Genomic DNA, 72,089 nt, shown 5'->3' on the forward strand with positions numbered 1-72,089 from the left:
TAGAAGCATAAGATTGACGAGACGACAACGATGCTACGATGGAGATCAAGGTGTCGCGCCGGTGACGATGGTGATCATGACGGTGCTTCGGAGATGGAGATCACAAGCACAAGATGATGATGGCCATATCATATCACTTATATTGATTGCATGTGATGTTAATCCTTTATGCATCTTATCTTGCTTTGTTTTGACGGTAGCATTATAAGATGATCCTTCACTAAATTATCAAAGTATAAGTGTTCTCCCTGAGTATGCACCGTTGCGAAAGTTCTTCGTGCTGAGACACCACGTGATGATCGGGTGTGATAGGCTCTACGTTCAAATACAACGGGTGCAAAACAGTTGCACATGCAGAATACTCAGGTTAAACTTGACGAGCCTAGCATATAACAGATATGGCCTCGGAACACGGAGACCGAAAGGTCGAGCGTGAATCATATAGTAGATATGATCAACATAGTGATGTTCACCGTTGAAACTACTCCATCTCACGTGATGATCGGACATGGTTTAGTTGATATGGATCACGTGATCACTTAGAGGATTAGAGGGATGTCTGTCTAAGTGGGAGTTCTTAAGTAATATGATTAATTGAACTTAAATTTATCATGAACTTAGTCCTGATAGTATTTTGCAAATTATGTTATAGATCAATAGCTCGCGTTGTTGCTTCCCTGTGTTTATTTTTGATATGTTCCTAGATAAAAATTATGTTGAAAGATGTTAGTAGCAAAGATGCGGATTGGATCCGTGATCTGAGGATTATCCTCATTGCTGCACAGAAAAATTATGTCCTTGATGCACCGCTAAGTGACAGACCTATTGCAGGAGCAGATGCAGACGTTATGAACGTTTGGCTAGCTCAATATGATGACTACTTGATAGTTTAGTGCACCATGCTTAACGGCTTAGAATCGGGACTTCAAAGACGTTTTGAACGTCATGGACCATATGAGATGTTCCAGGAGTTGAAGTTAATATTTCAAGCAAATACCCGAGTTGAGAGATATGAAGTCTCCAACAAGTTCTATAGCTAAAAGATGGGAATCGCTCAACTAGTGAGCATGTGCTCAGATTGTCTGGGTACTACAATCGCTTGAATCAAGTGGGAGTTAATCTTCCAGATAAAATAGTGATTGACAGAATTCTCTAGTCACCATCACCAAGTTAGTAGAACTTCGTGATGAACTATAGTATGCAAGGGATGACGAAAGTAATTCCCGAGCTCTTCGTGATGCTGAAATCGACGAAGGTAGAAATCAAGAAAAACATCAAGTGTTGATGGTTGACGAGACCACTAGTTTCAAGAAAAGGGCAAAGGGAAGAAGGGGAACTTCAAGAAGAACGGCAAGCAAGTTGCTGCTCAAGTGAAGAAGCCTAAGTCTGGTCCTAAGCCTGAGACTAAGTGCCTCTACTACAAAGGGACTGGTCACTGGAAGCGGAACTACCCCAACTATTTGGTGGATAAGAAGGATGGCAAAGTGAACAAAGGTATATTTGATATACAGATTATTGATGTGTACTTTACTAGTGTTTATAGCAACCCCTCGGCAATTGATACTGGTTCAGTTGCTAAGAGTAGTAACTCGAAACGGGAGTTGCAGAATAAACAGAGACTAGTAAAAGTGAACAAAGGTATATTTGATATACAGATTATTGATGTGTACTTTACTAGTGTTTATAGCAACCCCTCGGTAATTGATACTGGTTCAGTTGCTAAAGACTAGTAACTCGAAAACGGGAGTTGCAGAATAAACAGAGACTAGTAAAAGGCGAGGTGACGATGTGTGTTGGAAGTAGTTCCAAGATTGATATGATCATCATCACACACTCCCTGTACTTTCGGGATTAGTGTTGAAACTAAATAAGTGTTATTTGGTGTTTGCGTTGAGCATGAATATGATTTGATCATGTTTATTGCAATACGGTTATTCATTTAAATTAGAGAACAATTGTTGTTCTGTTTACATGAATAAAACCTTCTATGGTCATACACACCAACGAAAATGGTTTGTTGGATCTCGATCGTAGTGATACACATATTCATAATATTGAAGCCAAAAGATACAAAGTTAATAATGATAGTGCAACTTATTTGTGGCACTGCCGTTTAGGTCATATTGGTGTAAAGCGCATGAAGAAACTCCATACTGATGGGATTTTGGAATCACTTGATTATGAATCACTTGGTACTTGCGAACCGTGCCTCATGGGCAAGATGACTAAAACACCGTTCTCCGGAACTATGGAGAGAGCAACAGATTTGTTGGAAATCATACATACAGATGTATGTGGTCCGATGAATGTTGAGGCTCGTGACGGATATCGTTATTTTCTCACCTTCACAGATGATTTAAGCAGATATGGGTATATCTACTTAATGAAACATAAGTCTGAAACATTTGAAAAGTTCAAAGAATTTCAGAGTGAAGTTGAAAATCATCGTAACAAGAAAATAAAGTTTCTACGATCAGATCGTGGAGGAGAATATTTGAGTTACGAGTTTGGTCTACATTTGAAACAATGTGGAATAGTTTCGCAACTCACGCCACCCGGAACACCACAGCGTAATGGTGTGTCCGAATGTCGTAATCGCACTTTACTAGATATGGTGCGATCTATGATGTCTCTTACCAATTTACCACTAATCGTTTTGGGGGTTATGCATTAGAGACAGCTGCATTCACGTTAAATAGGGCACCATCAAAATCCGTTGAGACGACGCCTTATGAACTGTGGTTTGGCAAGAAACCAAAGTTGTTGTTTCTTAAAGTTTGGGGCTGCGATGCTTATGTGAAGAAACTTCAACCTGATAAGCTCGAACCCAAATCGGAGAAATGTGTCTTCATAGGATACCCAAAGGAGACTGTTGGGTATACCTTCTATCACAGATCCGAAGGCAAAACTTTTGTTGCTAAATTCGGAAATTTTCTAGAGAAGGAGTTTCTCTCGAAAGAAGTGAGTGGGAGGAAAGTAGAACTTGATGAGGTAACTATACCTGCTCCCTTATTGGAAAGTAGTTAATCACAGAAACCAGTTTCTGAGACACCTACACCAATTAGTGAGGAAGTTAATGATGATGATCATGAAACTTCAGATCAAGTTATTATTGAACCTCGTAGATCAACCAGAGTAAGATCAGCACCAGAGTGGTATGGTAATCCTGTTCTGTAAGTTATGTTACTAGACCATGACGAACCTACGAACTATGAAGAAGCGATGGTGAGCCCAGATTCCGCAAAATGGCTTGAGGCCATGAAATCTGAGATGGGATCCATGTATGAGAACAAAGTATGGACTTTGATTGACTTGCCCAATGATCGGCGAGCCATTGAGATTAAATGGATCTTCAAGAGGAAGACGGATGCTGATAGTAGTGTCACTATCTACAAAGCTAGAATTGTCGCAAAAAGGTTTTCGACAAGTTCAAGATGTTGACTACGATGAGATTTTCTCACTCGTATCTATGCTTAAACTCTGTCTGAATCATGTTAGTAATTGCCGCATTTTATGAAATCTGGCAAATGGATAAACAAAACTACATTCCTTCATGGATTTATTAAAGAGGAGTTGTATATGATGCAACCAGAAAGTTTTGTCAATCCTAAAGGTGCTAATAAAATATGCAAGCTCCAGCGATCCGTCTATGGACTGGTGCAAGCATCTCGGAGTAGGAATATACGCTTTGATAAGTTGATCAAAGGATATAGTTTTATACAGTCTTGCGATGAAGCCTGTATTTACAAGAAAGTGAGTGGGAGCACTACAACATTTCTGATAAGTATATGTAAGTGACATATTGTTGATCGGAAATAATGTAGAATTATTCTGCAAAGCATAAAGGAGTTTTTCAAAGAAAGACCTCGGTGAAGCTGCTTACATATTGAGCATCAAGATCTATAGAGATAGATCAAGACGCTTGATAAGTTTTTTTTCAATGAGTACATACCTTAACAAGATTTTGAAGTGGTTCAAAATAGAACAGTCAAAGAAAGAGTTTCTTGCCTTTGTTACAAGGTGTGAAATTGAGTAAGACTCAAAACCCGACCACGGCAGAAGATAGAAAAAGAATGAAAGTCATTCCCTATGCCTCGGCCATAGGTTCTATAAAGTATGCCATGCTGTGTACCAGATCTTTTGTATACCCTACACTGATTTTGTCAAGGGAGTATAATAGTGATCTAGGAGTAGATCACTGGACAGCAGTCAAAATTATCCTTACTGGAATAAGGATATGTTTCTCGATTATGGAAGCGACAAAAGGCTCGTCGTAAAAGGTTACGTCGATGCAAGTTTTGACACTAATCTAGATGACTCTAAGTCTCGGTCTAGATACATATTGAAAGTGGGAGCAATTAGCTAGAGTAGCTCCATGCAGAGCATTGTATACATAGAAATTTGCAAAATACTTACGGATCTGAATGTGACAGACCCGTTGACTAAAATTATCTCACAAGCAAAACATGATCACACCTTAGTACTCTTTGGGTGTTAATCACATAGCGATGTGAACTAGATTACTGACTCTAGTAAACCCTTTGGGTGATGGTCACATAAAGATGTGAACTATGGGTGTTAATCACATGGTGATGTGAACTATTCATGTTAAATCACATGGCGATGTGAACTAGATTATTGACTCTAGTGCAAGTGGGAAACTGAAGGAAATATGCCCTAGAGGCAATAATAAAGTTATTATTTATTTCCTTATATCATGATAAATGTTTATTATTCATGCTAGAATTGTATTAACCGGAAACGTAATACATGTGTGAATACATAGACAAACAGAGTGTCACTAGTATGCCTCTACTTGACTAGCTCGTTAATCAAAGATGGTTATGTTTCCTAGCCATAGACATGAGTTGTCATTTGATTAACGAGATCACCTCATTAGGAGAATGACGTGATTGACTTGACCCATTCTGTTAGCTTAGCACTTGATCGTTTAGTATGTTGCTATTGCTTTCTTCATGACTTATACATGTTCCTATGACTATGAGATTATGCAACTCCCGTTTACCGGAGGAACACTTTGTGTGCTACCAAACGTCACAACATAAATGGGTGATTATAAAGGTACTCTACAGGTGTCTCCAAAGGTACTTGTTGGGTTGGCGTATTTCGAGATTAGGATTTGTCACTCCAATTGTCGGAGAGGTATCTCTGGGCCCACTCGGTAATGCACATCACTATAAGCCTTGCAAGCATTGTGACTAATGAGTTAGTTGCGGGATGATGTATTACGGAACGAGTAAAGAGACTTGCCGGTAACGAGATTGAACTAGGTATCGAGATACCGACGATCAAATCTCGGGCAAGTAACATACCGGTGACAAAGGGAACAACGTATGTTGTTATGCGGTCTGACCGATAAAAATCTTCGTAGAATATGTGGGAGCCAATATGGGCATCCAGGTCCCGCTATTGGTTATTGACCGGAGACATGTCTCGGTCATGTCTACATAGTTCTCGAACCCGTAGGGTCCGCACGCTTAACGTTACGATAACAGTTTTATTGAGTTTTGATGTACCGAAGGAGTTCGGAGTCCCGGATGAGATCGGGGATATGACGAGGAGTCTCGAAATGGTCGAGACATAAAGATCGATATATTGGACGACTATATTCGGACTTCGTAAAGGTTCCGAGTGATTCGGGTATTTTTCGGAGTACCGGAGAGTTACGGGAATACGTATTGGGCCTTATTGGGCCATACGGGAAAGAAGAAAAAGGGCTATAAGGGTAGCCGCACCCCTCCCCTTGGTCTGGTCCGAATTGGACTAGGCGCCCCCCTTCCCTCCTTCTCTTTTTCCCTTCCTCTTTTCCTATTCCATATGGGAGGTGGAATGGTACTAGGACTAGGGAGTCCTAGTAGGACTCCACACTTGGTGCGCCCCCTCCTAGGGCCGGCCTCCTCCTCCCTTGCTCCTTTATATACGGGGGCAGGGGGGCACCCCAGAGACACAACAATTGATCCTTGAGATCTCTTAGCCGTGTGCGGTGCCTCCTCCACCATATTATACCTCGATAATACCGTTGCGGAGCTTCGGCGAAGCCCTGCGTCGGTGGAACATCATCATCGTCACCACACCGTCGTGCTGACGAAACTCTCCCTCAACACTCGGCTGGATCGGAGTTCGAGGGATGTCATCGAGCTGAACGTGTGTAGAACTCGGAGGTGCCGTACGTTCGGTACTTGATCGATCGGATCGTGAAGACGTACGACTACATCAACCGCGTTGTGATAACGCTTCCGCTATCGGTCTACGAGGGTACGTGGACAACACTCTCCCTTCTCGTTGCTATGCATCACCATGATCTTGCGTGTGCGTAGGAATTTTTTGAAATTACTACGTTCCCCAACAATTCCTATCCACCGCAAGCAACTAGTTTGCATTTTCAAAGTTTTTTGTACACACAGAATCGCACACAAACTAACTGTATTAACCGTCTGTGTTGTAATTTCTCATCGCAAACAGTTCATCCGAGTCGGCTGTTTGCCACGTATCACACACATCTTTTTAGACTATAAACAGTAGGGTAAAAACCCCACAACAATTTTTATATAAATAAAAGGAGCAAGGTCTCAAGTATTCCTGATACAAAAATAAAGAAGGGCTTGAGCAAAGCCCTCAAAAAAATCTAACTAAACTACTAAACTAGGGGAAAAAACTAGTAGATTACAACAAAAGGCATGAGAGCTGCCTTAATGACTATCCTTGGTGCTGAAGCCAAGCCAGGAAATGATCAGCATACTTTGGTTTGATCCTGTGTGTGAGTAACTTCATCTCCAGCATATAGATTTGCTTCCATCCTTGGAAGGTAGGCTGAATATGTTGAAAGATCTTGTTATTTCTAGAAATCCAAATTGCCCATGAGCTTAGAATTATTTTTTTCCATGAAGAAAGGTAGACTTAACTTGTCCTTGATGTCTTGAAAAGCTTCCATGACAAACAAATTTTGTGATCTGGTAGGACAAATGTAGTCCCAACATATCTTGGCAAAAGGGCATCCCCAGAATAGGTGATGTAGAGTTTCCTCCTGCTGACATTCTCTGGTTGCACAGTTATATTCCTCTAGTATAAAGTTCTTCCTTCTCAGAAGATTTCTTGTGTTGAGTCTATCATGCAACAGCATCCAAAAGAACATTTTGTGTTTTGGCTGACATGAAGAATTCCAAATCCAGTTGAAATGTGGAGGGACTTGCTTGATTCCAATCATAACATTGTATGCCTTTGCAGAAGAGAATTGTTCTTTAACCCATATGTAACTCCATGTATCTATCATGTCCTGAAAGTGAGATTGCCTCAGTGAGTGACATATGTCTTCCAGATGCAAAAATTGCACATGTGCTTGAATTGACAGTGGCAGATGAAAAAGATCTTCCAAATATTCTGTATTTGTGACTTGTTGCACTGTGAGTCTATGGTTTATTACAAAGGAAAAAAGGTGTGGAAACTTATGCTGCATAAGTTGCTCCCCCCATAAATCACACCAGAAATAAGCAGATCTGCCATCCCCCAGATTGCACCTAGCTAAAGCTTTATAATTTTGAATTAATTGTTGGTTTGCTTTCCACCAAAATGATCCCAGCAGTTCTTCTCCTGGAAGTTTGTTGTCAGAATAATGTGTTTCCCAAATCAAATTTACCCATGGAATATCATGCCTGTTGTAGAATTTGTGCAGATTCTTCATCAGTAGTGCCTTATTCTGTGTGAAGATGTCCATAACTCCTAGACCTCCTTGATTTTTTGGCCTGCAAACAGTGGTTCATTTTACTAAAGTAGGTCTATGATCTTCCATATCTGGCCCTCTCCATAAACAATGTCTGAAATATTTTAGAACCTGGTGCTTTATAGTTACTGGGACATCCAGATAGCTCATAAAAAATATAGTGAGTGAAGTCAAAACAGTTTTAACCATTAGCAACCTTCCTGCATATGTCATAAATGTTGCAATTCCAGCCAGTCTTCTAGCCACTTTATTAACCATTGGTAGGCATTGCTCAACAGTTGGTTTATAAAGCCCTAAAGGTAACCCAAGATATGTGAATGGAAATTGTCCCGGCTGACAGTTAAGTGTGCCTGCAAACAATTGGGCCCTCTCCTGTTGAATATTGATTGGAACCATAACAGACTTTTGGTAATTTACTTTTAGACCAGTGGCAAAAGCAAATGTATTGAGTAATGCTTTAAGGCAGACCAGTCATCTTGTGTCAGCTTGCATTATCAGCAATGTGTCATCTGCATACTGAACAATTGGGAAATCAGGGCATGAGTTAACCTCAGTGGTGCATGTAAGAGGCCCATACTCATTGCTTTGTTAATCACTGATTGCAGAAGATCTGCTGCCAAAACAAACAAGAGGGGGGAGAGAGGATCTCCTTGTCTTACACCCCTTCTGCAATAGATTTTTTACCTGGTACTCCATTGAGCATAACAGAAGTTGAAGCAGTACTGAATATCATTTGAATCCAAGAAATCCATTTTTCACCAAAACCTTTAGCTCTGAGGATGTCTATAATTGCTTGGTGCTCAATAGTGTCAAATGCTTTTTCAAAATCCAACTTTATAACAAGCGGTTCCTCTCTAGATTTGAGACATTGATGAATGTACTCATAAGACCAACCTAAGCAATCTTGAATCACCCTATTCTTCAGAAATCCATACTGATTGATGTGAATCATTTTCAGGATTACCTTCTGCAACCTATTAGCCAGTAGTTTAGTGATTATCTTAAGCACTCCATTAAGCAAAGAAATTGGCCTAAAATCATTAGGGGTAAGAGGTGCATCATTCCTGGGAATTAGAGTGATAAATGAGGTATTGATACTCTCAAGAGAGATATTCCCAGCATGAAAAGCATGAATTAGGTGCCCGACATCAGTTCCTATGATGTCTCAACAAGCTTTTAAAAATTCATTATTAAATCCATCAGGCCCAGGAGACTTGTCAGTAGGAAGTTCTTTGACAACATTATTAATTTCATCATATGTAAAAGGTCTTTCAATATCTCTGAAAATATCTGGGTTAATCTGCTGCCCAAGGAGGTTTTTCAGATCAAAATGCATGGAGTGCCCCTCAGAACATCCTAATCTCTTTTTAAAAGCTTCCCACAAGATGCCAGCTTTACCCTGATGGTCTGTTATTTCAATGTGATCATCATTAAGAAACATGGCTATTTTATTATGCCTATAGTTAGTAGAAGCTCTTGTGTGAAAAAACTTGGTATTCTCATCCCCAAATTTAACTCCTTTGATCTTCCCTCTCTGCTTCTAGTATTTTTTTTTGTTTTTTAAAAGAAGCAACAACTGCTCCTTAAGTAACTTTCTGCAGTTCCATTCCAAAGTGTCTAGTCTTCTGAATTCCTCAAAGAAATCCAATAGGAAAATGCATTCATTTATGTCAGCTATCTGCTTCTTCAGACAAGTTAAGCTTTTTGCCAATAATTTCAGACTCCTCCTTACATTCTTGAATTTTGCATTGATCATTTTTGCAGGATTTGTAAAACCAACAGGAATGTCCCAAGCTGCCTTGACCACCTCCTTAAAGGAGCTATGTTTCAACCAGTAATTCTCAAACCTAAAAACCTTTGATTTAGGTATTGAGGTGCCCACTTTAATCAAGCAAGGTAAATGATTAGAAATAGGCCTTGCAAGGGGAAGAGCAATAGTGTCAGGGTATGAAGTCATCCAGGAACAGAAGTAAAAAACCAGTCTAGTTTCTCCAATAGAGGATTTTCCTGCATATGGCTCCAACTAAAAAGTCTCCCTTTTAATGGCAATTCTAACAAGCCCAGGTTACCTATTGCTTCATTGAAAAGTAGCATTTGGTTCACATCTCCCCCTAGCTTATTTCTATCACTTGGAGATCTAATGAAGTTAAAATCCCCCATAACTATCCCACTACTGGAATCAGCTAATTTGCCATCTGCCAGCTCTTTGCCATCAGCTACCCAAAAGCAGACGGCAAAGAAGCTCTTTGCCATCTGCTAGCTCTTTGCCGTCTGCCAGCAGACGGCAAAGAGTGAGGTGGCCCCCACCCCCCGCCCGTTTGGGAAAAACTTAACGGCCCACCTCTTTGCCGTCTGCTAGCAGACGGCAAAGAGGCAAAAAGGCGGACGGCAAAGAGAGGCGGACGGCAAAGAGGGCACTACCTAATGGCCCGTACCCCCCTGCCCGTTACTCAGTTTCTCCTCGCCGTTCTCTCCTCCCACCCCGCCGGCGCCGCCCGCCGCCTGCCGCGCGCCGCCGCCCCCACCACTCGCCGCCGCCCCGGGGCCCCGCCGCCCCACCGCCCATCGCCCCCGCCGCCCGTCGCCCCACCACCCGTCGCCCCCGCCGCCCCGTCGCCCCCGCCGCCCCGTCGCCCCACCGCCCCGGCTCCCCGCCGCCCCACCGCCCCGTCGCCCCCCGACCCGCCCCCCCGCCCCGGCCCCCCACCACCGGCCCTGCCCCAGGTGAGCCCCCCTTTTTTCTGTTTTTTTTTCTTCTGTTTTTTCTGTTTTTTTCCTTTTTAGTTTTAGTTTTAGTTTAGATTTAGTTTTAGTTGTAGTTTTAGGTTTAGTTTTAGTTTAGTTTTAGTTTTAGGTTTAGTTTTAGGTTTAGTTTAGTTTGAGGAAAGAAGAAGAAGAAGAGAAAAAGAGGAGAGGAGGAGAAGAAGAAGAGGAAAAAGGAAAGGAAGAAGAAGAAGAGGAGGAGGTGAAGAAAAAAGAAGAAGAGGAAGAAGAAGAAGAAAAAAGAGGAGAGGAGGAGAAGAAGAAGAGGAAAAAGGAAATGAAGAAGAAGAAGAGGAGGAGGAGAAGAAAAAAGAAGAAGAGGAAGAAGAAGAAAAAAAAGAGGAGAGGAGGAGAAGAAGAAGAGGAAAAAGGAAAGGAAGAAGAGGAGGAGGAGGAGAAGAAGAAAAGAAGAAGAGGAAGAAGAAGAAGCAAAAAGAGGAGAGGAGGAGAAGAAGAAGAGGAAAAAGGAAAGGAAGAAGAAGAGGACGAGGAGAAGAAAAAAGAAGAAGAGGAAGAATAGGAAGAAGAAGAAAAGGAAAAAAGAGGAAAAAACCCCGACCCGACACGGCACCCCGACCCCGACCCGGCACCCCGACCCCGACCCGGCACCCCGGCACGACACCCCGACCCCTAGACCCCGACCCCGACACCCCGACCCCAACCCCGACCCTGACACCCCGACCCCGAGCCTGACCCTACACCCCGACCCCGACACTGACACGGCACCTCGACCCCGACCGGGCACCCCGACCCCGACCCCGACCCCGAGCCTGACCCGACAACCCGACCCCGACACCGACACGGCACCCCGACCCCGACCCGGCACCCCGACCCGACAACCCGACCCCGAGACCCCGACCCCGACACCGACACGACACCCCGACACCGACACCCTGACACCACACCCACCCTTACCCCGACCCCGACCCGGCACCCCGACCCCGAGACGGCACCCCGACCCGAGACCCCGACCCTGAGACCCCGACCCTGAGACCCCGACCCCGAGCCTGACCCGACACCCCGACCCCGACACGGCACCCTGACCCCGACCCGGCACCCCGACCCGACACCCCGACCCCGAGACCCCGACCCCGACCCCGACCCCGAGCCTGACCCGACACCCCGACCCCGACACCGACACGGCACCCCGACCCCGACCCGGCACCCCGACCCGACACCCCGACCCCGAGACCCCGACCCCGACCCCGACATGGCACCCCGAGACCGACATGACACCCCGACCCCCGACACCTCCCGAAAAGGTGTTCTTTGGCCTTCCAGAAGCCGACGGGGTCATATATTTGTGAATTATTAGTTAGGTCATATATCTTTCGATTTTGTTATGAAAAACATCATATATAATTGTGTTGATCGGGTAGTTTTAAATGTGCAGTTGTTTCATCGCTGCGAGGTTTGGTGTTCGACGACCTCGCCGTGCGTTTGACGAGCTCTGCCCCTTCGTTCGTGGGTGAGCACAAATGACATGTCCTCCTCCCCCATTAATTATTTGATCTATTCCGATGAAACTTGATAGCTAGCTATATATGTGTCTTGAATCATCAGTATGCGTAACCAATATGTGTCTCCCGTTCGAAAGCGTCATAGTTATAAATATGCATGCATTTGCATATTTATAACCTTGATTCTTTCGAATTGTCCAACGCTATCCATGGACAGCCCGAGTATGTTTAGATTGGGTTCGTTTTCCCATATGCTTTGCTCCGGATCCGACGCATAAATTTTGTCAGTGCCTCCCCTGTTGTTCTCCGGGTACACATCCTCTCTGTTTATTGCAGAGACGTGTATCAGGAGAACAGCGGGGAGGTGCTGCCGAAATTTTGCGTAGGATCTGGAGCATAGCATGGGAAAATGAAGCCAATCTAAACATACTCGGGTGGGATTAGGACCTATCATTACCTATTAGAGTGTAGGTTGCATGGACGTAATAAAATTGACAAAGTAGATCAACTGATGAATATATACATGGTGAATTATATATATATATATTTGTTGTGTGTCTAGTAGCTCTGAAAGTCAAGATGAGTGATCGTGCGTGGATGTACACCGGTCACACTGGTCAGAACAAATGGAGCACTAAATGGTTCACAAAAACCAAGGGGTTTGTGCGAGCCACATTTGCAAATGGCCAGAGGAAAACCTGGTGCCCCTGTTTACGGTGCGGCAATTGGGAAAAGAGGACAGAGGCTGAAATGGGAAAACACCTGCAGAAGAGTGGTTTTACGCCCGATTATACGGTGTGGACATTTCATGGTGAGTCTGCCCAACGTGACCGAGCTGAGGTGGATCGTCGTCGCACCGACGAGCGTGGTACCGGGATGGAAAACATGGTGCAAGACTTTGATGATGCTCGGGATTCGGACGAGGAGATGGAGGAATCTGCAAAGTCCTTCAATGAAATGTTGGAGTCTTCAAAATGTCCGCTCCATGAGCACACTGAGCTTTGTCAGTTGGATGCCATCTCACAAGTAATGGCTCTGAAGGCTCAGTTCAACTTGGGCAGAGAATGCTACGATGCAATGATGACAGTATTTGGACGCTTTCTACCCAAAGGCCAGGTAATGCCTGCAAACCTGTACCAGTCGGACAAAATCCTCCGTGCACTGAAGATGCCCTATGATAAGATACATGCCTGTGAGAAAGGATGTGTCTTGTTTAGGCTTGACTATGTGGACTTGAACTATTGTCCCATTTGCAAGTCTTCCAGGTATGTTGTGGTACACAACGGTATGGGTGAGAAGACACAGACCAAAATCCCCGTTAGTGTTCTTCGGTATATGCCAATCGTACCAAGACTTCAACGTCTTTTCATGGTCGAAGAGACGGCCAAACAGATGACATGGCACAAAACGGGCAAAAGAACCGAACTAGATGCAGATGGGAATCTGATGATTGTACACACATCGGATGGTGTTGCGTGGAAAAAGTTTGATGAATTACATGGTGACAAAGCGGTAGATCCGAGGCATCCTCAAGTCGGCATCAGCACGGATGGGTTCAGTGTGTTTGGTATGACGGCAGCCCAATACAGTTGTTGGCCCGTATTTGTCTTTCCACTCAATCTCCCCCCGGACAGATTATGCAAAGAAAGAACATTTTCCTGACGTTGATAATTCCAGGGCCCAACTATCCGGGGAAAAATATGAATGTGTACATGCAACCGCTTAAGGACGAATTGCAAGAAGCCTGGGATAATGGGTTCAAGACATACGATGCCTATAGCAAACGAAACTTCATAATGCGTGTCTGGTACATGTACTCGACGCATGACTTGCCGGCGTATGCGCTATTCGTTGGCTGGTGTGTGCATGGAAGGTTCCCGTGCCCCACATGCAAGGGAGCTCTTGAGTTTCGTTGGCTTCAGGCCGGTCGCAAGTTTTCTTGCTTCGACATGCATAGACAATTCCTGAATCCTCGCCATAAGTTCAGGAAAGACAAGAAGAACTTCATCAGAGGTAGAGTTGTCAAAAACTCTGCACCACCTGCATTGACAGGCCAACAGATCCTGGATCAGTTAAACGCTCTCGAGCCAGATCCAGAGCGTCCAGGGTACTTCAAGGGGTATAATTCTAAGCACGCCTGGACTCACAAAACATGCTTATGGGATCTGCCTTACTTCAAAGACCTCCTTTGCCCACACAACATCGACGTGATGCACACTGAGAAGAATATCGCCGAGGCACTTTTTGGTACATTGTTCGGCATAGATGGGAAGTCAAAGGATAATACTAAGGCTAGAGTCGATCTGGAGGCGCTATGTGATAGGCCGTTACAAAACATGAAAGAACCGAAAGGAAAGCAGAACTGGACGAAGCCAAAGGCATGGTTCAATCTTGGAAGGCCAGCTATGAGGGAAATTATCTTGTGGGTGAAAATGCAGTTGATGTTCCCCGATGGGTATGGAGCGAATCTACAGAGGGGAGCCAGCCTTGATAAATTGAAGATATTTGGTCTCAAGAGTCATGATTGGCACATATGGATTGAGCGGGTAATGCCGATGATGTTGCGTGGCTTCATCCCTGAGGATGAATGGCTAGTACTGGCAGAACTCAGCTATTTCTTCCGTGTTCTTTGTGCGAAAGAACTATCGCCTGGCGTGCTAGAAGAAATGGAAGAGTTGGCGCCGGAGTTGATCTGCAAGTTAGAGAAGATCTTTCCACCGGGCTTCTTTAATCCAATGCAACATTTGATTTTGCATCTCCTGACCGAGGCAAGATTGGGGGGGCCCATGCAAAATCGTTGGTGCTACCCAACTGAGATGCAGTTTATGAGATAACCTAGGTTAGCTTATAAATGATGCAGTTCATCCAAGTTAGCTCAAAAATGACCCATTTTACCTAGATTAGCTCCTAAATGATCCATTTTACCTACGTTAGCTTTAAAATGGCCCATTTCACCTAGGTTAACTCCAAAATGACCCATCTTACCTAGGTTATCTCATAAACAATCCATTTCAACTAATTTAGCTCATAAATGATCCATTTGACCTAAGTGAGCTAAAAAACGATCCATTTCACCTAAATTAGCTCTTAAATGATCCATTTCACCTAAGTTAGCTCAAAAAGATCCATTTCAACTAAATTAGCTCATAAATGATCCATTTCAACAAAGTTAGCTCAAAAAGATCCATTTCAACTAAATTAGCTCATAAATGATCCATTTCAACAAAGTTAGCTAAAAAACGATCCATTTCAACTAAGTTAGCTCATAAATGATCCATTTGACCTAAGTGAGCTAAAAAACGATCCATTTCACCTTAGTTGCCTCAAAAACGATCCATTTGACCTTAGTTAGCTCATAAACGACCCATTTCAACTTAGTTAGCTCATATATGATCCATTTCACGTAAGTTAGCCCATAAATGACATACTCTTCTTGTTCTAGTCTTCTTCTTGTTCTAGTCACCTATTTCTAACTTTCTTATTTTTCATTTTGCAGATTTCATTCACTTGACGAAAGCTTGCATAGATGGAGTGCTCCTTATCCCTTTCTCTGTTTCTTTTGTATCGTTGAACTATGCATGTATCTTGGTAGTTGGATGAACTATGCTATGTATGATGGAACTTGGTAGTTGGATGGAACATATGTGATGGAACTATGTATGATGGAACTCTGCATGTTGGATGGATATCTTATATGTTTGCTGTGAAAATTGTTGTCATATATATCATATATATCTTATATGTTTGCTGTGCAATATATCTATATATGTCATATATATTTGTGATGAAAATTGTTGGATTTAATAAAAAACAGAAAAAAGAGCCAATATGCAGGCTCTTTGCCGTCTGCCACCGACGGCAACGGGCTCTTTGCCGTCTGCAGCGGACGGCAAAGAGGCCACGTGGCATCCAGCTGTGCTTCCTGGGAGCTGACCCATTTGGTCAATTTGCCTACAGTGGCAGATGGCAAAGAGTAAAAGAGTTTGCCGTCAGCGGCGGACGGCAAAGGCCTGCCATGTAGTGACGTGTAGATGACATCATATGGCAGACGGCAAAGGCACTAGAAAGTTTGCCGTTTGCGGCGGACGACAAAGGCCTGCCGTTAGCCACTTAACGGACTGAAGGCACAATTATTGCCGTCCGCCCTCTTTGCCGTCCGCAGCGGACGGCAAAGGGCCTTTGCCGTCAGCCGCCAGGAAGCAGACGGCAAAGTAGCTGTTTACCGTAGCCTACTTTGCCGGAGCCTTTTGCCGTCCGCGGCTGACGGCAAAGGCCTTTGCCGTCCGCCGTTCGTGGCTTTGCCGTCCGCCGTGGCAGACGGCAAAATAGCTGATTCCAGTAGTGTCCAATCCACTTCATGAGGCATTTCAATGTTGCTGAACCAATCTATAAAGTCTGCTTTATCCTCCTGATTACTAGGTCCATATATATTGGTGAGTACCCAAGATTCATTAGAAGTATTGCAAGTGAATTTCACAGAAAGGGAAAATCTGTTTTGAAAAATTAATTCTCCTTGAAACTCAGAGCCAATCCAAGCAACTAAAATCCCTCCAGAAGCCCCCACTGATGGCAAAAACTCAAACTTATTAAATCTGTGTGGGCAGAAATTATGTAAATATGCCAAATCAAACACCTCTCTTTTGGTCTCTTGTAAACATACTATCCCAGCTGCACTTTCCTCAATTTTCTGCTTAAGAGCTAACCATTTCGCTTTTGAATTAATGCCCCTGATATTCCAGTTTAAAATGTTCCAGGTTCTGTTTCTATTCATATTGGAAAATCAGAGTAGTTTTGTTTATATCAAGGCCCATCCCTTGACCTCCCAAATCAATCCAAATATAATGCTTATAATCACACAACTTAACACATAACACATATGCAAACTCAAAGTGCCAATTCCCCTGCTTAAAAGTCTCCCAGTAATAGGGCACATAACAACAAAAGCAACATTGTCTGCATACATAAGTGTCAACCAGATACATAACAAAGTGCCACTGATAGTGCTCATAACCAACAGACTGGAACCCTAACTGAATATCCTTACTTCTCAGGCTTGGAGCCTTACAACCAAAAGACAATAACTTGTAGCTAATCATTAGACAACCAAAAGACAATATCCTTACTCAATCTCCTTGTTTCTTGGCTTCTTGGCCAGTTTTCCTTGTAACTCTTCCTCAGCCACCTTGCAAAAGGATGAAGCAAGGTTTTTAAACACCTCACTATGTAAAACTGGAGGAGCATCATTACAAGGAAGACAAATATTTCCAGAGCAAGAGTTTCTTTTAAAACCCATATTTTCCTCTCTAATTCTACCACTTCTTCTTACCTGAGTCTCAACTAAACGACCTTTGCCCCTCCTTTTCCTTGAAATAGCCTCACCAGCTGGCAACAGAATGACATTTCCTGAAGAAACCATTTTGAGAGGGCTGCCTACTGCAGATGAAGAATGTGCTGCTGGGCTAAGACCATCATTCTCTTTGTTAAAGCCAGCAGGTGAATGAAGCCTACAAACAGGAGCCTGAGAAACAGAGCATTTATCAGGTATGCAGAAAGTCATGGTGTCCCCTACCTTACAGTTTTCAATCAGAATTTGCCAGAGAGGTGATTTTAGCAGATGCAGTGTCTAGTTAAACTTGTCTGGTGTAAGAAGCAGATGCAGAATGAAATTAAACCAACTTACAGGAACTTCAGAAACAAAGGAGCTAGCCACTTGAGTAGGTGAAGGATAAAAATGTTTTCCCCAGAGCTCTATACCTTCCCCAGACATAAGATGAGAGCCATCAAGAATAGAGTAAGCATGTTGTGAAGCCAGAATATACATATCCTGCATGCTGATATAGTCTGTACTAGAATTATTCACACAACTAGAAATAATACTTGTAGAAGAGCCAGCATTTCCCATTGGAAGACCAGGAGGTATCTCCCCTTGTGCCAGGACAACTGATGGCCCCTCAAGAGGTACAAACACAGGAAGGTCAGCTGCAACAACCACTGTAACTGCTGCAGGTAAGGCCTGAGTTGTTGCAACAAGAGTATCAGGAGCTTCCTCCTGCAAATTGATGTTTAAATCTTGCACATTCCTTTCTAAAAATATCTGCTCAGGAACAATAGCAAGAGGAGCAATCTGTTAAGCTACACCCAACTTCTGTTCCACAGGTGCAACATATTATCCTTCCTCTATTTCTTGTTCTTCAGAGTGATAAGCTTGTGCAATATTAAGCAAACCAACACCTAAAGGATTTTCCACGTTTCCCAATGCAACTTGATTAACTTCCTGATTCATGATGTGGACCCCCACATTGTTGTGAGAAGATAATCCTTCTGAAAGAGACACTGTAGTGGTGATACTGCTGTTTGGTAGAGCCTCATTACCATCCACCTGAATTTCTTCCTGCTGGGCCTCTGCCATAGGCTGAGCTGCTGGCTATGGAAAAGCCCAGTGCCCTTGTTCCTCCCAATCATCCCACTCATCATTGTCAACAGGAGCATTGTTCATCTGCAAATTATGGAAACCTGGAAAATCATTTGCATTTTGAGGTACTGGATGTGGATCAACTCCAGGTGGAGGGATTGGATCTTCATCAGCAGGGCCACCACCCTGCATTTCTTCCAGTAAAACTTCCACGGAGCCAGTGAGAGAACCCTCCTCAAAATTCTCTCCTTGTGACCACCTAACACTCTTAGGGACCTCTAATAAGTCTGTGATTCTAGATTTAACCAAAATCTTGCCCTTCAGAGCATCTTCCTTTCCCATGTGATTAATCTGCCAAATTTTGCAATTGCCATAGCAATGTCTTCAGTATTGTAGTGATCAAAAGGAACCCCCACAATAAGCAACCAACAAACTCTATTAAACTGAACCCTCCTCCAGTTCCTCCCCTCATTGTGCTTGGTGAAAGTAATGAAAACATCACCAAATGCATGAGGGTTGTCTCTGACCATCCTATCTCTATCTCTGATGTGCCTAAAATGAACATAAGCCTCTCCGAACGGGGAGGGCTGTATGTCCCGAAAACCAACTTGTGCATCTAGATCATTTTGCAGGAAATCTTCGAGAACTTCATGCACGTTGGAAGTGTACCTCATCCGGAAGCGGCTGGATGGTTGCAATGGCCCAATCCTCATGGCGACGCGGACGAGGCGGAAGCACCACTCTGGTCACGCCTGTTCTTCCTTCCACATGCAGAATCTGGAACCCATGGGGAACAAAAGGCTGTGGATCGATGGGAATATTGGCCATTGTCGCCTCCGATGTGGTGAGAAGCTCAGGGCTTGACAGCAATGGCGGAGCGTTTGGTGGAGCAGGCACAGAAGAGGAAGCAAGAGTGGAATGTGAGGCGTCTGTCTGTGTTCTTGGCTGAAAGTTTTGGAAATATGCCGAAACCAGCTCCCTAAATGTGGCAACATATCTGCGCTCTTGGGCCGGCCCAATGTGCTTGAACCAGTCCTCCACCACTCCTTCAGCCCAAGCGTTGGCCGATGGGTAACTGAATGTGGCTAAAGGCATGAACGGCCAAACCCAGTCAACCTGGACCTTCTACAAAAATGTGCAATGTGGCCTACTTCACCACAAGAAAAGCATGCACATTCAAGAGTACGTGAATTACCATTAAATTCCGATGAATGCTCCTGCCCTTCCATAACAGACTCATTAACAGCATTTTGAATATTATCATTAACTCGCTGACCCAAATCACGTACCTCATCAACTGCATGTGAAAGACGCTGGAAAACCGACCTTTTTGCCCATGCCGGAGAAATATTCCGGTGATTGCCGGAAGCAGGAACTACGGCCTTACCATTCCGGCCAACCACAGTCCATTCATCATCCAATTCTTTGTAAAAAGAGCCTCCTCGCGACGCCAATTAGGCCCTCCATTTCCCCAAAGACTAAAACACATCTCAAAAGCCAATTCAACCACTTTACCAGGATTGTAAATATGAAAACCCACAAACTTAGAGGCAACCGAGAATTTAAACGAACGATCTTTGAGGAAAGAAACTCTAAAACCTTGCGGATAACCTCCAAAGGTGGCATGTAGGGCAATACTTACCGTGTGAATATCCAGCTTGAAAGAAGCACGACAAAATGAGACCACCAAAGTGAATTCCTTTTGACGAAATCCGAGAGAGAAAACCACTGGATGACCAAACTTGCTCCTCATACTTGCCTGAAACATCTTGCCCCTCTCGAAGTTGAGTGAAAAAGGTGCCATGACTCCTAGAAAACTAGACCAAGGTGGTGGAGAGCTGGCTGCCAAGGCCAAGACAGCCGCTGGCAGGGAGATGGTGGCTGCCGGGGCCGGAGTGGCCACCGGCAGAGAGTAGAAGGTGGCCGCCGGGGCCGGAGTGGCCACCAGCGCTAAAGCCTCCTAGGAGAGCCTAGGAGAGGAGAGGAGAGGAGAGGAGAGTGGTTGCCCCAGCTGGATCACACACATCTTGTTAAGTTGAACCGTTTCTGTTGCGTTCGCTAATCGAAAACAGTTCATCCAAGTGAACCGTATGCCCTATATCACACACACCTTGATCTGGCTAACCGTTTATGTTGCACTCCCTAATAGCAAACAGTTCATCGGAGCAAACTGTATGTCGTATATCGCACACACATTGATATGGTTGCCCGTTTCTGTTGTTCTGCCTTATCACAAACAGTTCGAACGGGTTAACCGTATGCCCTTCATCGCACACGCAACTAAAACCTGAACCGTGTTTGATGCACCCGTCATCGCAAAAGTTTTACACATTTCTGACAGTTTTCATACAACACCGTTTGCGATTATGGCATCACACACAGTTTCTCGAAGGGTCTCTGATAGTAGTGTCGCGTTAGCAGCATCCTGCAGCAGTGTGGCATTGTGTGTGAACATGAATGTAATGTCGGTGAGAAATACGTACTCCCCCAAGCTTAGGCTTTTGGCCTAAGTTGGTCTATGGCCATGGATGGCCTGGCGGATATCCAAAGTTGTAACTGGGGTCGTACTGAGATGCAGCGGCTACTGCCTGACGAGCTCCAGCTTGGAGGCGAGCTGCCTCCGTCCTCCTTTCCTACTGCCTCCTCCCTGGTTATAACATATCTCCTTTTTGCCTGAAAGTCAAAGAAAGTAGGAGCAGGGAGAGCAACATGGACAGTGCGTCGCCTGCCAAAGATTAGTCGGTACTGAAGGAACTGTTCATTCCTCTCAAGAAACTGATGGCGAACCATAGCATTATTATCCAAATAAGCAGGAGGCAACCTAATATCATTTTCATGTATGTGTACATCAAGATAATTAGCTACACGAGTTGCATAAATTCCACCAAACAAATCTCCACTTGTACCGTTACGATGCAACCTTCGTGCAACAATAGCCCCCAAGTTATATTCTTTATCACCTAATACCGCACTTTTAAGGACACAAAGATTTGGAACGCACATGTGACAAGCTTCATCTTTACTGTTAATGCATCTACTTATAAAGAAAGCAAAATAATGTATGGAAGGGAAATGAATGCTCCCTATGGTAGCTTGTGTGATTTCTCTAGATTCCCCCACAGTGATACTAGCAAGAAAATCTTTATATTCAGATTTGGGAGGTTCACTAACATTACCCCACTGCGGGAGTTTACAGGCAATATTAAAATCTTCTAGGTCCATGGTATATGATTTATCATAGAGATCAAATAAAACAGTGTGAGAATTGCGCGAAGATGTAAATTTAAACCGCCTCACAAAGGAATCAGTTAGGTAGTAGTATTGTGGGCACTTATCTGACGCGAAGCCCTCAAGATCAGCGTTACGCACATACGCGTCAAATTCATCCTTGATGCCTGCTTGGAACATGAACTCCTCTGATGGCCATTCACAAGGCCGCACTTGAGCTTCCCTCGGTGGTTCATCGTCCGGCTCACGTATCACGAGCCTTGGTCCTTGCTTCCTTGAGGAACCACCTTGGTATATTTTCCTAAACATCTTTCTTCCTCTGAAATTTTCTGAAATTTTTAGTGACTCAAAATAAAAGTGAAACAAACTCAACAAGATTGATAGCAACTACTCCCACCAGTGCCTAGAGACTATATCGTGCATTAAAACTACTTTTGACCATATAAATTTGACATGCAAGCTCAAGAACAGGGTCACCTTAGCAGCAAAAATTTGCAATAAATAAAGCACTAGAACAAAAACTAATTGGACCATCGGAGGAGTCACATACCGAAGAACAACCCCCCAAAATAGTTTTGTGAATGAAGCTTTGAGCAAGGAGATCGAAAATGGCAGCAAGATGAGCTAGAACACGGGTTTGAGCTATGGGAGGATTTTTTTTTCTGGACGAAGACGAAGTGAGTGGGTGTAGAAATAAGTGGAGGGGGTCCACGTGGGGTCCATGAGGTAGGGGGCCCGCCCCGGGGGGGTGGGAGCGCCCTGGACCCTCGTGGCCAGGTGGTGGCCCCCTCTGATGTGTTCTTAGTGTTAGGTATTCTTAAATATTCCACAAAAAATCATATTTCATTTTTAGGACATTTGGAGAACTTTTATTTTTGGGGTATTTTTTATTGCAAGGAAAATTCAGAAAGCAGACAGAGAATACTATTTTTGCTTTATTGAAACTAAATAATAGAAAGTAAAAAGAGGTACAGAGGGTTGTGCTTTCTAACTTCATCCATCTCATTCTCATCAAAAGGAATCCAATAACAAGGTTGATCAAGTCTTGTTAACAAACTCTTTCCGAATAACATGAAACCGGAGAATTTTTGAGTAACACTAGGTTACCTCAACGGGTATATGCACGTCCCTAATAGTAAGAATATCATATTTATTCTTGACAGAAGGAAGAGGGAATTCAAAACCTCCCATAGTAATCATTGAAAATTTTCCAATAGAATTGATACTGTGGACTTGAGGTTGTTCCTCGAAAAGTGTACCGTATGCTCACTACCATTAACATGAAAAGTTACATTGCTTTTGTTGCAATCAATAACAGCCCCTGCAGTATTCAAAAAGAGTCTACCAAGGATAATCGACATACTATCGTCCTCGGGAATATCAAGAATAACAAAGTCTGTTAAAATAGTAACGTTTGCAACCACAACATGCATATCCTCACAAATACCGACAGGTATAGCAGTTGATTTATCAGCCATTTGCATAGATATTTCAGTAGGTGTCAACTTATTCAAATCAAGTCTACGATATAAAGAGAGAGGCATAACACTAACACCGGCTCCAAGATAACATAAAGCAGTTTTAACATAGTTTCTTTTAATGGAGCATGGTATAGATGGTACTCCTGGATCTCCTAGTTTCTTTGGTATTCCACCTTTAAAAGTATAATTGGCAAGCATGGTGGAAATTTCAGCTTCCGGTATCTTTCTTTTATTTGTAACAATATCTTTCATATACTTAGCATAAGGATTCATTTTAAGCATATCAGTCAAACGCATACGGAAAAAGATAGGTCTAATCATTTCAGCAAAGCGCTCAAAATCCTCATCATCCTTTTTCTTGGATGGTTTAGGAGGAAAAGGCATGGGTTTCTGAACCCACGGTTCTCTTTTTTACCGTTCTTCCTAGCAACGAAGTCTCTCTTATCATAACGTTGATTCTTTGATTGTGGGTTATCAAGATCAACAGCAGGTTCAATCTCTACATCATTGTTATTGCTAGGTCGAGCACCAACATGAACATTATCACTAGGTTCATGTTCATTACCAGATTGTGTTTCAGCATCAGAAATAGAAATACCATTGGGATTCTTAGGTGCGTCAACAACAGGTTCACTAGAAGCATGCAAAGTCCTATCATTTTTCTTTTTCTTCTTCTTAGAAGGACTAGGTGCATCAACATTAGTTCTCTGAGAATCTTGCTCAATTATCTTAGGGTGGCCCTCAGGATACAAAGGTTCCTGAGTCATTCTAGCCCCTCTAGTCACAACTCTAACAACATTATCATTTTTCTTATTATTTAATTCATTGAGCAAATCGTCTTGTGCTTTAAGCACTTGTTCTACCAGAGTGGTAACCATAGAAGCATGTTTACTAATGAGTTTAAGTTCACCTTTAACTCTAGACATATAATCACTCAAGTGTTCAATCATATAAGCATTTCGTTTCAATTGTCTACCAACATAAGCATTGAAGTTTTCTTGTTTAACTATAAAATTATCAATAAGCATTGGCTAGCATACTTATAATGAGGAATATCACCTTCATCAAATCTATAGAGAGAATTTACCTTTACTACCAGTGTCGGGTTATCAAGACCATGTATTTCTTCAATAGGTGGTAAATTCTTAACGTCTTCAGCTTTAATACCCTTTTCTTCCATAGATTCTTTGCCTCTTGCATATCTTCAGGACTGAGAAATATAATACTCCTTTTCTTCGGAGTTGGCTTAGGAGTTGGTTCAAGAAGTGTCCAATCATTATCATTACTCAATATATTATTCAATAGCAATTCAGCTTGCTTAGCAGTTCTTTCCCTAAAAACACAACCAGCACAACTATCCATGTGGTCTCTGGAAGCATCGGTTAGTCCATTATAAAAGATATCAAGTATTTCATTTTTATTGAGAGGATGATCAGGCAAAGCATTAAGTAACCGGAGAAGCCTCCCCCAAGCTTGTGGGAGACTCTCTTCTTCAATTTGCACAAAATTATATATTTCCCTTAAGGCAGCTTGTTTCTTATGAGCGGGGAAATATTTAGCAAAGAAGTAATAAATCATATCCTGGGGACTACGCACACAACCAGGAGCAAGAGAATTAAACCATGTTTTAGCATCACCCTTTAATGAGAACGGAAATAACTTAAGGATGTAGTAGTAACAAATTTTTTCCTCATTAGTGAATAGGGTGGCTATATCATTTAATTTAGTAAGATGTGCCACAATAGTTTCTGATTCATAGCCATAAAAGGATCAGATTCAACCAAAGTAATTAACTCAGGATCGACAGAGAAATCATAATCCTTATCAGAAATACAGATAGGTGAAGTAGCAAAAGCAGGGTCATATTTCATTCTAGCATTCAAAGACTTTTCTTTCAGCTTAGCTAACAGTTTCTTAAGATCATATCTATCTTTGCAAGCAAAAAGATCTCTAGCAGTTTCTTCATCCATAACATAACCCTCAGGCACATCAGGCAATTCATATCTAGGGGGAGAATCTTCATCATCACTTTCATCAATATTATCAATTTCAATAATTTCATTCTCTCTAACCCTAGCGAGTTGTTCATCAAGAAATTCACCTAGTGGCACAGTATTATCAAGCATAGAAGTAGTTTCATCATAAGCTTCATGCATAGCAGAAGTGGCATCATCAATAACATGCGACATATCAGAATCAATAGCAGAAGTAGGTTTAGGTGTCGCAAGTATACTCAAAACAGAAGGTGAATCAAGTGCAGAGCTAGATGGAAGTTCCTTACCTCCCCTCGTAGTTGAGGGGAAAATCTTAGTTATTTTGTCTTTCAAGTTCCTCATTGTGATCAGCAGATATAAATCCCAAGTGACTCAAAGAATAGATCTATGCTCCCCGGCAACGGCACCAGAAAATAGTCTTGATAACCCACAAGTATAGGGGATCGCAACAGTTTTCGAGGGTAGAGTATTCAACCCAAATTTATTGATTCGACACAAGGGGAGCCAAAGAATATTATCAAGTATTAGCAGTTGAGTTGTCAATTCAACCGCACCTGGAAGACTTAATATCTGCAGCAAAATATTTAGTAGCAAAGTAGTATGGAAGTAACGGTAACGGTAGCAAAGTAACAGTAATAGTTTTTGTAGTAATTGTAACAGTGACAACGGAAAAGTAACTAAGCAAAGATCAATATGTGAAAAGCTCGTAGGCAATGGATCAGTGATGGATCATTATGTCAGATGTGATTCCACATGCAACAGTTATAACATAGGGTGACACAGAACTAGCTCCAGTTCATCAATGTAATGTAGGCATGTATTCCGAACATAGTCATACGTTCTTATGGAAAAGAACTTGCATGACATCTTTTGTCCTACCCTCCCGTGGCAGCGGGGTCCTATTGGAAACTAAGGGATATTAAGGCCTCCTTTTAATAGAGTACCGGAACAAAGCATTAACATTTAGTGAATACATGAACTGCTCAAACTACGGTCATCACCGGGAGTGGTCCCGATTATTGTCACTTCGGGGTTGCCGGATCAAAACACATAGTAGGTGACTATTGACTTGCAATATAGGTTCAAGAACTCATATATATTCATGAAAACATAATTGGTTCAGATCTGAAATCCTGGCACTCGGGCCCTAGTGAAAAGCATTAAGCATAGCAAAGTCATAGCAACATCAATCTTAGAACATAATGGATACTAGGGATCAAACCCTAACAAAACTAACACAATTACATGGTGAATCTCATCCAACCCATCACCGTCCAGCAAGCCTACGATGGAATTACTCACGCACGGTGGAGAGCATCATGAAATTGGTGATGGAGGATGGTTGATGATGATGATGGCGACGGATTCCCCTCTCCGGAGCCCCAAACAAACTCCAGATCAGCCCTCCCGAGAGAGATTAGGGCTTGGCGGTGGCTCCGTATCGTAAAACGCGATGAATCCTTCTCTCCGATATTTTTCTCCACGAACATGAATATATAGAGTTGGAGTTGACGTAGGTGGAGCCTCAGGGGGGCCATGAGGCAGGGGGCGCGTCCCAGGGGGGTGGGCGCGCCCTCCACCCTCGTGGACAGGGTGTGGGCCCCTGGTGTTGATTCTTTTGCCAGTATTTTTTTTATTCCAAAAATATTCTTCGTGAAGTTTCAGGTCATTCCGAGAACTTTTATTTCTGCACAAAAATAACACCATGGCAATTCTGCTGAAAACAACGTCAGTCCGGGTTAGTTCCATTCAAATCATGCAAGTTAGAGTCCAAAACAACGGCAAAAGTTTTTGGAAAAGTAGATACGTTGGAGACGTATCAATAGTTGTGCTGGCTATGTTTTTAGGGAAAGAACTATTGAGCAAGCTGAATTGCTATTGAATAATATATTGAGTAATGAAAATGATTGGACACTTCCTGAACCAACTCCTATGAAAAGGGGTATTCTATTTCCCGGTCCTGAAGATATGCAAGAGGCAAAGAAATCTATGAAAGAAAAAGGTAATAAAGCTAAAGATGTTAAGAATTTACCGCCTACTGAAGAAATACATGGTCTTGATAACCCGACAAGGTAGTAGAGGTAAACTCTCTCCGTATATTTGATGAAGGTGATATTCCTCATAATAAGTCTGCTAGACAATGCTTTGATGAGTTTGATAATTTTATTGTTAAACAAGAAAACTTCAATGCCTATGTTAGTAGAAAATTGAAACGTAATGCTTACATGCTTGACCACTTGGGTGATTATATGAATAGAATTGTTAATGATCTTAAGCTTATTAGTAAACATGCTTCCATGGTTACGACTCAAGTAGAACAAGTACTTAAAGCTTAAGATGATTTGCTTAATGAGTTGAATAGTAAGACTAATGATAATGATGTTAGGGTTATGACTAGGTCGTAAAATGACCCAGGAACCTTTGTATCCTAAGGGTCATTCTAAGAGAGTTGAGCAGGATTCTCAGAGAATTAATACTAATGCACCTAGTCCTCATACTAAAAAGAAAAAGAAAACCGATATGACTTTGCATGCTAGTGAACCTGCTATAGACACACCTGAGAATGCCAATGATATTTCTATTTCTGGTGCCAAGACACAATCTGGTGATGAACATGAACCTAGTAATAATGTTAATAATGATTTTCACTTTGATGTTCATCCTAGTAATGATAATGATGTAGAAACTGAACCTGCTATTGATCTCGATAACCCACAATCAAAGAATCAATGTTATGATAAGAGAGATTTGGTTGCTAGGAAACATGGTAAAGAAAGAGAACCATGGGTTCAGAAAACAATGCCCTTTCCTCCTAAGCCATCCAAGAAAAAGGATGAAGAGGATTTTGAGCGCTTTGCTGAAATGATTAGACCTATCTTTTTGCGTATGTGTTTGACTGATATGCTTAAAATGCCTCCTTATGCTAAGTATATGAAGGATATTGTTACTAATAAAAGAAAGATACCGGAAGCTGAAATTTCCGCCATGCTTGCTAATTATACTTTTAAGGGTGGAATGCCAAAGAATCTTGGATATCCAGGACTACCAACTATACCAATGCTCCATTAAAAGAAACTATGTTAAAACTGGTTTATGCGATCTTGGATCCGGTGTTAGTGTTATGCCTTTCTCTTTGTACCGTAGACTTGAATTGAATAAGTTGACACCTACTGAAATCACTTTGCAAATGGCTGATAAATAAACTGCTATACCCATCGGTATTTGTGAGGATGTGACTGTTGTGGTTGCAAACGTCACTATCTTAACGGACTTTGTTATTCTTGATATTCCCGAGGACAATAGTATGTCGATTATTCTTGGTAGACCCTTTTTGAATACTGCCGGGGCTGTTATTGATTGCAACAAAGGCAATGTCACTTTTCATGTTAATGGTAATGAGCATACGGTACACATTCCGAAGAAACAACCTCAAGTTCATAGTATCAATTCTATTGGAAAAAAATTCAACTATTACTATCAGAGGTTTTGAATTCCCTCTTCCTACTGCCAAAAAGAAATGTGATATTCTTACTGTAGGGGAAATGCATATCCCCGTAGAGGTAACCTAGTGTTATTTGAAAGTTCTCCGGTTTCATATCATTCGGAAGAAGTTTGTAAATAAGACATGATCAACCTTGTTAATTGATTCCTTTTGATGAGCATGAGATGGATGAATTTAGAAGGCACAATTCTCTGTACCCATCTTTTACTTTCTGTTATTTAGATTAAATAATGCAAAAATTGCAATAAAAAATGTCCCAAAAATAAAAGTTCTGCAAATGCCCTGAAAATTTAGTATGATTATTTTTACAATATTTTAGAATTTCTGGTGCAAAGAACACACCAGGGGGCCTCATTAGCTGGCCACAAGGGTGGAGGGCGCGCCCACCCCCCTAGGGCGTGCCCCCTAACCTTATGGGGCACACGTGGCTCCCTCCACATATTCCAGCACCCATCCACTCCTTCCTCCAGAAAATATCACTCCATAGCTCAAACTCGTGTTCTTGCTCATCTTGCTGCCATTTTCGATGTCCTTGCTCAAAGCTCCATTCACAAAACTGCTTTGGGGGATTGTTCTTTGGTATGTGACTCCTCCAATGGTCTAATTAGTTTTTGTTCTAGTGCTTTATTCATTGCAAACTTTTTGCTGCTGTGGTGACCTTGTTCTTGAGCTTGCATGTCAAATTTATATGGTCCAAAGTAGTTTTAATGCATGATATAGCTTCTAGGTACTTGTAGGAGTAGTTGCTATCAATTTTGTCGAGTTTGGTTCACTTTTATTTTGAGTCACAAAATATTTCAGAAATTTTTCAGAGGAAGAAAAATGTCCACGAAAATGTATCAAGGTGGTTCCCCAAGGAAGCAAGCACCGAGGCATGCAGTACGCGAACCGGACCCTGAACTACCAAGGGAAGCTCAACTAAAGCCATGTGAGTGGCCGTCGGACGAATTTATGGATCGTGCATGTTTCAAGGATGAATTCTATGCGTACATACAAAATGCCGGCCTCGAGGATTTTTTATCGGACAAGTGCTTACAATATTATTATCTCACCGATTCCTTCGTGCGGAGGTTTGAATTTTCATCCAAGCGTAATACTCATACTGTCCTGTTTGACCTTTATGATGAATCTTATACCATGGACCTAGAAGATTTTTGTGATGCATGCAAAATCCCACAATGAGGCAGTCTTAGTGAGCCTCATAAATCTGAATATAATGGTTTCCTTGCTAGCATCACTGTTGGAGAAACTAGACATGTCACACAAGCCTCCATGGGGAGCATTCATTTTCCTTCCATACATTATTTTGCTCTCTTCATAAGCAGATCCATTAATGGTAAACATGATCATAGCCACCTTTGTGCATCGGATCTTAGTGTCCTCAAGTGTCCAGTGTTGGATGATAAAGGATATAATTTAGGGGCCATTATTGCTAGGAGGTTACACCATAATGCTAAAGATGGAGATTTATTTGGTGGTATTTATGCAACTCGTTTAGCTAACTATTTGGACGTACCTATTAGAGGGTATGATATTGAGTTGCCACATGCTTTTCTAGATTATGAGGCTATGGTACGCTACCAGTTTCTTAAGAGGAGCAATTAGTTCCTCCAGTACCGACTAATCTTTGATAGGCAGCACGCCGTCCATGTTACTCTCCCTGCTCCTGCTTTCCTTAACTTTAAGGAAAATGGGAGATATTTTATAACTAGAGAGGAGGCAAATGAGTATGAGAGAGAATCGGAGGCCGCTCGTCTTCAGGAGGTAGCTTGCCAAGCGGTAGCTGCCGCAGCACAGTACAACCCCCACTATGATTCCGGATATCATCCAGGCCAGTGGTGGTCGTAGACCAACTTAGGCCAAAAGGCTAAGCTTGGGGGAGTACGTATTTCTCACCGACATTACATTCATGTTCACACACTCATATTAGTTGTTGGTGCTCATACTTTTTCATTGTATTATCCATGCTTGTTTATTTTCTTTTTCTGCTTTCTTCTTGTGTGTTTGATAAATCTTAAGAAAATCCAAAAAAATTAGCTGTAGCTAGTTTACTTTCTATGCATGCTTAGTAGTAGTAAAATTAAAAGAAAACCCAAAAATATTTCTCGTTCTTCTTTTGCTTATTGGGAGCTTTGTCGTGTAAATAGTTTTTCTCGTTCTTGTTTCACCTTTCTTCAGAAAAACAAAAACTCCAAAAATATTTCAATGTGATTCTTTGAATTTCTTTTCTTTTCTTTGGGGGTCGAGAGGAGAAGACCACGATGAAAATGTTGAGTGGCTCTCATATGCATTATTGTTGATCTAACAAAGAGCACATATTACCTTGTCTTCTGCTTTGAATAAATGTTTGCAGATTCCAGCTTAGTCCGATGCACGTGCACTATTATTATTATCCATAATGTTCGGTTGTTCAAGTAAACGACAATAATGACGATATATGATGAAATGATTGAGATGAGGAAAAGCTGGCATGAACTCGACCTATCTTGTTTTTGTAAATATGATTAGTTCATCGTTCCTGATTCAGCCTATTATGAATGAAACATGTTTGCAATGACAATTAGAGATTATAGTTATTCATGCCATGCTTAATTAGCTAGGAGTTTATAATGGTTTACCTTGCATGCCAACATGGAAATTAAAATGGTTGTGATGTAGTATGATAGGATGGTATCCTCCTTTAAATGATTCGAGTGGCTTGACTTGGCACATGTTCACGCATGTAGTTGAAACAAAATCAACATAGCCTCTACGATATTTATGTTCATGTTGATTTATATCCTACTCATGCTAGCACCCATCATACGGGCCTTCACGAAGCGTTTCCACGACGTCATGTTTGCAAGAAGGGGGTGTGGGAATGGGGATAGGGATTCATGGAATCGGGGGTTGCCGACACAGGAGCAGACGAGCCAGCGAAGCTTAAGATGGAAGACTTAAATAGACCCACATATTTTCATCGCAAACGGTTCCTGGAAAACAACTATGTGTGACGTTGAAGATATTTTTTATTAGCTGTGAAAGACGAATTTGGAGTAAAGTGGCAATGGACGGTGTTTTAAATGTACGAGAAAATTAGTAGTACTAATACAACTGTCATGTCAAATTTTGGAAAATTTAAAGGGTCATTTGACATTTTAAGACATTTAAGTGATTTTCTAGCCATTTAATGACCGTAATTGAAATTTGAACTACATGTACATGCAATAGCTAACCATAACGGTTTGAAAAGTCATATTTTGTGTACTTGTGTGCGATTGAATTCCATGTGCAGTAAATTGGAAGGAATTTTCAAACATATTGGTCTAACGGTTATGACACAATTAAGCATGGAGTGCCATGGCATTTAAATTCCAAAAAATTAAAAAAAGTTCAGAAACATATGAAACCTTTGTTGATGTAATGTCATGCCACCAAGATGATGTGGTAAAAAATATGGCATGTGTGACGAAAGTTTGGACACACACCCCTCACAAACCGGAGCAACTCACTAGAAGGCTCATGGTTCTGAGAGGGAACAATGCATGTTTGATAACGAACGGGAGATAGCTTCCTCTTACAGCCTTCAATTTTTTCTATGTGTAACGTACACTAATACAACTGTCATGTGAAAATTTGGAAAATTTCAGGGGTCATCTGACCTTTTGAAGACATTTAAGTGATTTTCAAGCCATTTAATTACCATAATTCAAATTTGAACTACATCTACATGAAACGGCTAACCATAACGGTTTGAAAAATCATATTTGTGTACTTGCGTGCGCGTTAATTCCATGTGTAGTAAAGTAGAAGGAATTTTCAAACATATTGGTGTCAGGACATGGACACATGCATATGTATGCATGGAGTGCCATGGCATTTTAATTCCAAAAAATCAAAAAATGATCACAAAAATGAAACCTTGCTTGATGTAATGTCATCCCACCAAGATGATGTGGTAAAAAATTTGGCCTGTTTGACAAAAGTTTGGACACCCCCCTGACAAACCGTAGCAACTCACTAGAAGGGTCGTGGTTCCGAGAGGGAACAATGCATGTTTGATGACGAACGGGAGATAGGTTCCTCTTACGGCCTTCAAATTTTTTCCTATGTTTAACATGCACTAATACAACTGTCATGTGAAAATTAGGAAAATTTTAGGGGTAATTTGACCTTTTAAAGACATTTAAGTGATTTCTAGCCATTTAATGACCGTAATTCAAATTTGAACTACATCTACATGCAACGCCTAACCATAACGGCTTGAAAAATTATATTTGTGTACTTGTGTGCGAGTTAATTCCATGTGCAGTAAATTAGAAGGAATTTTCAAACATATTGGTCTCACGGCACGGACACATGCAAGGAGTGCCATGGCATTTTAATTCCAAAAAAATAAAAAATAATCAGAAAAACATGAAACCTTGCTTGATGTAATGTCATGCCACCAAGATGATTTGGTAAAAAATTGGCCTGTTTGACGAAAGTTTTGACACACCCCCCTCACAAACTGGAGCAACTCACTAGAAGGCTCATGGTTCCGAGAGGGAACAATGCATGTTTGTTGACGAACAGTAGATAGATTCCTCTTACGGCCTTCAAAATTTTATCTACATTTAACATGCACTAATACAACTGTCATTTGAAAATTTGGAGAATTTCAGGGGTCATTTGACCTTTTAAAGACATTTAAATGATTTTCTAGCCATTTAATGACCGTAATTAAAATTTGAACTATATCTCCATGCAACGGCTAACCATAACGGTTTGAAAAATCATATTCGTGTACTTGTGTGCGAGTTAATTCCATGTGCAGTAAATTAGAAGGAATTTTCAAACATGTTGGTCTCAAGGCATGGACACATGCAAGGCTCCAAGATGATGTGATAAAAAATTGGCCTGTTCAACGAAAGTTTGGACACACCCCCCTCACAAACCAAAGCAACTCACTAGAAGGCTCGTGGTTCCGAGAGGGAACAATGCATGTTTGATGACGAGCGGGTAGCTTCCTCTTTCGGCCTTCAAAATTTTATCTACATTTAACATGCACTAATACAACTGCCATGTGAAAATTTGGAGAATTTCAGGGGTCATTTGACCTTTTAAAGACATTTAAGTGATTTTCTAGCCATGTAATGATCGTAATTAAAATTTGAACTACATCTACATGCAACGGCTAAACATAATAGTTTGAAAAATCATATTCGTGTACTTGTTTGCGAGTTAATTCCATGTGCTGTAAATTAGAAGGAATTTTCAAACATATTGGTCTCACAGCATGGACACATGCAAGGAGTGCCATGGCATTTTAATTCCAAAAAATTAAGAAATTATCAGAAAAACATGAAACCTTGCTTGATGTAATGTCATGCCACCAAGATGATGTGATAAAAAAATGGGCATGTTTGACGAAAGTTTGGACACACCCCCCTCACAAACCGGAGCAACTCACTAGAAGGCTCGTTGTTCCGAGAGGGAACAATGCATGTTGGATGACGAACGGGAGATAGCTTCCTCTTACGGCCTTCAAATTATTTTCTACATTTAACATGAACTAATACAACTGTCATGTGAAAGTTTGGAAAATTTCAAGGGTCATTTGACCTTTTAAGGACATTTAAGTGATTTTCTAGCCACTTAATGACCGTAATTAAAATTTGAACTACATCCACATGCAACGGCTAACCATAACGGTTTGAAAAATCATATTTGGTACTTGTGTGTGAGTTAATTCCATGTGCTGTAAATCAGAAGGAATTTTCAAACATATTGGTCTCTCGGCAGGGACACATGCAAGGACTGCCATGGCATTTTAATTCCAAAAAATTAAAAAATGACCAGAAAAACATGAAACCTTGCTCGAAGTAATGTCACACCACTTGGATGATGTGGTAAAAATAATTGGCCTATTTGACGAAAGTTTGGACACCCCCCTGACAAACCTAAGCAACTCACTAGAAGGGTCGTGGTTCCGAGAGGGAACAATGCATGTTTGATGACGAACGGGAGATAGCTTCCTCTTACGGCCTTCAAAGTTTTTCCTATGCTTAATATGCACTAATACAACTGTCATGTGAAAATTAGGAAAATTTCAGGGGTAATTTGACTTTTAAAGACATTTAAGTGATTTTCTAGCCATTTAATGACCGTATTCAAATTTGAACTACATCTACATGAAACGGCTAACCATAATGGTTTGAAAAATTATATTTGTGTACTTGTGTGCGAGTTAATTCCATGTGCAGTAAATTAGAAGAAATTTTCAAACATATTGGTCTCACGGCATGGACACATGCATGGAGTGCCATGGCATTTTAATTCCAAAAAATTAAAAATAATCAGAAAAACTTGAAACCTTGCTTGATGTAATGTCATGCCACCAAGATGATGTGGTAAAAAAATTGCCTTGTTTGACGAAAGTTTGGACACACCCCCTCACAAACCGGAGCAACTCACTAGAAGGCTCGTTGTTTCGAGAGGGAACAATGCATGTTTGATGACGAACGAGAGATAGCTTCCTCTTACGGCCTTCAATTTTTTTTCTACATTTAACATGCACTAATACAACTGTCATGTGAAAATTTGTAAAATTTCTGGGGTCATTTGACCTTTTAAAGACATTTAAGTGATTTTCTAGCCATTTAATGTCTGTAATTCAAATTTGAACTACATCAACATGCAACGGCTAACCATAACGGTTTGAAAAATCATATTTGTGTTCTTTTGTGCGAGTTAATTCCATGTGCAGTAAATTAGAAGAAATTTTCAAACATATTGGTCTCACGGCATGGACACATGCATGGAGTGCCATGGCATTTTAATTCCAAAAAATTAAAAAATAATCAGAAAAACATGAAACCTTGCTTGATTTAATGTCATGCCACCAAGATGATGTGGTAAAAAAATTGGCCTGTTTGACGAAAGTTTGGACACACCCCCCTCACAAACCGGAGCAACTCACTGGAAGGGTCGTGGTCCGAGAGGGAACAATGCATGTTTGATGAGGAACGGGAGATAGCTTCCACTTACGGCCTTCAAAGGTTTTTCTACATTTAACGTGCACTAATACAACTATCATGTGAAAGTTTGGAAAAATTCTGGGGTTATTTGACCTTTTAAAGACATTTAAGTGATTTTCTAGCCATTTAATGTCCGTAATTCAAATTTGAACTACATCTACATGCAACGGCTAACAATAACTGTTTGAAAAATCATATTTTTATGTACTTGTGTGCGAGTTAAAAAATCATCAGACGATGTAAATATCTGGTGTTCAAAAATGAAAATGTAAAGATCTGGCAAGACAACCGGCCCCCACACGATTGGCACTCTATCTCGCGGCTCGAGGTTTGGTAGGTGAGTGGCGGGGATCAATAATCAGACACGGTTCTGTATTGGAAACCATCTGCTATTATATATGTTCACACACGGATTTTGCTGCGGGAATCGTGTGTAATTCAAACTACAGTACTCGTAAATTTCGGCGAACGGCGTGTGTACTGTTCCTGTCGATCTAGATTCCGGCCGCCAATAAATGACTCCCTTGTTGTCAATCTCCAAATTACAACAGGCCAAATTGCTTTTGAGCAATGGTCCCGGGGATTGTACCATCATACTCTTTTCCAAAATCAAGCAAGAAAACTTGTTTTGGGCAACAAAACTCCGCGAATAAAAGAGTGGGAAGCCCCAGAGTCAGACAAAATTATTGCAGGTATGCTATTAACTAAAACATACCAATGACAACTTTCAGGTTCTCTTGGGCTTCTTCTGAGGAGAGGTGATGAACTTGCCCTTGGATGGTCTTCTGGCCAGGGTACGGTCCCATGTGATTAACTCGCGGCTTGAATGGAGCATTTGACTTGTCATTCTTGGGACACTATATGGCGTAGTGTCTGGTTTGCCCACAAGAAAAACACGCATTGCTACGCTGACAATCTTCGCGTACCAGGCTGGTTACAATATTCTTGACTTGGGTAGTGGTCTTGTTAACATTCTGCTGCCAATTGGGCTTATACTCAATCTATGACTGTTGAAAGGTACGAGCCTTCTGGAATATGGGTCCTTCCTTCTTAGGCTGGAACTTCCGCTTGCGGTCGTCATGAGCGGGTCTACTGTCCTGAATAAGCTTGTGAGAAAAATCAAGCATACTGAGAGTGCATCTGAGGTGTTCATTCAGTCCTCCAAGGAATCTGTCGATCTTTCTCTCTTTGGTGGCCATCTCATATAGGGAATAGCAGGCCAAATGATTGAACTTGTTCAAATACTCGGTGACTAATAAGTTACCTTGCGTGAGGGCTAGGAACTCATGTTGCTTGACCTTCATGATACCTGAAGGGATGTGATATGTGATGCCCGGATAATTAAGCTACAGTAACCCTCTCCTAATGATGCCATGTCACCGCTGTCACTGTAGTTAATCTCGCGATGGTTGAAAAAACGATTCATCAAATTTAAAATAAAGACAAACAACAAAAGTTTTCAAATATTAAAACTAAAATGTTCGGTTGGTGCCAAATAATGCATAGGTAATTATTGTCAAGAAACCACACTTTTATAAAATGTTTAAGTAAACTAAATGAATAAAACAGTAGCTAAAACAATTAAATAAATGCCTTTTGAATTTTATAAAATATTAAACTATTTTGTTCAGGGGTAAAACTTTTTAAGACATTAGTTGGAATTGTAACTCCATTTTAGGTGTGGGTTTTATTTTTTGTAAAACTATAAAGTATTAAAGAAATAAAAGCAAACAGAAAAGACAAAAGGGAAAATAAAACAGAAATAAAAAGAAAACCCCCCAGGCTAGTTGGGCCTCGGCCCAGCCAGTGGCCTGCCAGGCCGGCCCACTCCCTCCCCTGGCCTATAACCCCCTGGGGGCACCGAACCCTAGCCCGATCCCCCTTTCACACTCGCCCCCACTCCCCCTCCCTCGTCTCTCCCCCTCATCTCGATCCAGATCGGGGCAGCGCACCTGCGCTCGGCGCCGTTCGCCCCGCCCCCGACGCCGTCGGTGCCCCCCATCGCCGCCTCGTCCCACCACCACCTCGCCGGCGCCACCTCCCCACCGGACCGCCTCGTCACCTCCCCTACCCCGCGTCTGGTTCCAGCCTCCGTCGCCGCTGACGCAGCGCCTGAGCGCCCTGACGCCGACGTCGTTCGCCATCGTCGGCGCCACCCCCGTCGCCTCCCCGTCCTCCTTCTCGAGCTGGTGCCACTCCCCTACACCGTACGGTGAGGCCCCCGGCCTCTCCCTCTCTCCCCGTCCCCATCGTCGCAGTCGCCGCTCTCCGCTTGCGCATGCGCTCATGGCCGCGACCTCCTCCCCGCGTCGCGCCTGGACCGTCGCCTCGCTCGCGCCCCTGCCGTCCCGGCCAACCATTGCGCTCGCCGTCGCCACTCCTAACCCACTCGCGCGCCTCGGCATCAGTGGCCGCGCGCCACGCCAGTCCTTGCCCGCGCTCCGCCTCACCCCGCAGCTCTCTGTCTGTTCGTGCTCGCCGGCTCGCATCGCCGCACCCGCGCGCCTCGCGACCCCATGCTCGCCGCTGCGCTGTTGCGCGCCCCCGACCACCCGCGCCTCCGCACGAGCGCTCGACCCCGCCCCACTTGCCGCTGTTGCTGCCGGCGGCCTTGCCGCGCCCTGGCCTCCGGCCAGTGGCTGCGCCCACGCCCATCCGCCCCTGTGGCTAGCCTGAATGGGCCGCTGACGAACAGGGCCCGCACCCCTATTAAAAACGGAAAATAGCAATAAAAGTAAAAGTTAAAAGGATTGTTAATTAAGTAATTAATTAATTTAACTTAACATTAACTACCCTGCTAATTAAAACGTTAAGAATAACTAACCTAGACATTGACATTGGGCCCCACTGCTTAATTAACCTATGTTGAATAAATAGTCCATGACAGGTGGGTCCATGCCACAATTTAACTGGATAAGGTTGACTCGTCAGCCTGCTGACTCAGTAGGGGACCCACCAGTCAGTCCCTGCTGACTGGGCAGTTGACCAAGTCAACTGGGCCTACTGGTGAGCCACACAAGCCCTTCTGTGGGTATACTTCTGTGTACCCATAGCAATTTAACATTTAGTTTTCGAATTAAAACAAATTAGAAAATGATTTAAAACTTTAAAAATTAATATAAAATAATCCGTAACTTGGATGCAAAAACTTTGTACATGAAAGTTGCTCAGAACGACGAGACGTATCGAAATACGCAGTCTGTTCGTCCGCCACGCGTCCCTAGTATAGTGAACCTGTAACATTTCACCTCCGGTTCATCTATCCGAAAACGCGAAACACCGGGAATACCTTCCCGGATGTTTCCCCCTTTGTCGGTATCACCTACTACCGCGTTAGGGCACACCTAGCACCGCGTATTGTCATGTTACGCTTTGTGTTGCTTTGATTGCTCTGTTATTTATTGTGTTCCCCCTCCGTTACTTCTTTTCGGTAGACCCCGAGACTACCGGCGACCCCCAGTTCGACTACGGAGTTGACGACCCCTACTTGCCAGAGCAACCAGGCAAGCCCCCCCTTTGATCACCAGATATCGCCTATTCTTCTCTATACTGCTTGCATTAGAGTAGTGTAGCATGTTACTGCTTTCCGTTAATCCTATCCTGATGCATATCCTGTCCTTGCTACTACTGTTGTTACCTTTACCTGCAATCCTACATGCTTAGTATAGGATGCTAGTGTTCCATCAGTGGCCCTACATTCTTGTCCGTCTGCTGTGCTATACTATTGGGCCGTGATCACTTGGGCGGTGATCACGGGTATATACTTATATACTCTATAAATGACACATGTGGTGACTAAAGTCGGGTCGGCTCGTTGAGTACCCGCAAGTGATTCTGATGAGGGGGCTGAAAGGACAGGTGGCTCCATCCCGGTAGAGGTGGGCCTGGGTTCCTGATGACCCCCGACTGTTACTTTGTGGCGGAGCGACAGGGCAGGTTGAGACCACCTAGGAGAGAGGTGGGCCTGGCCCTGGTCGGCGTTCGCGGATACTTAACATGCTTAACGAGATCTTGGTATTTGATCTGAGTCTGGCCATTTGGTCTATACGCACTAACCAGCTACGCGGGAACAGTTATGGGCACTCGACGTCGTGGTATCAGCCGAAGCTCTTCTTGACGTCAGCGACGGAGCGGCGTGCGCCGGATTGGACTGGAACGCCTGCTAGGCTAGGTCTGCTTCCGGCCGCCCTCGCAACGTGCAGGTGTGCAATGGGCGATGGGCCCAGACCCCTGCGCGCATAGGATTTAGACCGGCGTGCTGACCTCTCGGTTGTGCCTAGGTGGGGCTGCGACGTGTTGATCTTCCGAGGCCGGGCATGACCCAGGAAAGTGTGTCCGGCCAAATGGGATCGAGCATGTTGGGTTATGTGGTGCACCCCTGCAGGGAAGTTTATCTATTCGAATAGCCGTGTCCCTCGGTAAAAAGGACGACCCGGAGTTGTACCTTGACCTTATGACAACTAGAACCGGATACTTAATAAAATACACCCTTCCAAGTGCCAGATACAACCCGGTGATCACTCTCTAACAGGGCGACGAGGAGGGGATCGCCGGGTAGGATTATGCTATGCGATGCTACTTGGAGGACTTCAATCTACTCTCTTCTACATGCTGCAAGATGGAGGCTGCAAGAAGCGTAGTCTTCCACAGGATTAGCTATCCCCCTCTTATTCTGGCATTCTGCAGTTCAGTCCATTGATATGGCCCTTTACACATATACCCATGCATATGTAGTGTAGCTCCTTGCTTGCGAGTACTTTGGATGAGTACTCACGGTTGCTTTTCTCCCTCTTTTCCCCCTTTCCATTCTACCTGGTTGTCGCAACCAGATGCTGGAGTCCAGGAGCTGGAGATCCCGAGGATGATTCTACATGGAGTTCGGCTTCGAGGAGTAGTTAGGAGGTCCCAGGCAGGAGGCCTTGCCTTTTCGATCGTTGCTACTTTTATGCTAGCCTTCTTAAGGCAAACTTGTTTAACTTATGTCTGTACTCAGATATTGTTGCTTCCGCTGACTCGTCTATGATCGAGCACTTGTATTCGAGCCCTCGAGGCCCCTGGCTTGTATTATGATGCTTGTATGACTTATTTTTGTTGTAGAGTTGTGTTGTGATATCTTCCCGTGAGTCCCTGATCTTGATCGTACACATTTGCGTGCATGATTAGTGTACGGTCAAATCAGGGGCGTCACAGGTTGGTATCAGAGCCAACTGCCTGTAGGAATCCCCCTTTCCACACTCCTTGGCCGAAGTCGAGTCTAGACATTACAAAACTTTTACTAACATGGCTGTGTGTCTTACGGGCCCACGTCTCCATTGGGTGGTATTAGGATCTTTTACTCCTTGCCTATACTCTGGGACTCTGATCTCTCTCCTATTCGGGTTAAATGATTTTGCTAAAAAGACTAACTGTAGGCTCTCGTAAATACTTTCTCCCGGAGAGCCCTTTATCACAGATGGTCGTTGACTGCACCAGAAGATGTTGAAGATACTCTTCGATCATTCCCGACACCCTTGTGTCCTCTGCCTTTTCAATTCCCTACTACCGATTTATCCATATGGATAACAACATACACTTGTTGTTCATACAATTAGTCTGAGTTTCTCTTGTTATTACCAGATACATCGAATTGCTCTCCGGCTTTTTAAGAATCCCTTGTACCACTGCCTTGTAGTTCCTTGCCGCAGAAATACCCATACGGATAATTACTCGCACCTACCGAGTATCGACTCATCCCCAGTTGATTCATGTATTTCACAATAGTCTTCAAAATACTATTCGATCTTCCGAAAATCCTCAGGAGCCTATTGCTCTAGAAATTCTTTCTTACTAGCATTATCATTAATCCCATAAGTCTCGAAATCTTATTGGCACCCTTTGTCATTATCTTTTTGCGTCCATTGATTCAATATGTTGCGAATGCTCGCAATCCTCAATCAGATCCTAGAATTCATCCTTCCGGCTCAGACATCATTTTTAACATGAGCTGGATCTCGACCAATCAAATTTGCCATCGATTGTACCCGTAAGTTTACTCGACTTATCCATCCTCAATCAGAGCGTTTGCTTCTGATCCCTTGAATTTGAAATTATAAATCCTTTGCATTGAGCTTTGAGTTAGTCAGTTGTTTCTATAATCTGATCTCCTTGCATTCTTTCTTCCTCTGGTTGAGTACTGATGCTCACATCAGATCCCTTGTGGACCACCAGACCCTTCTGTCGAATTTTATCCGACAATGTCCTCCATATTAAATAAGCTTGTGAGCTTTTCCTCGGATACATGATGCCTTTGGTAAATTGTATCCTCTGCTTTGTGAACCATGCTCTACTTTTGAGCTTGTATTATTTACTCCGAAGTTTGTGGTATATGTTCCTAAGATGCCCTGATGGGTTGAACCTTCACCTTCGCTAATCCGTGTGAACCCGAAAGATTTCACGGGTCATACTTATCTGGTATTGCATCAGATAAAAACTTTCAACAACTAATGTCATTTCCGAAATACGAGAGGTAAATGAAAGGTTATGCGTTGAACAAGTGGGAGTCGACCTTGAACCCTGTGTTCATGCCCATGGACACGATGTATACCTTATCATGGAAGCTTCTCTTAAAATAATTATCCCCTTGTAATAATTTCATCTGGTATCCGTGGACGTGGTTCCGACCATGTTCTCCTTTAAATACCATTTCTCGTACAAGTTTAAGCACTTGTCTTCTGTAAGAGCAATACCCCAGTCCAACCTCTATTTTGGTTTGTCGTCGAGTATTACCCCCTGGTATCTCGAGGATATCAACCCATTGCAATTCATCTTATGAGTTTCTGATGAAGTAGTACCTTTTCCCATCATAGTCACTCCACGGGTTCTGGATTGTCGTCAACCGAGAACACCGATATGTGAACCGATTCCGCATTCCGGTTCGATAACCCTAAGTAATTTTCGTTGCTTATGAGTTTAATAATCCTTCAAGTCATTCCTAGCCTGATTGTCTATTCCTTATCGTGCTAAATTTTAACTGTGCTACCTGGTCCTTCTTCCCGGAGCATCATTTTTGATGATGAGCTAAGCTTACGTCGATCTTCCTCATCATATCATTTCGCCTTGAACAACAAGCTTGATTTCGAGTTGTGTCGTACCCATGGTTCCAATAACCTTTCGCTTCATCATTCCATTGACTTGATGTCGTCGCTAATTGATTACATCTTCTTGAAATCTCTCGACAAATGTGTCGTGGTCATAATCAACCTTATGAGCTTGTCCTGGATATCAATCGGATTCATGAAGAGAAATACCATCCTTGCCCTCGAAGAGTTGTGTTATCATCGACAACATTCTTGCCTTCCCCCCAACACAAACTTGTTCATATTTTGTGTTGTATCTTGATTTCCCTGCTATCCAACCTATGTTATGTTCTACCTTGGAGTATTACCATCTTTTATGTCAAGGATATTGTGAGAATTTCTCCACCTCTTGAGAATTCTTGATATAGTAATACTTCTCGCCATCTCCATTTGTATTCTGATCCCCGTGTTGTTTCTAACCGGAAAACCGACAATTGAACTATGATGTGCAACTTCAAAACTTCTAGCAACCCTATTGCTTTGAAGTTAATGGTCGATATTTCATTCTTAGACCATTGGTTATCGAATCACCGTTCTAACATAGATCATTCTACCTAAGCCCATATTTCGGGTGCACCTTTCAACCAATGTTTAATTGTGTATGTTTTCCTCGAGCATACCTCATTATATCATTTGATCTGACAAATGTTATCTCCTTGTTCACATAAGTGTGGAAATCCCTCTTTTTGGAAATCTCGAGGAATTGTCGCTGAGTCCATCAGCCACCCTCTCATCCTCTCCTTGGTTTAATGATGAACTCTTGTTTCGGAACTTGCTTTCATAGTTCATTTCCCGAGAATCTTACAATGTCATCCCATCAATTTGTGTTGCACCTTTCTTCTCAGACATCCTGAGTCTGAGGTATCCTGACACCAATCAGATCTGAACCTCGGTCAAATATGATGGTTGGAACATATTTCCAAGAGTTATACATTGGTCTTTATATGACCCGGTAGGGCGATGTCATGCCTAGCACAACTGGCCAGAGGACCTATTGTTATAGTTTCCTTTTAGCAAGCTTAGCGATTCTTCCATGAGGAAATTGTAAGCCTTATTCCACAAGCTATTCCTGATGGATCCTTTGTGTTTCCAAAGTCTGACCTTTGCTTGAAGTCCATGTCGATGCTATCTCGAAGCATGTTTGTGATACTCCGATTTTCAACAAGAACATTTGGAGCCCAATGCTAAATGTTTCCTGCTCAATTATCCAAACACCGTTGTATGGGTAATGTCTTGAAATTTCTCTCTGCTTACCCCAATGAGTTTTCTACATTATATCCTGTCATGCATATCTTGCTTGGCCTGTCCTTGGGAAGGATATATCCCTGAAATATGTGCTTGAACACATTTTCCTTTCCATTGTTCTGTTTAATCTGATGAGAGCTAATTGCCGAATATCAGCCCTTGCAGACACCTGTCCTTGTAGTTTTCCCTCCCATCCTTTCGTCAGTACGATGGAGTCCCCGAGGAAAGGATGCTAGCTTCATCATGATGACCTGAAGCAGGAAAATGAAGACATCAACGTAATGGATCAACCGCTTCGAGAAGAGCAACCAAGATCGAGGACGCTCGTTAGAATTTCGTGACCAAATCCCTTTCCTGTCACTTCCCCTCTTAAATCTCGGGACGAGATTTCTTGTAGTGGAGGAGAATTGTGACGCCCGGATAATTAAGCTACAGTAACCCTCTCCTAATGATGCCATGTCACCGCTGTCACTGTAGTTAATCTCGCGATGGTTGAAAAAATGATTCAAATTCAAATTTAAAATAAAGACAAACAACAAAAGTTTTCAAATATTAAAACTAAAACGTTCGATTGGTGCCAAATAATGCATAGGTAATTATTGTCAAGAAACCACACTTTTATAAAATGTGTAAGTAAACTAAAATGAATAAAACAGTAGCTAAAACAATTAAATAAATGCCTTTTGAATTTTATAAAATATTAAACTATTTTGTTCAGGGGTAAAACTTTTTAAGACAGTAGTTGGAATTGTAACTCCATTTTAGGTGTGGGTTTTATTTTTTGTAAAACTATAAAGTATTAACGAAATAAAAGCAAACAGAAAAGACAAAAGGGTAAATAAAACAGAAATAAAAAGAAAACCCCCCAGGCTAGTTGGGCCTTGGCCCAGCCAGTGGCCTGCCAGGCCGGCCCACTCCCTCCCCTGGCCTATAACCCCCTGGGGGCACCGAACCCTAGCCCGATCCCCCTTTCCCACTCGCCCCCACTCCCCCTCCCTCGTCTCTCCCCCTCATCCCGATCCAGATCGGGGCAGCACACCCCCGACGCGGTCGGTGCCCCCCATCGCCGCCTCGTCCCACCACCACCTCGCCGGCGCCACCTCCCCACCGGACCGCCTCGTCACCTCCCCTACCCCGCGTCTGGTTCCAGCCTCCGTCGCCGCTGACGCAGAGCCCGAGCGCCCTGACGTCGACGTCGTTCGCCATCTTCGGCGCCACCCCCGTCGCCTCCCCGTCCTCCTTCTCGAGCCGCTGCCACTCCCCTACACCGTACGGTGAGGCCCCCGGCCTCTCCCTCTCTCCCCGTCCCCATCGTCGCGGTCGCCGCTCTCCGCTTGCGCACGCGCTCATGGCCGCAACCTCCTCCCCGCGCCGCGCCTGGACCGTCGCCTCGCTCGCGCCCCCTGCCGTCCCGGCCAACCATTGCGCTCGCCGTCGCCACTCCTAACCCACTCGCGCGCCTCGGCCTCACCGGCCGCGCGCCACGCCAGTCCTTGCCCGCGCTCCGCCTCACCCCGCAGCTCTCTGTCTGTTCGTGCTCGCCGGCTCACATCGCCGCACCCGCGTGCCTCGCGGCCCCATGCTCGCCGCTGCGCTGTTGCGCACCCCCGACCACCCGCGCCTCCGCACGAGCGCCCGACCCCGCCCCACTTGCCGCTGTTGCTGCCGGCGGCCTTGCCGCGCCTTGGCCTCCGGCCAGTGGCTACACCCACGCCCATCCGCCCCTGTGGCTAGCCCGAATGGGCCGCTGACGAACAGGGCCCGCACCTCTATTAAAAACAGAAAATAGCAATAAAAGTAAAAGATAAAAGGATTGTTAATTAAGTAATTAATTAATTTAACTTAACATTAACTACCCTGCTAATTAAAACGTTAAGAATAACTAACCTAGACATTGACATCGGGCCCCACTGCTTAATTAACCTATGTTGAATAAATAGTCCATGACAGGTGGGTCCATGCCACAATTTAACTGGATAAGGTTGACTCGTCAGCCTGCTGACTCAGTAGGGGACCCACCAGTCAGTCCCTGCTGACTGGGCAGTTGACCAAGTCAACTGGGCCTACTGGTCAGCCACACAAGCCCTTCTGTGGGTATACTTCTGTGTACCCATAGCAATTTAACATTTAATTTTCGAATTAAAACAATTTAGAAAATGATTTAAAACTTTAAAAATTAATATAAAATAATCCGTAACTCGGATGAAAAAACTTTGTACATGAAAGTTGCTCAGAACGACGAGATGAATCCAAATACGCAGTCCGTTAGTCCGTGACGCGTCCCTAGCATAGTGAACCTGTAACATTTCACCTCCGGTTCATCTGTCCGAAAACGCGAAACACCGGGAATACCTTCCCGGATGTTTCCCCCCTTCTTCGGTATCACCTACTACCACGTTAGGGCACACCTAGCACCGCGTATTGTCATGTTACGCTTTGTGTTGCTTTGATTGCTCTGTTATTTATTGTGTTCCCCCTCCGTTACTTCTTTTCGGTAGACCCCGAGACTACCGGCGACCCCCAGTTCGACTACGGAGTTGACGACCCCTACTTGCCAGAGCAACCAGGCAAGCCCCCCCGCCCCTTTGATCACCAGATATCGCCTATTCTTCTCTATACTGCTTGCATTAGAGTAGTGTAGCATGTTACTGCTTTCCGTTAATCCTATCCTGATGCATATCCTGTCCTTGCTACTACTGTTGTTACCTTTACCTGCAATCCTACATGCTTAGTATAGGATGCTAGTGTTCCATCAGTGGCCCTACATTCTTGTCCGTCTGCTGTGCTATACTATTGGGCCGTGATCACTTGGGCGGTGATCACGGGTATATACTTATATACTCTATAAATGACACATGTGGTGACTAAAGTCGGGTCGGCTCGTTGAGTACCCGCAAGTGATTCTGATGAGGGGGCTGAAAGGACAGGTGGCTCCATCCCGGTAGAGCTGGGCCTGGGTTCCTGACGGCCCCCGACTGTTACTTTGTGGCGGAGCGACAGGGCAGGTTGAGACCACCTAGGAGAGAGGTGGGCCTGGCCCTGGTCGGCGTTCGCGGATACTTAACACGCTTAACGAGATCTTGGTATTTGATCTGAGTCTGGCCATTTGGTCTATATGCACTAACCAGCTACGCGGGAACAGTTATGGGCACTCGACATCGTGGTATCAGCCGAAGCTCTTCTTGACGTCAGCGACGGAGCGGCGCGCGCCGGATTGGACTGGAACGCCTGCTAGGCTAGGTCTGCTTCCGGCCGCCCTCGCAACGTGCAGGTGTGCAATGGGCAATGGGCCCAGACCCCTGCGCGCATAGGATTTAGACCGGCGTGCTGACCTCTCGGTTGTGCCTAGGTGGGGCAGCAACGTGTTGATCTTCCGAGGCCGGGCATGACCCAGGAAAGTGTGTCCGGCCAAATGGGATCGAGCGTGTTGGGTTATGTGATGCACCCCTGCAGGGAAGTTTATCTATTCGAATAGCCGTGTCCCTCGGTAAAAAGGACGACCCGGAGTTGTACCTTGACCTTATGACAACTAGAACCGGATACTTAATAAAATACACCCTTCCAAGTGCCAGATACAACCCGGTGATCACTCTCTAACAGGGCGACGAGGAGGGGATCGCCGGGTAGGATTATGCTATGCGATGCTACTTGGAGGACTTCAATCTACTCTCTTCTACATGCTGCAAGATGGAGGCTGCCAGAAGCGTAGTCTTCGACAGGATTAGCTATCCCCCTCTTATTCTGGCATTCTGCAGTTCAGTCCATTGATATGGCCCTTTACACATATACCCATGCATATGTAGTATAGCTCCTTGCTTGCGAGTACTTTGGATGAGTACTCACGGTTGCTTTTCTCCCTCTTTTCCCCCTTTCCATTCTACCTGGTTGTCGCAACAAGATGCTGGAGTCCAGGAGCTAGAGATCCCGAGGATGATTCTACATGGAATTCGGCTTCGAGGAGTAGTTAGGAGGTCCCAGGCAGGAGGCCTTGCCTTTTCGATCGTTGATACTTTTATGCTAGCCTTCTTAAGGCAAACTTGTTTAACTTATGTCTGTACTCAGATATTGTTGCTTCCGCTGACTCGTCTATGATCGAGCACTTGTATTCGAGCCTTCAAGGCCCCTGGCTTGTATTATGATGCTTGTATGGCTTATTTATGTTGTAGAGTTGTGTTGTGATATCTTCCCGTGAGTCCCTGATCTTGATCGTACACATTTGCGTGCATGATTAGTGTACGGTTAAATCGGGGGCGTCACATGATATTTGCGGAACTGATCCTTAAACTTATCCCATGTGATTTCTTCATCTGCTGGGCACATAGCTTTGGTGTTGTCCCACCAAATAGCTGCGGCTCCTTCCAGATAGTGGGTAACAAATGGAACCTTATCACCTTCTTTGGTACGAGCAATGTCCAATTTCTTTTCAATGGTCCTTGACCAGTCGTCAGCTTCCAGAGGGTCAGTAACTTGATTAAAACCGGGTGGCTTAGTCCTTTGAAAATCTGAGAGCTTGGAGTGATGGCCATTCTGACCATTCTGCCCAACCATAGCCTGCACACTTTCAATAGTTCAAGCAAATCGTTGTTTCTTCTTTCTTCGAACATGCGCATAATCTGTTCAATGGTTGGCGGATGTGGCGGTGGAGGTGGTGGTTGTGGATACGGTTCGGGGCAATGCCCTGCCTGTCTTGCTGAGTGACGAACAGGGACATCCTCACCCGCGTGAATGCTGCTGCCTCCCCGCGTCATCCTATTGTTTGCTTTTTCCAATATTAAGCAACCGAGATGAGAAACATCCATAAATGGGGAATAAAAGCAAGCGACAAGCCCGAAAGAAAGCAACAAGAAACCACGGCGATTAATAACTGAGAAAAGTTCCAACATAATTATACATAAGCCTCATACATGAAAGGAAACATCATGTCGAGTACGACTACGCTCATACATGAAAAGAAACATCATGACAAGCACGACTACATCCGTACATCTAGGCATCATGACAACCTTGGATACTCTGACAATCTAGTGCTTTGCTGGTCCTGCTGGGTCCTCTCCTGACCCGGACTCGGATCCTGAACTGACGACGTTAACGGAAACCTCCGGGTTAAAGGTAACACGACGACGCTCCCTCGAGGGCTCTCCTCAGGGGTGGGTGCGGGAGAAGGCTGGAGCATAGGGTTTGCGGGAGTAGCGAGAAGTGACGCCCACTCGGCAGTGGCACTATGGGGAGACACGGTCAAGGTGCCCAAGCTACTTGAATGTGTAACCGGGGTAGCTGGCGAGCTAGAAACTGTTGGAATAAAGGGGGTAAATCCTATGGAATGTGGAGCGGGACTAGACCTAGCGGCCACTAAAGCAGTGCGAGCACGAGTTAGCTCTCGGGCCAGCTTGTGAATCAGAAGATAGCTAGTAGTGATATAGCGGGAAAGGTGGCGAGCGGGACTCTCGGCCAGCGGATCCATAACAAGAAAGCGGACGCGCCCATCATCGTGCAAGGATGGGTAGTAGTAGAAGCCTGGGTGGGTCTGCATTTGGATCTCATTATAGCGTAACTCAACGAGAATCTCAAATGTAGCAAACTGAATGGCCTGAGCGGGGATAGAAGCAAAACCACTCCTAGAAGAACGGGTGTATGAACCAGATGTCGTACTGCAGCGCAAGGTGACCACCGCGTGATACTCGTATGCCGAGTCTGCTAGGCGCTCCCAGTACACCCGATATACCGTGTCACCACTGTGAGGGTAGAGGCGATGCCATATGCTTCGAAGAAGGTCTGACACACATACGGTACTTGAGCCATCTACACTCACAACCATTAGTCGGTTAGTAAAAGAAATAAATAAAATGCATGCAATGCAGCAATCAGATGCAAACACTACCGACACTCAAAATTAAACTATCTACCGTTCAAATAACGTGTCGGCACTCTAGCGTGTCCTACAGCCAGCATGGCTCAGAGCAACCGGTTTACCTTGCATTGCCAGCCTAGAGATCTAGTCTTCTCGCAACACACAACAACTTGGTACAGAAAACAACCGCTTTATTGATGCTAGCAGAAACATAGGTTCAATATTACATCAGATAGCGAAGCCAAGTGGCACACATGGTGCGGCTGAACAGTATGTACATTATTTAATGAACATGATGGGGGCCTCGATCATGACAACTACGCGGCAGCGGAACAACGACGAAGTGGAACTCCACAGCACAGGGACACCGATGTGGAGACGGTCTAGAGACAAGAAGCACTTCGATCTGGTAAGACTTTCCTGAAAGCCGGCATGACACGCCAGGTCAGTACATTCAATGTACTTTCAAGCTCACAACAAGTAAAAGCATAATGACAAGAAATAACATGGCAACAAGGAAACATCATACTACTCATGAAGTGAACATGCTTGTGCACCAAGTCCCTCGGGCTCGCTTACCATACGGGTTACCTCATATCCAATCTCATCAATACGGTGATCACTCCCGGATCACAAGGGAAACCAACTCCTTGGTTCCAACAACAACCATCTTCATGGTTTCAACAACAACCATCTTCATGGTTCCAACGATCTCATCACATAACTAGTGCCAACCATATAACTTTAGTGTGCAAGATTAAATTATTTATGTTGATCCATGGTGTGACCTACTACGAACTGGGTCCGTAATCGAGGACGCGGCTATCGATAGATTTAACACACACTCTGCAGAGGTTAGCACACTGTACCCACACCACGGAATCCATGGCCTCGCACTCCCATTCGGGTGGACCAATGGCATTCCGACAAAACCAACCCATTGTCATGACACTCTCCCGGCCACTCCAACCAACTCCCCTTTGGGCTAAGTCATGGGTGGCCCCGGTGTCAACTCGTTACATCCATGGCCACCGTCGTGGCAAAACATAAACGGTCCCAAATGGGGACAAGGTACCATAACAACAACAACGTGCACACAAGGTTATGCCTGCTTACCGGGCCAGGGTACCGCACGCCCATAACCTTCCCTCGTTGGAGGCACCGACCGGAGGCATGACAACAGACTGAATAAAGGCCTTCCCATAAAGGCAAATGTGGTTGCACTAGGAAGCTCGTTTCGGTGGCACCATGACTCGATCAACATTATGTTCAAGTTGAATTATCATCATCTTTAACTTGAAATAAAAGAACGCGAGTCATAGTATGCCATGAGCATGCAACTATCGGACATGCAACAAAATCCACATATCACTGAAATGAAACGGATCAACATCATAGAATCACTCTGCTTGCACTACGTACTAATCTTTTAGAGACACTGGTTTTAACTCACTGGTTTTATCCCAATCATTTTTAGTTATGTCATTAGCATGGTGAAAATGGTAAATCATATATGAAAATAATACCGATCATAACCAAACCATAGTCATACTATCAAAATCACTCTACTGCATCACACTAGCTCATGCACTCAAGTACTATTGCAAGCTAAACATTCCAAGCATAGCAATTGAAATAACATAAGCAATATTTAATAAATGATTAAATGCATGAAATATATAATATTCATGTTGGAAAATCATAGTTATTGAAATGACACCATGCAAATATTTGTGGTGGCTTGCCTTAGTGCAGAGGAGGGTCACACTCCTGCTGGTTCTCCTCAAGGCAAGTTTCTCCTTCTAAAAATATTTAAAAACAACAAAAGAAAATATCAAGAACCCATCTGAAATTCACCAGAAATTCTAGACAGCAATGAAAAATGTCAACTTTGGTGTGCTGCTAGAATATTTCAATACAACACTAATGCAAAAGAATCAACTCATCTGGACTTGTAGGTTAGGAGTTAGAGCTGGTCAAAGTTTCTGGTCAAAATAATTTAAATTTGAATAGAAAGAAAATCCATGGGGGGTGACGTTGAAGGCGTATTCCAGTGAATACACCTCCACTCGTACTGCTTCGGGCGCGAGTGGAGAGGCTGACAGCGGGCCCCATGCGTCAGGGTTTTCAGAGAGAGAGGGAAACAGAGGAGGGGTGATGGTTGCCGGTGGGAACACCAGCGAGGAGGGCTCGGCGGCCGATCTGAGAGGGAGGGATGGCAAGGGGATGCTCTGGTGCACCTGCTCGTACCCGTAGCATGGCAAGAGGTGGTCGGAGCTGCTTAGAAATCATGTCTCCAGCGACGGCTGCGGGTGAGGTTCACCGGAGATGAAGAAGACGGCAAGGACAGGCGGTTCCAGGGGTTCCAGAGAGGTCGACTAGCTCTAGTGGTTTACCAGGGAGTCGCCAGACAAGTGGGTAGAGCTTGAAGAGCACTGGAGAGATGGGGGCGGTAGGAGTGGATCGCTGGCGAGCTCGGATCGGGAACGGTAGCCAGAGGCCTGCCTGGCCGGGCTACGTCTTACTACAGTGGCGTGGAAGTTGAGTGAGTGCGGTGTGGTGCTGGAAATGGCAAGGGAGGAGCTCTATTTATAGGCGGAGGGGAGGGGGTCTCGAGCTCCGTCAGAGTTCTCTGGAAGCGGCGCACGGCGACAAGGAGCGCCAGTGAGATGGGGAGAAGGCTCCAGGGCTCACGCGGCCATTGTTCGAACTCGGGGACGAGTACAGGACGCACGGGAGGGCCTGACTCAAGCTTGGGGGCACTGTGCTCCTGTGGTGCAGCGTGCGCGTGATCGTTGCGGCGGCCCCGGCATCGGCGAGCGGCAGCGAGGGTGCTGGGGAGGTGAAGCGAGGCTGGTGGCGCGGTGCGGCACGCTGGGCTCGACGCTGAGACGAGCACGAGCGAAACAGAGGCTCGGGCGTGGCACAGAGCGCATCGACTGCATGCCGGAGCCCGTGTCCTCACGCGGTCACCATGCGCATTGTGTTAACGTGATGCCCAAGTGATGCCAAACCATGTCTAAGCTGTCGACCGTGCTTTCTTTAGTCTAGGAAATGAGTGAGCACACTACCATGATGAGTGGGTGAGTCACAATGATCACTGAAAGTTTTTGGATAGATACTTGTGGCCAAATTTGTGATCAAACCAGAAAGAGTTAGGAGCTGAGCTTTGGGGTTTAGTGCTAGGTTACCAAGGTAATGGTGCTCAAGAAAATTCAGCTCCAAAAGATCAAGGAATAATGCACTTGTTGTACAAACTACATTTTCTGGTCAAAATGCAAATGATTTTCCCTAGCAAAATTGGCCCACATGACCACATGATATTTTTGCATAGGCTGATGAGGCACTATCCAAAGGGTGTGTGTAAATTTTCTCAGATTTTTGTGAGCAAGAAACAGAGGGGTTGCTTTGGAGTGATAGTGAAAATATTCCATTTTCAGGGTGAAAATGAATATTTTCCTTAGAAGAATTTTTTTCCAAAGCAATGTGATGATGAATGAGAGGTCAAGAGAGGTTGTGAGAGGTGAAGGGAGTCACTTGGGTGTAAATCAAAGCAATGCCCAACACTACAAAAAAAGACACATCCGTGACATTTTGGGCCGAACGAAAAAATTTCTGTCATACTTATGACACTTCTATGACGCTAATTGTGACAAAACCCGGTATCATCATAGATGTGGTGGGGTCCTACTTCTATGAAAAAAATCATGACAGAAAATGGGCTTTTCGTCCTGGGCAGGCCGGAAACGCAGCTGCATGACATTCTTTGGGCCGTCCATGACGGAAAAAGCCGTGGTAGAAGCGAGGGCGCGGAAAATATCAGGGAGTTCCCGGTTACGGTGGGTGGTCGGGGGCTGAGCGATGCACGTTTCTCTCATACACGTATGCGCGTGGGTGCGAGGCGTTGGGCTCTAACTGAACCCGAGCGAGGCGTTGGGCTCTAACTGAACCCGAGCGATTGCACTGCAGGCTACGCGTTACACTGAACCCGAGCGATCGATCGATCCCTTGCTGTTAACTGAACCCGAGTGATTCCTTCGCTACTGCTGCTAACTGAAGCCAATTGATGCTGCCTCTAGATGAACAATGAGCGTTGTTGGGGGTTTGGATGAACAGTTCCCGGTGGGGGTTGGATGAACAGGAACCCGTGGTAGTAGAGGCCGTTGCCACTCGATGAACAGTACCCCGATCGATCGAGCAGGTGGATGAACAGGACCCCGTGGAGGGCTGGTTGAACAGTAGCCGGTGGAGGGCTGGTTGAATAGTAGCCGGTGGAGGGTTGGATGAATAGTAGCCCGTGGAGGGGTGGTTGAACAGGACCCCCGTGGAGAGGGTTGGTTGAACAGTAGCCCGTGGAGGGGTGGTTGAACAGGACCCCCGTGGAGAGGGTTGGTTGAACAGTAGCCGGTGGAGGAGCGCACTGTGGAGGCTGGATGAACAGGAGCCCGTGGATGAACAGTCGCAGGTGGAGGCTGGAGGAGGTCGACGGTGGATGACCATTACCCCGTGGAGGCTGGAGGAGGTCGACGGTGGAGATGAACAATATCTCGTGGAGTCCCGTTTTGCAGTACGCCACACCCCTCCCGATGAACAGGACCCCCGTTTCGACCGTAGTGCTCCAACACAAGTCCGTTTACTCTGTTTTGCGGCACGCCACACCCCTCCTGGTCAACAGGACCCCATTTCGACCGTAGGAGGTCCAATAGAAGTTTGTTTCCTCCGTTTTGCGGTACGCCAGACCCCTCCCGATGAACAGGATCCCATTTCGACAGTGGCCGGTCGAACACAAGGCCGTTTCCTCCGTTCTGCGGTACGCCAGGCCTCGTTCCCATCGGATGTTCCGTCCAAGCCGGTTGGCTCCCAATGAACACAACGACGCATTCCGTTCCGACCCAGCCGGTTGGCTCCCCATGAACACGACGATGACGTAGTTTATTCTTCCGACCCAGCCACAGCCATGTACACAAGCCCTGGTCGTACGTATGCGCGAGTAGGCGTTCGAGACCCCGCCCGTATGTATGTACGTGGCCATATTTACTTTCTTGCACCCTGGCCACTATACGTACGTGTACATGCTACGTGTGCGCCTCTACTACGACACGTGCGCGCCTCTACTATCACACGTGCCCTTCCTTGCACGGCCATGGTTCATCGCTGCAGCCTGCAGACAGACCGATCGTATGTACGTACATGTTCGCGACCAGAATGACAATGCTATGTACGCTTCGACCAGGTGGGTCCCGACTGTCAGGCACTTCCTTGCATGCGAAGATGTAGCTGGTGGGTCCCAGCAGTCAGGGTGCGAATCATTTTTTTGCTCGTAATATGGACGCATTTCCTTGCGTGCGAAGATGTAGCTGGTGGGTCCCAGCAGTCAGGGGGAGAAACCATTATTTTTCAGGATAAAATGGATGTAGTTGCATGCATGCATCGAAGTCACATCTTGATGTAGTGTCAAACTTACTCAATGACACAAGCTCGATGAAGTCACCGCCCGAATCTGTTCGACTTCTTCAGTCTGAAATTCAAGCAGAAATACATGCTTCCGCTCAAATACGACTAGAACTCCAATCTCTATGCAAGATTAACCATAAGTACATGACGTTTATTGATGCTATGCAGCTTAAGTTGGTGGATATGAGCGCCAAAGAAGCGCAGTCTCATCAGGTTGCTAAGCTGCTTGCGCTGCAGCTGCTGGGCTGGGCTAACCTTTCTTGAACTGTGTTGAAGTGTTGTCGGTTCTGTCTATTATTTTGTCCGCCTATTAACTTCCACTGGTGGCGACCTGCCCAGTTTATATAATCTGCTTTCTGGTTGCCCTTTATTATCACTGGCGGCGAACTTTGATGCCGAGGGGATGTAATATGCTGTAATTTGTTTGTTGTATAGTCTAGGTTTATTCTTGGTCGGTATGATGTAATTTAGGCCGGAAGGTTCAGTGGATCTCAGTGTTGTCGGTCTTCAGGGCAGCCCGTTACTCATATGGGCCAAAACGTGGGCCTATAATCATCTTGGGCCATTAGCAGGTCTAAACCTTATGGTTGTTTCCCGCCTTTAACAGGCCGAGTAAAGTTCTGGCCAGCTGGGCTAGAGAATACAATGGCTTTTAACAGGCTAAAACCTTGATTCGGCTAGCGTTGAGCCGAAAAATTCACGGGCCAATACAGGCCGAAACTGCCTAAGACCCATGTTTGGCCCAAATAGGACGAGCAGTTAACAGGCCAAAATATATCTCGGGCCCGTTTGGCCCAATAAAATTATGGGCTTTAAGCAGGCCGGTATCCACGCGGGCCATAGGCCCAAAAGTGTCACGGGCCATTACCAGATGGGCTGTAAGCAGGCCGGATACAACGCGGGCTGTAATTAGGCCCAACTATTACATGGGCCATTAATAGGTCGATAGGCCAGTTGGGCTGAAATTTATCCACGAAGACCACGGGCCATTAAGAGGCCTAAAGTTACTTCGGATAAGAAATAGCCCAGTTTCTGTGTGGGCCGTTAAATGGCCTAAAGTTAAACCGGGCCGACAACGGCCCAGATACTCCACGGGCCGCTAACAGGCCGAAACTAATATCGGGGTGAACTGGTAAATGGGAATTTAACAGGCTGAAATACAAACCTGTCTTAGAATGGGCCCAAAGGTACAGTGGCCTATTAACGGGCCTGATCTGATATGGGCCGTAATTTGGCCCAAAAATCGGCAGGCTGTGAATGGGCCTGATCTGATATGGGCCTCAATTTGACCCAAAACATGGCAGGCTGTTAACGGGCCAGCCCACTAGTGTCTGAAAAAACATGGTGGGCCTTTAGCTAGGCCGGCCTTTTCACCGGAATGGGCCTCTATTGGGCCGACCACGTGTCGACGTATCATAGGCGCCTTTTGTCCAATGAGTGGATGACATCTGTCCCAACGAGGAGCTCACACGTGGTTCCGTCGGCCAATGAGAAATTTACACGTGGAAAATCCCCATTGGTCCGGGCTGTTAACGGGTTATCGGATCCAAAACCGGACCCGATAGCTTAACGGCGAGCCGTTACGGTCGATGCCACGTGTCGGTCACCCTTGACAAAGCACTTCTATGACGCGCGATTTATCGTCATGGAAGTGGACACTTCCGTGATGATAATTTTGGTAATGTCATGGAACACTTCTACGACAGCACAGGTATGACTATCTTGATTGTGTCATAAAATCGTCATGGATGTACATGCATGACAGAAAACGTGACCTACTGTGACAAACACGTATCATCACGGAAGTGTCTTTTTTCTGTAGTGCAAGTGTTAAGTCCAAATGAATTAACTCAAATTCCAAATAAAAGCAAAAAAAGGCAAAGGAAAATCGTGATGGCAAAAACCAGGGTGTCACACCTTCAATCCTTTAATCAGTTGTTGCCCGCGCCAGTATTCAAATCGTAAGTTTCACCCAGAGTAGAAGAGGATAGAGAAGGTCAACAAGGCCAACTTGCCTAGCTTAGTGATAAGTTTCAACTGTCAATGACTCAGAGGTCATTCAACAAAGCACCTATAGGGTGATAAGCATGGCTAAGCATTTCTACTCTACCAGAATACTATATACTTCTACTCATGTATCAAGTAAATAGGCAACAAGCGGATCAAGGTAATGTGTCAATCGACACGCTAGCTACGAGAATGAAAAACATGCATGTAGTAACCATAAAACACAATGCAATTTTGTAAACATAGGATAAGCATGATCAAAGAAGAAAGCATGCCTTTGTATTCGAGTCCTTCTTTGGTAACCTTGGTATTTCCATGTCCAACTTCGTCACTCCCTACTCGTCGTAACGATAGCAAATGAAAAACAAATAAATATCAAAGACGAAGTAAATCCAAATAACACCCAAAACAAATTAAGAGTGGATGGCTGCATTTTTCTTTACTTTATTTTATTTTGTGTTTTATTTATCTATCTATCACTACGAGATTTGATCCTTGCAATTAACCGCCAAGGGATTGACAACCCCTTGTTTGCATTGGGTGCAAGTATTTGTTATTTTGTGTGTAGGTACTGCTATTGCTTGGTTCTCCTACTGGATTGATAACCTTGGTTCTTAACTGAGGGAAATACTTATCTATATTGTAGTGCATCATCCTCTCCTCTTCGGGGAAATCCCAACGCAACTCACAAGTAGCATGGTTAAAAGTTGATCACAAGGATATCGACTTGATTGCATGTTGACGCGAATCGTTGCAAGAAATTACAAGTGGCCTAAATGACCAATGAGGTAAAAATATGTGTCGAAGACTTTATAGAAGTTATGATACTTTTCATCAGCATATTACCTTTGTATTTATTGTCATAATTCATTTTAGAGTTTGTACACTCTGTGTCCCTTGCATATAAGTTACAAGGAGATTGTTCATAAGAGAACAATAGTTGTTTGATGTTACGAACAAAAGGCCATACTCCTATTACGAATAAGATGTGTGTTATGAATATTGATGATAAAATTAAACATCTAGAACACTAACGCTAAATGTTGCAAGACTAAAAGAATAATGACACGTCCATTTTGCATCATGTTTTCCTACTGTTATTTATTACATTTTGGATTGTTATTTCACTTTGTGATGGAATTGTTATGCCTTTTCTCTCTTATTTTACAAGTTTCACATGAAGAGGCAGATTGCCGGCAACTGGAAATTCTGGACCGGAAAGGGCTATAAAGAGATAGCTATTCTACACAACTCCAAATGACCTGAAAATTTACGTAGAATTTTTTTGGAATATATAACAAATATTGGTGAAAGAAATACCAGGATGGAACCCACCAGGAACCCACAAGCCTGGAGGGCGCCCCCCCGAGCTTGTGGGGCCCCTGGCAGGCCTTTGGAGCCCATCTTCTCCTATATGATGCCATTTTCCCTAGAAAAAATCATAAGAGGACTTTCGGGATGAAGCGCCACCGTATCGAGGCGGAACCTGGGCAGGAGCACCTTTGCTCTCCGGCGGAGCGATTTCACCGGGGAAACTTCCCTTCGGGGGGCAGAAATCAAAACAATCAAATCACCAATGATCCTCTCATTGTGGGAGGACCAATCGTCATCAACATCTTCACCAGCACCATCTCATCTCAAACCCTTGTTCATCTCTTGTATTTAATCTTTGTGTCAAAACCTCAGATTGGTACCTATGGGTTGCTAGTAGTGTTGATTACTTCTTGTAGTTGATGCTAGTCAGTTTATTTGGTGGAAGATTATCTGTTCAGATCCTTAATGATATTCAATACCCCTCTGATCTTGAACATTAATATGATTTTTGAGTAGTTACTTTTGTTCTTGAGGACATGGGAGGAGTCTTGTTATAAGTAATCATGTGAAGTTGGTATTCATTTGATATTTTGATGATATGTATGTTGTTGCTTCCTTTAGTGGTGTCATGTGAACGTTCACTACATGACACTTCACCATACTTGGGCCTAAGGGAAGGCATTGTGGAGTAATAAGTAGATGATGGGTTGCTAGAGTGACAAAAGCTTAAACCCTAGTTTATGCGTTATTCCGTAAGGGCTGATTTGGATCCATATGTTTCATGCTATGGTTAGATTTATCTTAATTCTTCTTTCATAGTTGCGGATGCTTGCGAGAGGGGTTAATCATAAGTGGGTTGCTTGTTCAAGTAAGGACAACACCCAAGCACCGGTCCACCCACATATCAAATTATCAAAGTAGCGAACGCGAATCAACTAAACATGATGAATGTGACTAGACGAAAATTCTCATGTGCCCTCCAGAGCACTTTGCTTTATGTAAGAGAACTTTCAGGCTTGTCCTTTGCTATAAAAAGGATTGGGCCACCTTGCTGCACATTTGCTGCTATTGTTACTTGTTACCTGTTACGAATTATCGTGCTACAAAACTACCTGTCACTGTTACCTATAGCACTTGCAGAGAATACCTTAATGAAAACCACTTGTCATTTCTTTCTGCTCCTTGTTGGGTTTGACACTCTTACTTATTGATATGAGTACAATTGATCCCCTATACTTTTGGGTCATTAAATACCACATACGTGTGGCACTGCATTTTGTCACATTGGAGAACCAACATGGAGAAATTCCATAGTAATGGATTTTGAAGTCATCTATATGAATCATCTGACTTGTAGCTTTCGTCCAAATAGTGAAGTAAACTAAAATACCGTTCACATGCCATAAAAGGACGAGCAACAAATAATTGGAAATGTGCATATTGATGTGCGTAGTCCAATAAGAGTTGTTGCAAGCAGTGGATTTATCTATCTTCTAGAATGACTCAGGTAGATATTTATATTTACTTATTGAGACATAAATCTGGATCCTTTGAAAAGTTTTCAAAAGGTTTTTCAGGATGAAGTATAACTTATTGCAATGAAATTGTGTTTCTACAATTGGATTGCGGAAAGAAATAGGTTACAAGTTTAGTGAATGTTTAATGAGCTGTGAAAGAACTTTATAGCTTGCACTTCCCATAACATTACTAAGAGTAGAATGTTTTGAGTAGATATAATCAAGCTATGTATGACACGGTGAGATCAAAGATGTCATTAAATCATTTTTGCCAATATACTTTTTAATGTCATGCTTTAGACACTATGGATTTACATTGAAAAGGAGTGCCATCAAATCTGAAAGATAAGTGCTACTCTGTAAGTTATCCCAAACGGCTGGGTGTTCCTCTATCACTATGCCAAGGCAAAGTGTCTTGCCTCAGAGTGCGGAAATTTTGAATAAAATGTTTTCCACAAAAGAGTAAGTGGGAGGACAGTGCAAATCGACGAGATTGCAGAATCTTCGTGATTAGGTCAAAGAACAGAAACACTAGAAGTGGTTCTAAAATTTCTTACCGCAACTGATACGGAAGCCTCTACATAAGATATGGAGACTTCGGTCGAATGTGCAGCTGAACTATATAGGTTGGAAAGATTCGTACAGACCTTCAGGGTGTGTAGACAAAATATTATTGAACAAATAATGAACCTATAATTCACAGAGAAGCATTGATGGGCCCCGACTCCGGAAATTGACTATATGTCAAAATAATCCGAGATAGTATCCATACACGTAATTCAAGTTTAGAACTTGATGAACCCTTCAAAAGACTTAGAGTCCAAAGAATTGTAATGGATCTATAAACTCACAAAGATAAAAAGGTTTTATAATGCTTGACTTGTTACAAATAGTTTATGACAAGATCAATAACTTGACTATGATGAGATTGTCTCATAATAGCAATACTTAAAGTCAGTTCGGGTCAAACTAGCAATTACTAAATATTTCAATTATGAAATATAATAGATGGATGCCAAAATGATTCCAATGAGATGGAAATAGAACCAAGGTTGTATATTTGATACGGTCCAAGATAATTTTCTCGATCTAGAGGATGCTAGTAAGTGTGCAAACTTCAAGAGATCCTATAATGATATGAAGCAAGCATAGTGGAGTTGGAATCTTCGTACGGATGAAATAGTCAAATAAATTGATTTCATCGAGTAAAGCGAAGATACTTGTATTTACAAGAAAGTAAGTGGGAGCATGATAATATTTCTTAACACTATATGTGCATGACATATTGTTGATTGGAAATTATATAAATTTCTTGACACAGATTAATACTTTATTGAAACTAGTTTTTTAGTAAAGTACTTAGGCAATATATATAGTCCTATTATTAGGCATAATGATCTATGGAGATAGTAGTGTCTAATCGGGTATAGCAAAAATGCACATTGACAGAATACTAAAGCAGTTTAGTATAAATACACAAGAAGAGTTTCTTGTCAAAGTCACGTGGAAGGAGTTTTAAGCAAGAATCGGTATCCTAAAATACCGACGAGCGAAATACATGATATCGATCACACTTGTGTTAAATATGTTCCATGGTATGTAAACAACCAGATATGTTTAGTACTCCAAGTAAGTTGTGAGTAAAGTTATCCGAATGGTCAAATTGTTTATCATAGAACAATAGTGAAAATATTGTTAAATACTGAGAACATGTTTCCTACAAAAGGAGAAGATGAAGAGATTGTTGTAAGGAGTTACATCAATACATGTTCATTGTAAGTAGTACATCGACAAAGATCTGCATCGTTGCTCTAAGTGATTTTCGGTTTCGGTTAAATGATTTATGGTGGCACAGTAAGTTGGAGTTGGTCCAAGAAAGTTACTTGGTGAATTCTATAATAGAAGGCTGAGTATATTGTTGCTTTAGAAGCTAAAATAGAGGATGATGAATCAAAGGTTAATTTATGAACATGGTACGGTTTCTAAATGATTGTGCCAATGGAACACTGTTCTCAACAGTGATTCCATAGCTCGATCTAAGGAATCAAAAGTTCTTCTAGTGATTCAATATATACAAAGCATGTTTCACACAAATTATGAATTCTAGTTGCACAGAAATGCAAATGATACACGTGGATATGGAGTTGTCAAGATCTGATAGGATGAAGGCCATACCACAAGCAAAGCATGAAGAAACACCGGATTGCCATTGGTGTTAAACAAAAAATGTTAACTGGATTATTTACTCTAGTGCAAGTGGGATACTGTTAGAAATATGCCCTAGAGGAAATAATATTGTATTATTATATTTCTGGTTTCGTAATTAAGAGTTTATATTTCATGCCATAACTGTCATGATCCTGGAATATGTGATTCAGTGGAAAACTCATATGCACGTGTGGAATGATAAACGGTAAAATATAGGTTCCCGATCTTGCCTCTAAGAGTGGCTCAAGTGTTGTTGGTGATCATGTTTTCCGCATCTCAAGATATCGTTAAGTGTAATGATAGTCCTGAAACAACATTGAGTGTATGACGTCAGAAGAACGATCATAATGGGTCGACCCAAACTTGTTTGTTATACTTTGAGATAATATCGTCTAAAATAAATTGTTATAACATAGAGTGTTAGCATGTGTTTTAGTACCTCAGACCATGGGAGTATCTTTGTCACTTCCTATCATACGATGGACTTTGGGGTTGCTCGAACGTCATCTGTAACTAGGTGATCATAACGATAACTTACGAGTTCATCGAAATGTTTGTCAAGGGACTAGATAGCTCGAGAGTGCAATTGGCTCCTCCGACGATGGAGAGATATTCTTAGGGCCCTCTCAGTGTGACGACATCCATCATCATCTGGCCAGACATAGATGACTACATCACGATGATGTCGGAACACTTCAACGAGAAAGAAGAACAAAACTGGTAACGAGATCAACGGTATAGTGAGCATGTGCATGACTCAGGAGGATACCGATGCACGCCGGGTTTTGTAAAGTATTGAGAAGCAGGGGGACATCACATAATAACCAAAGGTTCACTCAAATGTCATTCGTGTAATCATATGGATCGATAAGGATGTCCACGTTTCCGCTATCGGTCATTGAACGAAGGGGTTTCGTTCATGTCCATGATTTCCAGAAACTACGGGGTCATAAGCTTAAGGTAATCATGTTCTGTTGAGTGTTAGTAGGATGAGAGTATTGAGGATTTATTTGTGGAATGCCTTCATTAATATTTGGAATAGTTTCGAGAGGAACCAGAAGCGTTTCGGGGTCACCGGAAAGATTTCGGTGTTTATCGGGCAATACGGGGTATTCCTGATAATTAATATATATAGGTGGAATTTTTTTCGGTATATAAGGCTCTAGTAATTATTAGAAGGCTTTTATATTTTATTAAATATCACGGGCCTTAAAAGGCCAAGAGGTGGAAGGTAGCTTGGGCCACAAAGGCCCAAGTGAAATTGGTGCCCACTCTTTCCTTGTGGGGGGGGGGGCAAATTGGAGGGCGGAAGGGGGATTTCCTAACTGGCGCCTTAAGTGCCCCTTAAAGGCCAACCCGTATAGGGCTCACACACCACTCTCCCCGCTGGGCCGGCCCAGCTAGTGTTCTTTTCCCATGAGTTTTTAATCCAAAAAATCGAGTGCGCTGAAAAAAGAATCGAACCCACGACCTCCCTCACCAAGGTCCGATGGTATAACCACTCGGACACGTAGCGCCATCTGATAAAGTTCACTTTTTTCATCTTATATACTTTCCTTTTCCTTTTTCCGTTATCTTTTTTTCGTATTCTGTTTTTTTCTTCCTGGTTCAATGATACGTGAACTTTTTCTTCAAATTGATGAACTTTTTTCAAATTTCATTAACACTTTTTCAAATTGATGAACTTTTCTTCACATTTTGTGCACTCTTTTGAAAATTTTGAACTTTTTCCAGTATCGATGAACATTTTTCAAATTCAATGAACTTTTTTCAATTTCGATGAACTTTTTTCAAATTCAATGAACTTTTTTTCAAAATCCATGAACTTTTAAAAAAAAATTGATTAACTTTTTTTTAAACCGATGACCTTTTTTATTCAAAATCGATGAACTTTTTTTGCAAATTTGATAAAAAAATCATGTTGGATGAACTTTCTTTTCAAAATCGACGAATTTTTCCAAAATCATTTTGTTTTAAAATCGATGAACTTTTTTAGTGTTGGATGAAATTTTTATAAATCAATTGTTTTGTCAAAATCGAAGAAAAGTTTTTATAAAAATTGAGGAACTTTTTTCAAGTTTGTGAACTTCTTAAATTCGATGATTTTTTCTAATTCGTGAACTTTTTTTAGTTCATGATTTTGTTCTGAAATGTGTGATCTTTTAAATTTTCTTCACATGTTTGTTAAAAAAATCTCTTTTTCCAAAAGCTATATGAAGTAGGCAGCGTGGCTATATACTTATTCTTAAAGTTCTTCGCGATGTATTTAGTTTGTAGAGACTGGCTGATCTAGTGGTTACGGAATAGTGTCTGAAGCTCGGCAGCCACAGATGAAATCCTCACGTGAACATCATTTTTACGGGGGGTTTTAGCGCCATAATTTTTTTTGTTGCGCAGCTTATCGTGGGCCAGCCCATTAGGAGCGGCGTGTGCGCCCCAGCTGCTTGAACCGGCGCCTAAGGCGCCGGTTAGGAGGCCCCACTCATTTCGGGGCAAACCCTAAATGGCGCCTTAAGCTCCCGTTTATGGGTTATTCACAAACAGCGCACATGCAGCGAGAATCGAACCTGCGACCTCCTCCTTCCGGGTTCAACTCAATAACCACCACGCCAACCAACCTCTTGTGCATATGTACGCCTTTCTCAACCTTTTCATCCATGTACTTTCCTTTTACCTTTTTTTCTTCTTCCTGTTTCTATGAACTTTTCAAATTTTTCGTGAACCTATTCGCAAAACCAATGAACTTTTTCTTAATTTTCGATAAATTTTTTTTTGAATCAATGATTTTTTCTCAAATTTGATGAATTTTTTTCAAATTAGATCAACTTTTTTCAAATCCGATGAACTTTCTTCAAATTTGATAAACTTTTTCCAAATTCGATAAACTTTTTTTCAAAATCAATGAACTTTTTTTGAATTCGATGAAATTTTTTCAAATCCGATGAACTTCAAATTTGATGAACTTTCTTCAAATTCGTTGATTTTTTTCCAAAATCAATGAACTTTTTTCAAAATAGGTTAACTTTTTCCAAAATCGATGAACTTTTTCTCAAAATCAATAAGCTTTTTTCAATTTTGTGAACTTTTTTGAAAATTGATGAACTGTTTTAAATTTTTATGAGCCTTTTGAATTCGTGAATGTTTTTTGAATACATGAACTTTTTTTTATTCGTGATGTTTTTTGAAATCTGTGGACATTCAAGAAAATTCACATTTCTTTTCTAAATAATCCTATTTTTCTAAATAGCACGACTTAATTATAGTACTTAGATATTTTGCGTTGCAATTATTTCGTAAGGGCTTAATAGGTCTAGTGGGTAGCCAATCATGTATTGGAGCTTACTGGTGTATGTTCGAATCCTAACGAGAGCATCGTTTCGGTGGTTCTTTCGTGACATAATTTTTTGCACTGCACATGCGTCTTCATGGGCCGACCTACTGGCGAGCTGCAGCGGGCGCCAGTTACGCCAACCAGCGCATAAGGCGCCCTATAGGAGCTCCCTGGAGGAGGAGTCCAACTCTTCCTCCCATGGATGATGCCCCAAGGAGAGTCTTTTCCTCCTTGGCGGCTGCCCCTCCCTCCTCCTCTAACCTATATATACTTGAGGTTGGCCCTATTGCATACACAAGTTTTGGAGCCTCCTCTGGTTCATCTAGTTCTAGTTCTAGTTGGTCCTAGTTGACTAATAAGAGCTAGATAAATTTCTTCTAATCCTCATAATTAGAAGCCAAGTGTGGTTCTAATCCCGTCCCTCTAATTCTCTGGCGACGATTAGATCTAGACGGCGAAGCGCTGCCAGATCATGAAGGTCGTACGCTTCAACCAAGTAGAGAGGTTGTGTTTTCGGTCTTCCGTCCGGGGGATCTTTCGAGGGCGGTTTGCGGGATCATCATCAACGGTTCGAGGGACTCCAAGTACGATCTACATCGAATCGTCTACTTCCGCTACAACTCCAGAGTCGGTAAAGATCATTGATCGAAACCCTATATGCATATTCACATTGTTCATGGGTGTTCCAACACTGAGAAGAGCAGCAAGACTGCTAACCTTGTTATTGGTGATGCTGAGATGAAGGATGCTCGCTATGGTAAATTTCCTATTGTCATTTTAGTATGTCATTATTAAGAATGGTTGATTGACATTGTCGACGATGTTTTCCAAAGTACCAGAATAACCGTTCGTTGATGTACGTGGATTTGTATGAGAGTTGGTCGTAATTGAAGTTATCGGACAGACATTGGGGAGCAATTTTACCCATGTTTGGGCCCTTGTGACGCAATTAAAAACCGTAATCCCGTTTGTCGGGGATTATATCAAGGAAAAATATATCCACGAGTACAATGTGTGGGTCCACCAACTCCAATGTGAGGCACTGGTTTTCGAGTTGGTTGAACTAGACACAATGTCTTAGATCGAATCTATTCTGGGATAAACTAGGGCTTTGATTTTGCCATCTTTGCTGTGGAAGTAAAAGTTATCCGCCATCTGGTTATAGGGTATTTATAGCCGGCCTTGGTCAATTTGTACCCTTCCCATCTTGATGTCGTAGGTTTAGTCAAATCGGTCTCCTTTTATTCTAGCAGCCGGGCACCTTACTCCATGATAATCCCCAAGTGCAGGGAATCATCGTAGCAATTCCCAAAGGTGGAAGTGATAAGTATGGAGTGTCGAACCCATAGGGAGCTAAAGGTAAGATCAATTTTCTCTCAAGTCCTATGTGCCACTGATACGACTCTACGTACACCGAACGTTTGCTTCCAACTAGAAACGAGAAATGAAACTACGTTGTGGGTATGAAGAGGATAACTTCGCATGATATCGGAGAGCTAAAAAATAAAAGTAGGTGTTGTTATCATAAAGTTAGAATATATTACTAAATATTATAAATAGCGAGTGTGGAATAATGATGGATCGGTGTGCGGAATTGTCCTAGGCAATTGTTAACAAGATCGGTAATCACTATTGCAATTTCATATGAGGGAGAGGCATAAGCTAACATACTTTCTCATCTTGGATCATATGCACTTATGATTGAAACTCTAGCAAGCATCCGCAACTACTATAGATCATTAAGGTAAAACCCAACCATAGTATTAAAGCATCAAGTCCCCTTTATCCCATACGCCGTGACCCACTTATCCGTGTTTATGCTTCTGTCACTCAAGCAACGCAGACAATAAGTAAACCATGGACATATTGCAACACCCTACAGCGGGAATCCCTCATGCTTGCGCGACACGGAGGGCACCATAGGACAGCACCAAAATAAAACATACAACTCATACCAATCTAGATCATTAATCAACCCAAAGACAAAGGATGTCTACTCAAAACATCATAGGATGGAAACACATCATTGGATCATAATATGTGGCATAAAGCACCATGTTCAAGTAGGGATTACAGCGGGGTGCGGGAGAGTGGACCACGTAAAAGATATGAGGATGGTGATGATGGTGGTGATGTTGATGAAGACGATCACCGCGACGATGATTCCCCTCCCGATGGCACTCCGGTGATGATGGCCCCCTTCGGCAGGGTGCCAGAGAGGGCCTAGATTGATTTCTCATGGCTACAAAGGCTTGCGGCGGCGGAACTTCCGATCTAGGTTAATTTTTGGAAGTTTGGGTATTTATAGGAGAGTTTGGCGTCGAGAACAAGTCAGGGGGCCCCACGGGTAGTCCACGAGGCACTGGGGCACGTCCAGGGGGTGGGCGCGCCCCCCACCCTCGTGGGGCCCACGGGACTCCCCTCCAGTAGATTTTTGTTCCAGTATTTTTCATATTTTCTAGAAAAAATTCTCCGTTGATTTTCAGCGAATTCCGAGAACTTTTATTTCTGCACAAAAATAACACCACGGTAGTTCTGCAAAAAAAACGTCAGTCCGGGTTAGTTCTAATCAAATCATACCAAAATCATATAAAACTATTGTAAACATGTCATGAATACTTCATAAATTATAGATACGTTGGAGACGTATCACTCCGCAGGACTCCATGGGCTTACCTGTTTGGAGAACATTATTCCCCCGAAGATGGGTTCCTTGTTGAATCTTGATGTGGACAAAGACGTCTTGCCGAGGGGGCATGCATGGCATGACATGGGCAATATCCCACTTCTCGTCGACAAGCCACCCATCTGTATCCATAATGGAGCTGCTTGGTGTTCTGCCTTCTTTGTTTCCCAAAGCCGCGAGGCGATTTTGTTTTTTGAGGGCATGTTTGCTTAGGCCTATAGCGCCTTTTTCTAGATAATGTTTTGTTTCTCGATCGGTCATCCTTTTACTGAGTTCCTAATCATTAATTGAATAATTTGTGTGGTCGTGACATGCCCTTAATGCGAGCCCGGGCTGAATTACAAATGGTGATGTTTGGTGTAATTTCTCATGCCAGGCGTGCCAATCACACCATTTTTCTCCGTCTGCTCGTTTAGGTTTCCGAGGAGTTCTTTGCGCTATAAAGCCTTGGCCCCTCTCTATGAAGGGATTTACCTGCCCTACCAAAATCCCAGCACCACGCCCTCTCCTTATATAAGTTACTCTGGTGAAATCTATTCGCCACCAACTTAATTTGATGCCACTTTACAAATGACATTGCAAAAGCTGATCGGTCTGAATTACCCAAACTCATCTGGACTAGCCACTTTGAGTATTAGAACAATAAATGTTCTATTGATGCTCTACAAAGAATCTTCTCCTGCTAGTTCCCACAATACTGTGGCAACCACCTCAGTCCCACATAAGTAGCGATTCCACTGGTAAAAAATGTGCTTGCAACTCATCCAGACCAGGGGCTTTCGTGGGAAACACACAGAAGAGTGTCTCTTTCACCACATAGCTTTTCATCATCGCATGTGTTACCCTAACTGGTATTGTGTCCAAAACCACGTCCTTTCAATTTGTTCCCTCTGATCGGTAGAGGTGATTGTAAAATTCAGTCGTAGTCAACCTCATCTTAGAATTACTCTATGTAAAATAATCATTGAGTTTCTTCAACCGGTATTTTTTTCTTACACTCGCTTAGAGATGCAAAATTCTTTTTCTACCCCCCCCCCCACATCCAATAACCATTGAATATGAGAACGTTAATGCCACATTACCTCTTCCCAACGTTAAATATCTATGAGATGGTTGGCGATCTTGATTTCTGCATGTGTGGGTCACGATTTTTCTTAGTCTTGATAACTCACAAGTATAGGGGATCGTTTGTAGACTTTTTCGATAAATAAGAGTGTCGAACCCAACGAGGAGCTAAAGGTAGAACAAATATTCCCTCAAGTTCTATCGACCACCGATACAACTCTACGCACACTTTAACATTTGCTTTACCTAGAACAAGTATGAAACTATTTTGTAGGTGTGATGCTAGAACTACTTTGCAAGAATAAAACTAGGAGTACTTTGCGAGATAATAAAATTTAGTTGTTTAGTAAAAAGGCTTTTGTCACATAAGAAAGTTATTTGTCCCTAGGTGATCGATAACTAAACCAGCAATCATTATTGCAATTTTATATGAGGGAGAGGCATGAGCTAACGTACTTTCCGTACTTGGATCATATGCACTTATGGTTGGAACTCTAGCAAGCACCCGCAACTACCAAAGATCATTAAGGTAAAACCCAACCATAGCATTAAGTATCAAGACCTCTTTACTCCCATACGCAACAACCCCCTTACTCGGGCGTAAGCTTCTGTTACTCTAGCCACTCACCATAAGATAATCATGAAGGTATTGCAACACCTTAAAACGGGGATCCCTCACGTTTGCGCTACACAGAGGGCACCATAGGACAACACCAAAATAAAAAATACAACTCAAACCAATCACAATCATCAATCAACCCATAGGACCAAACAGATCTACTCAAACATAATAGGATAACCACATATCATTGGATAATAATATATAGTGTTGAGCACCATGTTTAAGTAGAGAATTGTAGCAGGAATAAAGAGGTTACACAGAGGGGGAGAAAGTTGGTGTTGACGGTAGCAAGATTGTTGGTATAGATCGTCGTCACGATCCTTGCCCCGGTGGCATTCCGGCGCCATCGGGATAGAGGGGGAGAGATCCCCCCTCCTTCTTCTTCTTCTTCCTTGGCCTTCCCCTCGAGGGGAGGAGAGTTCCCCATCTGGTTCATGGCCTCCATGGCGGCGGAGGGGCGATAGCCCCTCCGAGATTGGATCTCTCCCCCTGTTCTCTTCGATTTCGCGTTCCTGTTTTCTGGCCCTTCACCGTTTCTTAAATTTCCGAAGATCCGTAACTCCGATTGCGCTGAAATTTTTACACATTTTTTCCATAAATTATCTTTCTTGCGCCCGAAGAAGAGCCCCGACCGACTTACGGGGTGCCCACAAGGCACCACCGTGCGCCAGCGGGAGGTCGCGCCCTGGTGTCTTGTGGAGGCCGTAGGCCTCCATTTGCATAGATTCTACCTCCCAAAAATCACATACACTCCAAAATAATTCTCCGTAAATTTTGATCGCATTTGGACTTCGTTTGATATGGATATTCTGCAAAACAAAAAACATGCAATAAGCAGGAACTGGCACTGGGCACTGGATCAATTTGTTACACTGGTGCGCGTCGGTCCTAAACAAACGGTTTAAAACCCCTTTCCGCGACGGCATCTGGAACCGTCGCCAAGTGAGTGTGGGCGAGAGGGGGGTCCTTCCCACACAACCCAGAAACCGTCGGGGATATGCCCTCCTGGCACACACGTTCGGCAAAATGAGGTCGTGTGCAACCAGCGAGCGCTCAAATATGAAAATACGTACAGTACAGCTAAAAAAATACAATTATACGGCAAAATTGTTTCCGCACGCAAGTACATCCCACACAGTCAGTCCCCGCTAAACATTTCCGTTCGTATGTACATCCCACACAGTCGCTCCAAGGAAAACGTTTCCGTTCACAGGTACATCACACACAATTTTTCCCATTAAATCGTTTGTAATAGTGTTGCCATTGCACATGATATTAATAATTTTATTGTTTGCGTTATTGAATGCATCACACACGGTGCGTAGAAAGAAACTGTGTGGCAAAGGCTGTCCATCACACACACTTTTTATGTGATAAACGTTTGCGCAAGGTGGCCTAACGCAAACAGTTTTCAAGAGAAAGTCGTGTGTGCAGTGGAGATTGATCGCACACGTAGTGGATCCTAGAAACGTTTCTGATCTCCACGTATATCGCAGACGTTTCCCTTTCGCAAACCGTGTGCAGTGTAATCCTTATTTAATCCATAATTAATACAATTAATCCCTAATTTAAAAATCACATGTTATTAATTTGAAAGTAGGCAATCACTTATTTCATATCCAACCATGTTTATTACAAATATAGGTTCAACCACGAATCCATAATTCAATGCACAGGTACATATACTGCAGAACTACAGAAGCACCAAGTAAAGAATGATGAACCACAGTTGTACTAAAGACTGTAAAGAGAGAGGCGAAAGACATTCTGGTTGCTGGAGAAGGTGAAGCGGAATGCCCATATTGTGCCCTCCTCCATGCGTAAGGCGCGCACGACTCTATGCCAACCCCTTGTGATGGCTGCCCGTCCATCCTTCACTGTCTTCATTAGGACTTCTCGATGCTCATTGTAGTCTGGATGAAATACTTTAACCTTCATTGCATGTCCACCAATCATGTACTTTGCGAGGTAATATTGAGTGAACTGCTTCGGGAACCACTGGGAACGAAAAAGATTCAGACATTGTTGTCTAACAACTCATTATGGGCAGTAAAAAAGAGAAGGCTGCAGAGTTTGTAGTTACCATCCTACAGCTCACTGT

Source organism: Triticum aestivum, chromosome 7D, assembly GCF_018294505.1.
Source record: "Triticum aestivum cultivar Chinese Spring chromosome 7D, IWGSC CS RefSeq v2.1, whole genome shotgun sequence".
Taxonomy (NCBI): Eukaryota; Viridiplantae; Streptophyta; class Magnoliopsida; order Poales; family Poaceae; genus Triticum; species Triticum aestivum.